This window comes from Arachis ipaensis, chromosome B9 (genome assembly GCF_059453495.1).
Source record: "Arachis ipaensis isolate K30076 ecotype BB chromosome B9, ASM5945349v1, whole genome shotgun sequence".
NCBI lineage: Eukaryota > Viridiplantae > Streptophyta > Magnoliopsida > Fabales > Fabaceae > Arachis > Arachis ipaensis.
Window position 1 is genome coordinate 16505447 of NC_142444.1, and position 72089 is coordinate 16577535.

The window sequence follows — 72089 nt, forward strand, 5'->3', positions numbered from 1 at the left end:
GAAAATTACACGTTTAATAATATTAATAATAAAAAATAAAAAATAATCGAATAATTATAGGCTCAAAAGCAATCATATATATATATATATATATATATATATATATATATATATATATAATCATAATTAAAAATAATTAATATATGTGACTTAAATATATTTTCCAACAATTAATATAGGCATATACATAAATAGAAAAAATATTTAAAATTATTTAAACAAAACAAATGTATTCTGAGAATATAAAAACTATTAATTAAATAATTAATATACACGTATATATAAATAAAAAAATTATTAATTAAAAAACTATAGTAGATTTTTAATTTTACAAATCAATCATGTATAATTAGAATAATTTATTTTAAAAATAGATAATCAAATTAATTTAACATTAATTGAATATTTTTATTTTTAATTTAAAGTAGATCAATCCTACACTATATTTAGATACCAAATGAAAAAAAATCCTACACTATATATATAACCCCTTTAGTGTATTAGGTGATTATAAACTTTTATATTTAAGATTTATATTTTCATTAATAATTATTATGACTAACATGTTTAATATAATGTTGAATGTAATTTTTTTCTAAATCTTTTATTTATATTCTTTTGTCCTTTTATTTTATCTGAATTTATTTACAGGTCCGGAACAGAGATATGAATGTGCAGTGATTAATATTAGGGAGATAAATAAAATTTTTGATTGTTTATAATAAAAAAATATGTATGCATTTTTTTTATAGAAATTAAAATATTAATTTATTGTATACTATACCTTTTTTAATTAATTCAATTATTTTATAAATATTTCCTGTACACACTAATATAGTATGCATAAGATGTGTTCCTAAGTTAACAAAATTTTTTTTAGGGTTAAGTATGATTTTGGTCCTCAACGTAGAGGCCGAAAATCAATTTTGTTCTCGACCTTTTTTTTGCTATAAAATGGTCCTCCAAAGTTTCAGTTTGTTTTAAAATCGTTTTTCGGACGAAAATACCCCTCCCTCCTTTCTTCTTCCTCAACACCCCTCTTCTTCCTCAACATTAACCAGAAGTAGAAGCAGATGCACAAATGTAGAAACAAAAGCAGGCAACAATGGATAACAATCAGCAGAACAACAACAACAGTAACAATGGATAATGGAATTAGAGCAACATCAAAAACAAAACCAAAAGTAGAGACAAAAACAGAAGCAACAGAAACAGAAGCAACCAAAGCATCAATAACAATAATGGAATAAAAGAAATAAACAGAAGCTACCAGAAGCATCAACAACAACAACAACAATAGAATCCTTTAAATCTGAAAAATTAAAGAAAAAAGAATAACAAATTGAAACAAAGGGAAAGGGTTGTGGCGGTGGTGGTGGAGGAGGGGTTGCGGTGGTGAACGACGATGTGGAGGAGGAGGAGGGGTTGCGGCGCTGTGGAGGGCTTCGTTCCTCTCTTCTCTTTCTCTCTCCCTCTACTCTCTCCTCTCTTGCTATTAGTGTAGGAAGCAGTGGCGGATCACAGGCGGCAGGATGGCGGTGCAGCGGTGCGGCGTATGGCAGTGCGGCGGTGCGGCTTCCTTTCCCCCTTCTTCCCTTCCCTCCCCCCACCCCCGTTTCTCGCGCCTCCCCCCCCCCCCCGCCTTTCTTTCTCTCCCCCCTCCCCGATTCTCTGTATCCCTTTCTTTCTTTTTTTTTATTTATTTTATATTTATTTTATGTTATAATTTTTGTAATGAAGAGTAATTTGGCAATTAAAAAAATAAAATTGGTAAAAAAGACGATTTTAAAATAAACTGAAACTTTAGGGATTATTTTGTAGCAAAAAAAAAAGTCGAGGACGAAATCGATTTTCGTCCTTTACATTGGGACCAAAATCATACTTAACCCTTTTTTTTATTATAGATAATTATACGATATAGAGCTTAATTTATACAGATATAAAGAAATTCCGTAAAATGTAACTTGAGTTTGACACGTAGCTTCTGTGATGATAGAGATTTATAATTGTTGTCAGTGAGAAACAAAAATATCGCAAATAACTGATACAATGGGATGGCTCAACTAGTGAACCGCACTGTCCATAAGAATGTAGAACGGAACGCTTTAAGGAAGGATACCAGTGTGCTTATGGGACTTGTTGAATATGAGTTTGGATTTTGAAAAAGATGAACCTTGATTTTTTTTTTTTTTTTTACGTTTGTCTGTTTTTGGACCCGTAAATTTTTTTTTATAGATAGATTATAGAGTAATAATGCGAACCATTTTATTAAATTATAACTTACAAGAATAATGTGAAGCCGGACAATAATAATAATAACAATAATAATGTGAATCCTGACAATATTATATATATAATGTGAATGGTTTAATTGTATTATTTTGTGAATGATTTTATTGGAGTAACGTTATGTGACACCTTCTTTTTGTATTTTTTTTTTATACATACTTATGACTTGGCATGATATTTGTATCACCATTATAATAAGGTTTAATTATTCTGCTGATTCTTATAATTTCACAAAATTTTTAATTAGGTTCTTATACTTTTTTTTCTTTTAATTGAGTCCTTGACTCCTTGCACCAAAATTTTTTTTAATTGAGTCCCTATAATTTTTTGTCCTTTTATTTAGATTCCTGTACCAATTCTTTTTTTTTTAGTTGGGTCTCTATAAAATTAAGCTAATTACTACTAAAAGGGACTTAATTGAAAAAAAAATTTGGTGCAGGAACCTAATTAAAAAGAAAAAAAGTATAAGGACCTAATTGAAAATTTCATGAAACTATAGGAACCAACAGAGTAATTAAACCTTATAATAACAATATATGCAGTGACGGATTTAAAAAATTTTGGCAGTGGGACGAAATTTATATAACATGATAATAATTTTTATAATAAAAATAGTATGTGTACATAAAAAATTAAATATTAAATTATCTTTTAACCATTATATATTTGTGTATAAATACATGTATTATTTAACTTATTTTTAATGTATATTTTATATTTTAATATATATTTTATACAGATAGTTATTTTTTATGTACATATAACATGATTATTGTTATGATTATATTTTATTATTGTAAAATATAATTAGCCTTCAAAAATATCTAATATACAAATTAAAACACTAAAATAGTAATTTAAATAATAATATATAATTTAAATTCTATTATTTTAGATTTTATATTTTTACAAAATTAAATAATTTTTCTCTTAATACTACCATCAAAATTTCTCTCTTTTTATATATATATATATATATTATATTACTAAACAATTATTTAGAAATTCACTTTCCAACACAATTAGAAACCGACTCTTATTGATATTTATAGTTAGAAAAGTTCATTCAATTAATACAATTGCTACGCAAAAATTAAAGCTAATTTTAAAAGAAGATAAATAATATTCTTGAGTTTATTTTAAAAAAAAAACACTAATTTCGTTTAAATCTAAGAATTGATCATTCTAACGAATATCTAATATGAAATTTTTAAATTGATGATTAAATACTAAAAATTGAGTAAAAAATTATTATAGGGTCACATTTAATAATCTAATGGGGACAAATAAATATTATTATATATACTACTCAAAAAAAATTCCAAATTGTAGTGGGAGTACTTGCCCCCATAACTCTACACTTGGAACCGTCTCAGAATATATGTAAGCTAAGGCTTAGGATGTGGATTGTGATCATGACTATGCATCTCCTAAATACCAAATTGTGATATAAAATTTTAATTCCTTTACTATTTTCAGAAAGTGAAGACTCAAAAGACAAAAATTTTTAAAGATATAACAAAAATTTTAATAATATTTTTAATTAATAATTAAAAATATTTTAGCAAATATTTTTATTTTATATTCATATCTATCTTAAACTAAATAAGATACTAAGATATACAGTACAAAAAAAAGTCTGTCGCCACGTTTATGAGGATGGCAATTGATTAAAGATTTAATCACGTTTTTTTTGTACTATGCTTTGAGAGCAATAGGCACGCTTATAAAGCGTGACAATAGAATAGTCATACGGTGACAATTGTAAAGTGCGCCAATAGGGTATGCTTAATATACTGAGCAAAAATACTTCACTATTAACACCTACACTTAAACGTTTTTCATCACTCTTCATCATACCAGAGCTTCTTCATCATATTGCGCCTCCAACCCTAACCTTGCTTCTTCATCGTGCCTCCAATGTAGCTCTAATCCCAGAGCAGCTTGGTCGCGCCTCCAACCCTAACCCCAGAGTTTCGTCGCGCCTCTAACCCTATCCCAGAACTTCATCGCGCTTCCAACCCCTGCTTCGGCGCTCCCTCCGTCGGCGCTCCAAACAGATCCGTTCTCTCATCAGAAGAGAAAAGAAGTCCAGATCCACGAGGCAGTTGGGGATAACCATCCGAATGGTTCCGATTCTGTCAGAGAACGGTGTAGATAGAGATGGGGATAACCATCCGAATTATAATTTTTTAAATGTTTATTTTAAAAGTTAAATTCATTTTTTTAAATGTTTCATTCATATTTTATTATGTACATAATTCATATAAATCAATTGAAGATTAATTTTTTAGTATTTTGTTTTATTTTAAAGATTAACTTATTAATATTTTTAAAAGGGAGAGACAACCACCAAGTAAACACACGAAAAACTCGCTTATTAATATTTCTACCTCACACACCACTGATTTCAGCATCAAAGTGTCTTGCAGATTGTCCACCCGGCTTGGTTCTGCGCTTGACGAAGTTGAAATCTCCTGACTCCACCTCTTTAAATCGTGACCTCGCTCCGAACACAAACACACATATATAATAAAAAAGTTCAAATTAAAAATATGATTACAATAACTATATATTTTTAAAAGAGCTCAACTAAAAGAATATATTATAACTCAATTAGAAGAAAATACCTACAAAACAAGAATAGTTAGTTATACAAAACATATTTTTCTTATGGGATTGCTTCTAATTCAACACTAAGTTCTTCTTACCTAAAGTCTTAATAACCAAAAAAATACAAAACAAGAATAGTTAGTTATACAAAACATATTTCTCTCACGGGATTGCTTCTAATCCAACACTAAGTTCTTCTTACCTAAAGTCTTAATAACCAAAAAAAAAAAAAAAAAACATCAGCTAGAGCGAAAATGCATAATGTATAAATATAATTATATTAGGTGTATATTAAAATTAATCACAAAAAATAATTATTAATATAAAATACATATTAAAATATAAAATATATTTTAAAAATTGAATTAAATTATATATATATCTATATACAAATATATTACGAATATTTTTAGTGATTAATTTTAGTGTATAAATAATATTTTTAATATAAATAATACATAATATATGATATAAATTTGTTTAACAGGTGCAAAATAAAATAATAATAAATTGAGTGTATATGTATCGCATATAAATGTGTATGCCTGTACAGGAAAAATGTTAATTTTCTAAAGCATTGATGGTATGGTTCGATAAGATAATTTTGTTTTAAAAAGATTTTTTTATTTTTTCCCATTTTGAAAAAAAAAACAAAAAAAAAAGTCTCAATAAAAAATGCAAGTAATACAATTTATAACTAAAAGTCCAAAACTCAAGGGCACGGGCAAATACTCAACTGAAGTCACAACTTATAAAAAAAAAAGAATGTTAGGGACCAGTAATTTTGATATTTTATAATCATTAATTGGTTATTAATAGTATTTTTAATGGTGTAAAATTACATTTAATAATAAGAGATCAATCACTTTTATTTTGATGATTAAGTATTGGCCAAAAAACACAAAAATTACTGATCCTAGACTTTTCCATAAAAAAAATTACATTGAAATCGTGCGGTCCACTTCTAGTAACGGAAGTGGACAACTAATATGTAACAATCTAGTGAAGATTGAATCAAGAGAGTTAAGGAATTCGTTATCATAAGTTTATAACATACACAAAGGGGAAGTGCTAGTTTCAAACATGACCAATTTTTCTCATTCTACAATATGAGAAATTATAGTGTACAGATTTTCTAATATATTTCTGTTGGAGTAATTCGGTGCTAACAGGTATTCTTATGCAATGTAAGAGGGAGCAACGAAGCTACCATGGAGCCGACTTACTCATACTGGAATGATGATAGCTCCGTTTGGAAAATATAAGTGAGCACAAAATTATATGTATTTATTGAAAAATAATATTAATAAATATCATATAAGTATAAAAAATTATAATTAATAAAAATGTTTGATTTTTTCATTTGCACGTGTTTAATGACATGTATATTAATAATTATGAATAATAAAATATATAATTAATTTAAATATAAGTGAGCATAAAACTAAAATAATATGTAAAAAGGTATGAAATTCGTCACATTTAAAAAGTATTACAATATGATTTATCCTTTTATTTTAGAATTTAATTTTGATGCATTGTCAGTGTAAAGCAGTTTTAGCTACATCATAAAAAATAACTACTATTTTTATTGATCGTGTGAATGATCATCAAAAAAGATGAATGTGATTGTTTGACTATATAAAATACTTTACACTGTTAGTGCATCAAAATTAAACTCTTTATTTTATTAAATATTAATATATCTAATATTCTAAAACATTTAAGGCTAATTTATCATTTTTAGAAATTCATTTGCCCAAAACAAATATTAAAAAACAATTTGGGATATTACTTTCTTATTTTCCTAAATAAATGAAATACATATATATTAACGTAAAACACATATAAATATTAAATATTTAGTTAACAACATTATATATTATTCGATTAAACTACTAAAATCTTAAAACTTGTCTCGAACTATAATTTTGTGGAACATGTCTAAAATGAACTTAACCAACTCTATGTCTTTAGGCATATACGCATATTGGATTTTAACTTTATCAACTATTAGTAAAATAATTTAATAAAATAAGTGAACTAATAAAATGGCAAAACATAAAAAGAAATTCAACATAATAGATAAGATCCCTAAAAAAAATTAATTACCACCCTCGCTCCCCCCATCTAATTTGGATGTCAAATTGCAATACCGAAGAACTCCTACAGTCCAACATCCCCCTATTATACACATGCACAAATCCCATCCAGGCAAAATTAAAAAGGTTATAGACCCCTAAACCAAAAAAAAAAAGGTTATGGACCCACCACAACTGAAGCCCATTGATGCATCACTATTTTGTGGTACATCGTGTGCTTAATTGAGTAGATTTTGTCTACTAAACTCACACTTATTTATATAATTTGCATGGTTTTACGTTTTTCTTCTAGATTTTGTGTTATGATTGAAAACATGCTTCTTGGCCTTATATTTGCTAATATTAATCCTCTCTTATTACCATTCGATGCCGTGATATGTGCATTAAGTGATTTCAGGGATTACAGGGCAGAAATGACTTAGAGGATGGAAAGGAAGCATGCAAAAGTGGAAGGAACACAAGAAACTGAAGGAACTGCTAAAGCTGTCCAGCCTGACCTCTTGGTACTAAATCGACCATAACTTGAGCTACAGAGGTCCAAATGAGGCGGTTCTAGTTGCGTTAGAAAGCTAACATCCGGGGCTTGGCAACGATATATAATTTGTCATAGCCGCTTCAAAGATAGGTGACGCGCACGCGTGGATCACGCGCATGCGTCACCTAGCGAAAACTCACAATCCATGCTCACGCGTGGACGACGCTCACGCGTGACAGTACCGCGTCCTGTATGTATCAGAAATTGCTGGGAGCAATTTCTGGACTGTTTTTGACCCAGTTTTCGGCCCAGAAAATACATATTAGAGGCTATAAAGTGGGGGAATCAATCCATTCATAAGAAACAATGGATACAACATTCATAATTCACAACTTTAGGTTTTAGATGTAGTTCTCTAGAGAGAGATGCTCTCTCCTCTCTCTTAGGCTTTAAGATTAGAAGTTCTCTTATTTTATGGTTATTTCTTCATTCCAGGTTCAATGTTCCTTTAATTTATGTTTCTCTTCTACTTTTATTTACTCTATTACTTTAGTTGCTCTATTTCACTTGCTAATTACTTATGTTGCCAAATTGGCTTATGAACTCTTCATGTTAGAATTGATATCTTTATTTAATATAATTTGAGGTATTTTAGATTTAAGATTGTTTTCTTCTATTTATGATATAAATAATTTAGATTTTCCCCTTTTGGCTTTGGTTAAGTAATTGGTGACACTTGAGTTGTCAAACTCAGCGGTTGATTGAGAGTTGGAAATTGCTGATTGATTTGGATCCCTCTAAAGCTAGTCTTTCCACAGGAGTTGACTAGGACTTGACGAATCAAGTTGATTGGTCCACTTGACTTTCCTTTATTTAGTAAGGGTTAACTAAGTGGGAGCACTAAATAATTCTCATCACACTTGATAAGGATAACTAGGATGAGATTTTCAGTTCTCATACCTTGCCAAGAGTTTTTATAATTATTAATTTATTTTTCTTGCCATTTAATTTACTTGTTCTTTAATTCAAAAACCCCCCAAAAATACACTTTTTCCATAACCAATAATAAATCATACTTCCCTGCAATTCCTTGAGAGACGACCCGAGGTTTAAATACTTCGGTTATAAATTTTATTGGGTTTTGTTACTTGTGACAACCAAAGTTTTTGTACGAAAAGATTCTTTGTTGGTTTAGAAGCTATACCTACAACGTGATTATTTTTATAAAATTCTTTACTAGCAAAAGTCCGATCGCCAAAATGGCGCCGTTGCCGGAGAATTGCAATTGTGTGCCTTATTATTGGTTATTGTAAATATTTTCTTTTGCTGTTTATTTATTTCTGTTTCTATTTTTAGTTTTTAATTTTTATTAGCTACTATGAGCTCTCACCCCCGTCACTTTGAGGTTGGTTCCAATGTTGTTGTAAGGAATGAAAGCTATAACAGAAGCATGCATCAAGGTCAAACAAATCAAAGATGGAAGGAGCCACGAGGATCTGATCAACCCTTTCGGCAACAACACCTTCCAAAATACCATGGACAACGACCATTCTACAATGCATGCCAAGACAATAGCTATGGTGGACCTTCTCGTGACAACCAACCTCCACCAGTTTACTATGGTCAAGAGCCATTCCGAGGTGCGTACCAAGATGATAGATATGGTGGACCCCTTGTAGTTACCAACAAGCCGCATCATATGCCTATAAACCACCTCCTCAACATAGCTTCGAACCACCATACTCACAAGCCAACCACAACCATTCACCTCCATATGCCTCTAACCCTTATCCACCCCAATTCCAACCCAATTACTCCTAAGAACCACCACTTCCATATGCACCATTTCCATGTCCATCGAACCAAGAATCACAGGATTGTCTCAAGGGCACAGTGAACCAATTTCATGCAACCCTTCATCAATTGGAGCAAGCGATAAATCGATTAGCCCCCTGTACGAAGGAGACACTAGAAGTTCCGGTGGACAGTAAGAAGCTTGACTTCGTACTGGAACAAGTAGAGGAAGCTGCAATTATCGAAGAAGAAGAATTGGTTGAAGACTTAGGAGACGCTGAACCTCCATGGAAATCAGAAATTGTAAAGAATCCCGTCGAGAAATTTGCAACCGATGCTAAGGAGGATAGTGCACAACCCCCAAAGCATGTACCTTATGAAGAAACGGAAGGAACAGATCAAGAAGCAAGTTTCCTTGGTAGTGATGATCATGAACCAGGCTCTCCTAATGAGGACCTTGCAGTCACAATTGAACTCTTTGAGCTAGAAGATTCTTCCCCAAGTGAATATGAGGATGATGTGGAGGTAGACTTTTCTCAACCTCCAACTTATGACTTGAGTGATGAGGAAGAAATTGAAGACTTCGATCAAGACGTGGTTGCAATTGAAGAGGTTTGTCAGGAATTGGAAAAATTTACAGAGGAGTACAAGGAAGTGGAGCTTGAAGAACCACTGGAAACACCTCTTCCAAAGCCATCACCATCCATTCCTTCATTCAAGTGGGTAAATCTTTCATCTCTAAGCTTAATTAGCCCACTTGAATATGCTTTGCTTGAGACGGATGAGCAACTTAGAGCTCTTTGTGGCTATAAGAGCAAGCGGGAGATGGTTAGTAATAGGAATTGTCATGCAAGGTTCAATATGGTTGTATGCTCTAAATTGAAGTACCAAGGTTGGTATAATTCTCAATTGAATGGGTCTAGAAAGTTGTTTGGATGTCTCCGTAAGAATTCAAATTGCTTGCCACCCGGTTGGAAAAATGATGATCAACAAGAAGATGGGTGCAAAAGCAAGGTTTGGGACCCTGGGATTCATTCTGGCAATCAATACTCCTAGAGCCTGAAAACCTGTTTTGACTTGCTCGAAGGCTTTACGTGCCTAGTTTGGGACACCGGAGGCTATTGGAATTGCAAACGTTGGTGGAAATTTCTGGATGAGTTCAAGCACAAGCCGCCATAACAAGGACTTTAACTAAAAGTGCTAGTTGGGAGACAACCCACCATGGTATATTCTTTCCTCTTTGTTCTTAGTTTTATTTTATTTTATTTTTTATTCATGTTCATTCATAATTTCTGCATAGTCATCTGCATTCTGCATTTTGTATTCTGCATTAAAAAAGGGGGGGAGAAAAGCGCGTTCCACGCGTGCGCGTGAATTACGCGCACGCGTCACATGCGACGCTAAACCTTACAGAAAGTCACGCGGGAGCTGTGCAAGAAGGGTGCCTTGCGCACGATCCAACCTACGCGTATGCGTGGGCGACGCGTGTGCGTCACTCGTATTTTAGTCACCTCACGCGTAAGCATCAGCGACGCGTACGCGTGGATTGCCAGATCGGCGTCAATGGGTGATTTGGCCGAGAGTTGTGCTGCCTTGGTGCTGGTATTGTGCGTTTAGCACAACCAGTGGTCACGCGTACGCGTGACCGACGCTTACGCGTCACCAGGATTCTTACTCACCCACGCGTAAGCGTGGACGACGCTTACGCGTCGCTTCGCAGACTTCATTCTTCTCCTTCTCTCTCTCTTTTCTCTTTCTTTCTTCCTCCTTTCTTACTTTCTTTTTCTTCGTTTCTTTACCTTCTCATCATTATTCTCTTTCATTCTATTTTTCCTATTGCATTTGTATACTTTCATTCACTGCATTTTAATTTTGTGCATATTTTTATTTTCTTTTCTACGTTTATCATTTTTCCATTGGTGTCAAATGTTCTTATTCCGCTGTTGTATCTTTTCCGGTATTATTTTGGTGCTTAGTGACTTGTTTTACACTGTTGGATAACAGTATTTATCTGTCAATGCCAATCTTTTATGATACCTGTGTTCCTTTTGCATTGACATGAATTTATATTATCTTTCATTACCTACTATCTTTTCCCCATTGTTGCAACTTTTGCACTATTGATATGCCATGTGCTTATACTATTTTCTCACTTGCATGTTGTAGCTACCATGTAGTTGAGACCTTCTTTATTTGGCATTAACCCAACTATATTTTATTTGTTCTCTTATCTTTATTTCTGTGTTACTTTTTTTCCCTTTTTCTTTCAGGATGGCCACCAAGAAGGGAACCGGAAGACGTTTACATGGGGAGACAGACAAGTCTATCTGCACAATATTTGGAGAAAAGCATCAGTTGCAGCAGTCCGTCCACTTGCACATCTTAGCACGCACCGAGGACGGTACAATCTTTAAGTGTGGGGAGGTCGATACCGACTTCCGTGGGTTAGTTATTTCCTTCTCAACACCAATGTTTTATTTTTTTTCCCTAGTTCATTGTTGCATTTGCATGTTTGTTTGATTTTGTGCATATTTTACCACTACTTGGTTGAAGTAATATTTTTTTTCAAGAAATTTTTTATAGCATTTCACTAATTTGAATTAAAATTTTTGTTAAACTTGTTTGAAGAAATATTATTTTGGAACATAGTTTAGAGCTCGAACACACAAAACCAGTGAGATTTTGAGCCTAATTGATTGGTTGCATTTTATCAACCAATATTTTATTTTTGGTGTGTGTTGTTCTCTCTAAAATTGTGATCTTTGTCTTGCTTAATTCTATATTTCCATGGTTTGATGTATGCATGCACTTATATGATTGAGGTCTTTGTTTCACTGAGCTTACATACCCATATGGCCTTACCCTTTCATTATCCTTTGCAAACCAATGTTGAGCCTATTATACCCCTTTGTTCTTTACTTTAGCACATCATTAACTCTAAGCTAAAAACAATAATGTCCTTAATTTGAATCCTTGGTTAGCTTAGATTAGTGAGAGTGCTCATGAATTAAGTGTGGGAAAAAGTGGGTTTGGAAATGTTTGGTTTAAGAATTGGGTGTTATATATCTTTATGAAAATATGAAAGAAATGTTTAGGACATGTTCATGCATTCAATACTTTAATCATATGCATTGAGAAAAATAAAAGAAAAGAAAAGAAAAAGAGAAAGAAAAATAAAATGAATAAATAAATAAATAAAGGAGAAAAAGAAAAGAAAAAAAAAGCAAATAAGTAAAAGGGGACAAAATGCCCCAAAGTAAATGGTGAAAGCAATGCATATGTACTATACTCGAATCAGGATGCATGAATATGTGGAAAACATGGTTAATGGACAGTTAGGTTTTGTATTTTGATTACATGGATTGTCTTAAGTTAGGTGAGAAGTTTAGGTTAATTAAGGATTCAAATTTTAGTCTACTTGACCAAATACAATCCTACCATGACCCTAACCCCATTACAACCCTTAAAAGACCTCTTGATATGTGTATCTGTGCATTAAATTTTTGTTGATTGTTAGATGAAGAGCAAGCCTTAGAAAGCAAAGTTAGTAGAGAATTGAGAGAATCGAACCTTAAACATATGAGTGATTAGAGTGCATACACTTCCAGTGAGGGTTCGATGCTCGATTCTTTGTTCCCGCCTTTCATGAGCTATTTTCTTTTGCAAGTCTATTTTTTCTTCATTTTTATGATTTGAATTAGTGAAATCCAGTTCATATTTGTTCTTAAAAGATTTATTTACTTTTCACCAAGTAGGTAAAAGCATTTCATATTTAGTTGCATTCATATAGATAGGTTGCATTTCATAAATTTTACTATTCCTCTTCACTCTTTTATAGCTTCTCTTGAGCTTAGCATGAGGACATGCTAATGTTTAAGTGTGGGGAGATTTGATGCACCACTATTTCGTGGAACATCGTGTGCTTAATTGAGTAGATTTTTTCCACTAAACTCACACTTATTCATATAATTTGCATGGTTTTACGTTTTCCTTCCTGATTTTGTGCTATGATTAAAAACATGCTTCTTTGGCCTTATATTTGCTAATATTAATCCTCTCTTATTACCATTCGATGCCGTTATATGTGCGTTAAGTGATTTCAGGGATTACAGGGCAGGAATGGCTTAGAGGATGGAAAGGAAGCATGCAAAAATGGAAGAAATACAAGAAACTGAAGAAACTGCTAAAGCTGTCCAGCCTGACCTCTTGGTACTAAATCGACTATAACTTGAGCTACAGAGGTCCAAATGAGGCAGTTCTAGTTGCGTTGGAAAGATAACATCCGGGACTTCACAACGATATTAATTTATCATAGCTGCCCCGAAGATAGGTGACGCGCACGCGTAGATCACGCGCACGCGTCACCTGGCAAAAACTCAATCCACGCTCACGCGTGACAGTATCGTGACCTGTACGTATCAGAAATCGCTGGGAGCGATTTCTGGGCTGTTTTTGACCCAGCTTTTGGCCCAGAAAACACATATTAGAGGCTATAAAGTGGGAAAATCAATCCATTCATAAGAAACAATGGATACAACATTCATAATTCACAACTTTTGATTTTAGATGTAGTTCTCTAGAGAGAGAAGCTCTCTCCTCTCTCTTAGGTTTTAGGATTAGGATTTCTCTTATTTTATGGTTATTTCTTCATTTCAGGTTCAATTTTCCTTTAATTTATATTTCTCTTCTACTTTTATTTACTCTGTTACTTTAGTTGCTCTATTTCACTTGCTAATTACTTATGTTGCCAAATTGGCTTATGAACTCTTCATGTTAGAATTGATATCTTTATTTAATATAATTTGAGGTATTTCAGATTTAAGATTATTTTCTTCTATTTATGATATAAATAATTTGGATTTTCCCCTTTTGGCTTTGGTTAAGTAATTGGTGACACTTGAGTTGTCAAACTCAGCAGTTGATTGAGAGTTGGAAATTGCTGATTGATTTGGATCCCTCTAAAGCCAGTCTTTCCACAGGAGTTGACTAGGACTTGAGGAATCAAGTTGATTAGTCCACTTGACTTTCCTTTATGTAGTAAGGGTTAACTAAGTGGGAGCACTAAATAATTCTCATCACACCTGATAAGGATAATTAGGATGGGATTTTCAGTTCTCATACCTTGCCAAGAATTTTTATAATTATTAATTTATTTTTCTTGCCATTTAATTTACTTGTTCTTTAATTCAAAAACCGCCAAAAATACACTTTTCCCATAACCAATAATAAATCATACTTTCTTGCAATTCCTTGAGAGACGACCCGAGGTTTAAATACTTCGGTTATAAATTTTATTGGGTTTTGTTACTTGTGACAACCAAAGTTTTTGTACGAAAGGATTCTTTGTTGGTTTAGAAGCTATACATACAACGTGATTATTTTTATAAAATTCTTTATTAGCAAAAGTCCAATCGTCACCCATAAAACGTGAACTCCATTGTGCATGATTGATGGCTCAAATTCAGTGGTGAGCCAAAGTTACATGTTGAGGCGGGTATCAGAAGCACCAGAATCTGCTCCTCGATAAGGAGACAAGTAACACACGTGTTGTTTACTGACATAAACTCGCGATTTTTCTGTAAATCTTTACAAAATGCATTTGTCCTGTAGTATGACCCTTTTATTATTACTAAATTTAAAGAATATTTTTAGGATAATTATACGGTACAGAGCTTAATTTGTATAGAGATAAAGAAATTCTGTGAGATGTAGCTTCACTTTGACACGTAACTTCTATGATGATGGAGATTCATGATTATTGTTGGTGAGGAGCAGAAATAGCGCACATAGCCAGATTCCTAGATACAATGGGATGACTCAACTAGTGAGCCGCACTGTCCACGAGATTGTAGAACGAAACGCCTTAAGGTAGGATGCAAGTGTGCTGGGCCTTGTTGAATATGAGTTTGGACTTTGGAGAAGATGAACCTTGTTTATTTTCTTTTCATGTTTGCCTGTTCCTGCCCTTGTTGAAAATGAGTTTGGACTTTGTAGAAGATGAACCTTGTTTTTTTTCTTTTCACGTTTACCTGCTCCTGGACCCGTAATTTTTTTCTTTGAATACGAGCTTGGCATGATATTTGTATCACCATTATAATTATAATAACATGTATGTATGCTAAGGCTTAGGATGTGGACTGTAATCATGACCATGCATCTCCTAAATACCATGTCTTGATATAAAATTTTAAATCCTTGAGAGTATGATGAGTGTTATTATTATTATTATTATTATTATTATTATTATTATTATTATTATCACATGTAATAATATTAGAATAATTTAACTATGACAGTGATAACGATAAGTTTATGCACTAAAATATTGTTTGCTGTATGTTGTGGTGGTTTTTCTTCGTTTTTTGATGTATTTAATACAGGTGTGATTTCTAACAAATTATGAAATTATAAAATAAGAGCTCTTTTGGGATACATACGTTAATGATGTGGAGTCATGGCTTACAACTTATTATATATGTCATGGGGAGTGGCGTGAAATATAAGTGGCGGGAAGAAACAAATGCTACATGCAGAAACGACAAAAAAAGCGAGATTCAGTTTGAGTGGTGAGGTTAGTGGCCAGCGTGCAAGCCAAAGTGCGAAGCTTTGCTACTATTAAGGTATGTAATGAGGCAGAAGTTTGATAGACAGAAAGAAATATAATTTCATTGCTACACCGCACGAAAATTCGGACAGGTACAGATTAAATAAAGAAGCATGCATGGTATAGTTGCCCCTAACATGCCATATATATTAACGCCGACGTAAACATATAGTATTGTTTTTGTCCGGAAAATTATACACCGCCGTTGTGTGGAGTCAAACATCTCTTTGGTAAACATAGGCTACATATAAATATTGTTGGACACAGATTTCTTAATTATCACGTGAACCAACTTCAAGCCAAGATTCATGGCTTATAAATAATATTTAATAATTAATGTGAAGTATTTAAAAATCCTATCGTATTCGAATCTTGTAACAATAACATAAAGAATAGAAAGCTAATGTTGGAAAACAATTACTTATAATTTAATTTCAAATTAAATGCATGGACAGTATGTTTTATATGTGACACACACTTTGAAGGGAAAGGAAAATGTTTGGTAACAAAAAAATATTAGCCAAAAACAGACATAACTTTCCTTATTTAGCATTTATTAATTGTTGCGACAATTAATGAATGCTAAAGTTTCGGCTGTTTTTTTTTGTTTACCTAGCATTACCCGAAGGAAAAATAGTAATAACCATGGTACATATGTATGTAAAACAACGGTTTAGTTCGCCAATTAAGTAATGGGTTGGTTTTGTGAATAAAATTAGTGGTAGTTGTTATTTGTTTTTTTTTTAATTGGAAAGTAAATAAAATTTTACGGAAAAATGTTTTTTCCACGCTACACTTAATACTTTTGTTACGTAATTCTCAAAAACATCTTTAGAGGTGGTTGTTGACACCCAAACCATATGCCCACGGAAAAAGATATAGTCATGGAAAAGTCTAGGGGGCCAGCAGTTTTGTTGAATTTTGGCCAGCATGTAGCCAGTAGAGAAAGGTGAGTCATTGGATGAAATCTCACACCAATCTCACACCATTAGATCATCATTGATGGCTATTTGATGGCTACCAATCACAAAAGTTGCTGGCCCCCTAACATTACTCTATAGTCATTTATAAATAAGTGCTACTAGGATTTTCAAGTTAATTGATAATACGAGGGTGACAAAACTAACTTAAAGCATGATTGTAATTAGTAACAGATAATAGTGTAGTATCTTCACTGAAAGGAACAACGTTCTATTCTTATGCTCGACATTAAAACAAAAGAGATACATAATTTTGAACCGTAAGTTGACAAGTAACAAGAAAAAACTGTTTGCTTGTCTTGCATGGACTGATCGCAGCCTTACAAGTCGCCGCGACATTCCAGAATGTGAAATTTGCCGCCGTGTGTAACAGTAACGAGAATCTTAGTAGTCAGAGTCGTAGGATGCTGATAAATTGTTTTTCAATTTCACCCAATCCCATAATTAGAATCGGTTATGAACACGGAGGAGTGGAAAGTTGTTTCTGCAACATGTGGGGGGTTTATCTGGTGCCATCTTGGTTTTTGTATGAAGGCTTGGCATTTTGGTAGCAAATATGGGTGGTGATGGGTGAGGGAGCTACCTCTAAGTGTGTTTGCATTTACATGACCCAAGGAGGCTAGTATTTATAGAAAACTTAAAGGGAATCATATGGTTGTGGGATGGACAATGTGGACCCGTTGGTTTTAATAAGTTGGTATAAGCATATGATGGCTCGGACCAGACCAGACAGGGTAGTTCGAGGGATAAACTGGTGAAGTCGTAGCTAAACCGGTTCTAATTGTTAAACGGTGGTGTCATCGGGCCAGATCGGGTCATGGTCTGGTGTATTTTTGTTCTCGTCGAATCGACGAGTTCAGTCTGGTTCAATAAACCCTGTTTTGTTATCTTCGGGCTTTGCAGCGGCAAATTTTGCTATGCATGGCCGATTCTGTGGATTGCAACATCGTCTAATTATAGTTGTAAGAACCGAACCCGTGATCGAACCGGTCATCGTACTGGTTCATTAAGCTGTTGGTTCTACCGATGAATCAATTGTTGAACCGGTAAAACCGGTCTTGTAAAATTCAAAAAATTAGTAAATAATTATTGAATAAATTAATTAGTATTTAAAAAAATTAGAAAATAAAATTTTATAGTTTAATAAGGTAGAGCTAAATAAAATAAGAATTTCGACACTAATTTTAAAGAATTTAGCCCAAGATTGGGTCAAACCAGTTGAACCTGACCCAAAACGAGCCCATGGCCCAACTTAATGACTCCTTAATGAAGGGCAACAACCCTTCTTTCCCCTATCAAACACAACAACATGCTGAAACTCATAGAAAGGGGGAAGAGAGTGGTGAAATTCTAAAACCTTGGTTTGATTTCAAAGTGAGATAACTTTTTATCCGGAGCTCCGATTGACAAACCATTTGCGGCCACGGGTTCGTCTCAAAATTCTCTACAAAGCCCACTAATAAATTTGGTAAGAAAACCTCAATCTCACTCTCAGCCTCTCCATCCCAATTTCGAAAATTTGATGTTTGAGTGTTGAGATTCTTAGTTGTTTTGATGTTCTAGGGTCAAATTAACTGGAGAAAATTAGTGGGTCTTGCACAATTAACGGATAAATAAGGTAAGAACCTCAAGCCCTTGTTGATTTGTGGGTTAGCATGCTTGAATGTTGATTATGGTAATATGTTGTGGGATTAGATTGGATATTGTTGATTTGGAGAACAATGAAGATGTTGGGAGCTTGATTGTGGGACATTGGTGGCTGGAATTGGATTCGATGAGGCTTTGGGGGTGTGGACTCTTGAAGAACGTTGACCTTGAGGTGTCTTTGTGTTTTACGAGGAATCAGCTAAGGTACGGTTTAAGTTTTATTTAAGTACCGTGTGATATGATGAGAATTCCTAGGTTAGGTGTTCCTAGGATTAAGCTTAAATGGTATGATTGATTGGTATTATATGCGTAGTAGATGATATTGGATAAGGATTGTGGAATTATGCATTGTTGTTGTGTTGATTGAAATTGGTAGTGGATAGTGAATTATATGGTGATGAGTTTATGTATATTGATTTGATGAAACATTGGGTCGAAGACCATGAATTTATGCCGGAGGCCGGAAAGAGGTAAAGACGGTGAGTATGTAGTTGGTGATTGGTGATTGAATGAATGATGATAATATATAAGTGTTTGAACATGAGGTTTTGTTGATTATTGAACTTGAAAGATTGGATGTTGTTTGAATTGAATTGTTGATTTGAGATTCATGAAAGTGGGAAATTGGTGGGTTGTGGATTGAATAAGTTTAAAATATGAGTTGGGGGTGGTTGATGCTAAATGGCTAAGGTTGGGGTTGATTTATAAAGGGTTTGGAAAGTGTATGTTTTGAAAATTGAGGTTTGTTTGGTTTTTGGTTTTGTGAAAATTGTTATTTTGGCCCAACTTTGGCGGAGCATAACTTGGTCTTCGGACCTTCGATTTGTGTCAAACTTATTTAGAAATAAAATTTGGTCTGAGATGTTTATGCCGTTCAAAGAACGGAGGAAAAATGTTTTAAAATGAGGGAGTTATGCTCAATCAAAGTTTGGTGTACAAAGCTGAAAATTTTGGACTTAGCAGCTTTTTGGAGCTTCTGCATTATATGCATATGCATATCCTTCATTCGCGAAGGGTCTCTTCTGTCCAGCGTACATGCGTACACGAACAAGGCTATGCGTACGCGAAATGGGCCAAAATGCACGCGTACGCGTGACCCTGTTTTCAGCAAAATTGTATTTTTATCCAAGGTAACCCACAAAACAAAGTTGTAAGCCCCAACCACCAAAAATTCAGCAACTAGAAATCTCACCAAGCTTCTAATTAAGCTTCCAACATATCAAATTGCCACATATCACATATCTACATGCACCTAACATAGTTATCACAACATATTCCTAAAATTCAATACCCAAATACCAAATTAATGAATCAGCTAGAGTTCTAGAATTCTCACCTTACCAACAGGAAATTAGGACAAGACCCGGTAAGTCCACCGAGTTAATTTGATCCTAAACACCGAAATTGAACAATTTTTAACATAATTGCTCATAGATTTTCGAAACTAAAACTAAGAAAATTGAGGAAGAAAACGTGGTTTCCTTACCTCTCAAGGTTTCGGGCTTTGTAGAGCTCGACAATGCGATCGCATGGCCGTAAACGGATCGTCAATCGGAGCTCTGGATCAAAAGTTACGTGGATTTGAATTTTGATTAAGGGTTTGTGAACTCAATACATGTTCTGCCCCCTTTTTAATATTACCAGCGTGTATGCATGCTGAATGGAGAAGATAATGAGCTAAAGCTCATAAGTATGATGGGTTCATTGGGCCTACGGGCCTGGTTTGGGCCCGGTTTGACCGGTTTGGCCTGTTCGGCCTAATCTTGGGCCAAATTCTTTGAAATTAGTGTCAAAATTCTTATTTTAATTTGCTCTATCCTATTTTGCTATAAAATTTATGTTTCTAATTTATTTTATTAAAATTTAATTTATTGACAATTATTCGCTAATTTTACGGGGTTTACATCCTACCCACCTAATTAGGAATTTTGCCCTCAAAATTCAGACTCAGTTATCTGAAAAGAGGTGCGGGTAGTCCTTTGGCATATTCAGAGTTTCTTGAAGCTGACCCCGTTACTCGAAACATCCATCTCCTTTCATTTAGACTGGCTTAGGTTGTAATACATGAATCTGTTTTAGAAGCGTGTTTCAGAAGTTACGAAAGGTACAGCAGAAAACTATTTGGCACGCCTCTGACCATCAATACTCTCCAAAAATTGAAATGGGCTAACTTAGCGGGTTTTAACTTCCTTGTTTTTGATTGCTCATCCGATTCTAGTTCGTTGAAGTAATCTTCAGAGATAGGTATCCTCTTCCTTCCAACTTGAGAAGTCTTCTTCTTAGATCTGCCTAACTCTTTTATCGGCTTTCATAATGAGAATTCTAACTCAGATTTGCGTAACTTTTTCTCCATTGTCTCGGCTATCAAATTCAAGAACTAAGACGTTCGATGTTCCAGTTTTTGATTAATTCAGAGGTGTTTAGCATACTATGAAGTCTCATCTTCTCCCTGATGTATAGTCTTGTTGATATCCCCAATAAGTAGTTTACTCCGATGGGTAAAACGGACTTGATCACTTGATCCACGATTTCCTAACAGCATCACCTTTTGTCCTAGACCTCAGCAATCTATTACGAAATCGATAACTATTCTCTTTTACCTTTAATATAGAACCTTCGACGATTATAGCATTTTGAACGGCTTCTGGTGGTTTCTCATTTCTTTCTCATGCGCCAAACATGTAATCACATAGATTGCCACTTCGTTCTTCACTTCTGGCTGCTCAAAATATCCTCTTGGATTCGTGGTATATTTTAGAAATCTCAAGGTAAATTCGAAAATCCTCTCTTGTAAGCTTCGGGCAATAGTTTCTCATTTCAACTTCTGATTTCGATACATAACCCTCTCTTGGTATCTTCTTGATTCAACCGACTTCAGTACTCTTAGTAGCTCCTTATCACCATTATTGCACTCCCTAAGTCCTTGACTCTACGATCTCTATTTTGGCATTAGGCATATAAATCTCTTCTTAGTTCCCTTTTGTTTACCAGACTTCAATATTTTTGTTGGCTCCTTATTGTCTCGTTACACGTCCCGTATCTCATCGTTACCATGTTGTAAACTAGTAATGGATTTAGTCCGACACTTCCAACCACACTCTCACTCTCCAACTTAGAACTTTAACTCATATAATATTTCCTCCTTTAGAATTAACGTTCAAGAATTCCTTAGAAACTTCTTGCATATGGCGTCTACTATGATCTCACGATGTCGCTTCAGCTCGCATCTTAAGTCCTCTAATAATGCATCGTAGCATTTCCCTAAATGGTTCATTAGGCTCAAGTGATACAAGCATTGGCATGAAGATCAATCTTCTTTCTATGGCTCAAAGGCTTTCATCGTATCCTGGTATTTCATTCACACGGTGCACCTCATTGCATCTATTTAGTCACGAGCAATACGATCGGTGAGGATTAAGGCTCTAAATTCCCTAGTAATGTCGCTGGTTCATTTTCATGTTCAAAAGTCTTGCTTTAAAGGATTGACACTCTAATAATTGCATCTAAGAGTTATGTGTGACGCAAAATCCAGTACGAGTTGATTTTTTCCAAGAAATGTTATGTTCAAAGAGACGAACAAGTAACACGAACAGTGTTCGCGAGAATTCAAAAGAAAGTCGTGCATACAATTAACCGGAGTTGTACAGAACTAATGGAATGCACAAGAAGAGAAACCTAGTTGCATCTCAGGGAAGAAGTTTGAATCGAAACTTGAATAGAAAGAATAAGACATGTCGAATTAAATAGGTTCTAGTTGGCTTTAAAGGAATGCGAGTTTCCATAAGAGAGCAACTCCACGCACCGCAGGTCTCCAGGATTCAAAGATTATGTGATTATATTAAGATGAGTTCAAGCTTATTTCAAAAGAAACAAGCTTTATACGAGTAGGAATACCATCAGAAGAACAATGAATTGAGCTTTTACAGGAGAAGATTCAAGACAGAGTTTTCAATGTAAGCTATAAGAGAAGGGTTAGATTAAGTCGTGAAGATTAGTTGGCGCGCTCTCACAAGGAAACACTTAGTTGGATGATTCTCTCTTCCAGTACTCCCTTCAACTCGGTCCTGAGTTTTTCAGATTATAATGATGTCTTCACTTGTGGTGCAATTAACACTGATCCGGCTTTCGGCACTAAGCCTATCGCAAACTCACGTTCTCTCTAAAGTGAAAATTCTGGTACATCTTCAAGAATGGTCTCGAAAAACCCTTTTGTATAGGATTTTGGTCTCATCGTGACTCATCTCTTAATCAATTAGCAACTAAAGGTTGAATATGCTCTATTCCTCTTCCTCGAAGTCTTAACATCACTGGATTTCAAATGGTAACTCTGCATAGCTCTCGACAGTTTCAATTCCTTAGGTATAATCCACCCTGCTTCCACTGCGTCATTCTGATTCTTACCCTTCAAGAACCTAGCCACTCATCTAAGTTAACTAAGTATTGCTCCATCTCAACAACTAATAGTCTTTGACTAACCATCGGCTCAGACTCCACGATCATCAAAACTTGTCATGCTTCACAAATGGATATTACATATTAATGATATGCAAGGTAGCTAAAAACTCAACTGCTAGTTCATGGTTACCTCGGGTCTGAGAATCAGATTCGGTCACATCCCGGCGTTTCCTGTGTGGACAATCTCGAGCCATATGCCCCGACTTTCTGCACCTGTCGTATACACCTAGCCCGGCCCTATGTGGCTCGTCTGGAGCAGTCTCTCCATAGCCTTCCTGTAGCATCGCCGACTTATGGAGTAATCTTTTGCGAATTGGCTCTTCTTAACCAATTCAGTAAAATTCGTTAGCCCCTGCGGATACAAGTAGTTAAAGATGTCTCTCCTAAGTCCTTTCTCATACTGAGCACACATCCACTTCTCATAGTCAGCTGAATTTTCTTGACAAACTTTTGAGAAACGGCACAGGTTGTCGAATTCACGGGAATAGTCAGCAATAGACATATTCTTTTACTTCAGCTGCGTTAACTCCAACTCCTTTACAGTGCAAATTGCATGCAAAAAATATTTCCCATAAAATTTTGTCTTGAATCTATTCCAAGGGACATCTGTTAGCTCCACCTGCAAGGTATGACATAGCTCCTGCCACCACTTCTGAGCATCTCCCGCCAACATGTAGGTCACTATTTTCACGGACTGTACTTCAGGAATGTGCTGAGTGTACAAAAATCTCTCCACGTCTTGAAACCACTGATCAGCCTCCAATGCATTGACATTTCCATTAAACTGAGGTGGACCATTCTTGAGGAAATCAGTAAGGGTCATAGACTTATAGTATTGACCTATGTTGCTTGTATCAGCACCCGAGCTTCCATCTCGAGGTCCTTGCATCGGTTCGGTCCTAAGATTCTCCCTCCGGATACCTCGCTAATAATTAAATTAAAGGCTAATAATTTACATTAAAGGCTAATAATTTACATATGTTGTATAGCTCATGTTAAAGCGATGAGGTAGTGAAATTTATACGTAATTTCTTTTACTTTAGGTAACATGAAATATTAAACATTAATTTTGTAATTTTTAGTAATATTGTGTTATAGTTTTATATATTTATTTAATTATTACCGGGTCAAACGGTTCGACCACTGCTTTGTCGGTTGATCGTCTAACCAGGTAACCCAGTAGCACCATTAGGTCGATTGTCGGTTAGGTTTCGATAACTATGATGCATACTATATGATTACTATCTATCGTATATAATAATAAGAAAAATGATGTCTGATTAGCCAAGGGAAGATGCAGGAACACTAAGGTTCATGGGTCGCACCTAAGGCTGCGTTTGTTTTTAGAGATAGGACAGAACATGACACTGAAACGGAGACAATAGGACAAGACACTAATGTAATGTCTAGTATTATGTTTGGATACACATGGACAAGACTAAAATATTATATAAAATGACTAAAATAGCCCTATGATTCCAAATTTTCTACATCAGTACAAATTAATTTAATAAAAAATGAGAGTACGTAGGAGTACAGACGGAACTTGAAAAAAATATTTGAAGAGGCAAAAAATTTTAATAAAAAAATATATTAGTATTTATATTAAAATAAAATTTATAAATATAATTATTTTATTTTAAAATTTATTATTAATATGTAGGAATACATATGGTTAAGATTAACAAAAAAAATAAATTTGAGTTTGAATAATAAAAAATTTTGTTTAAGTTAATAAGCCAAATTAATTTTAAATAAAAAATTAATTTTAAAAAAAATTAATTTTTACATGAAAAAATAATTAGTTTTTGCATATAAAAATATATTTTTATTTAAAAAAACTATTTTTTTTATAAAAAACTGATTTTTCTTTAAATTATATAAAATCAATTACAATTTATAAATTATTTTTTAGCATTTTAAAAGATTAATTTTACTTTTGCTAATATTTATTTTCAAAAATTTCAAGATTAATTATTTTTGTTATTATTTTTATTACAAATCAAATAATATAATATAAGGTTAAAATGGTATTGAAGTAAAATGATAAAAAGAAAAGAATTATCTACCCCCAATAAAAAATTCTACAGAAAGGAGAGAGTACCTGAAAAAGAAAGAGATAGAGGAAGAACAGGAAGAAAAAAGTATCACTGAACAACGCAATAGGAAAAATAAGAAGGGATAACAGTGGAAAAAAAAGAAAACAAAATTTATAAAATTGTCCGTGTCCACTCTTCCAAATCCCGTGTCCATCATTGTCCTTCGTGAAAGAGTGGACACAAAAGTATAAAAAACTGTCTCGGAGACAATATGTCCACTGTCCGTGTCTCTGCTTCCAAACACTTTTTAAACAAGTGTTGTCCATGTCTCCTTGTCCTGCCCCCGAAAACAAACGCTACCTAAGCGTCAGCACTTGGGAAAATTTTTATAACAAACCGATTCGGTTAGACCGGTTGGTACCGATCCTCACCGATGTTGTTCGGTTATCTATGGTTCTTATCGGTTCATACCAGGTGTCTTATTTAAACGAGCCATGGAGTAAACCAAACAGGTGTACGGTTCGGTTTACTGGTAACCCAATTTTCCAGTCGGACCAACACCGCTGACTCGGTTTTTTAAACTAATCGTCTAATGTTTCCTCCCAAGTAACGTTATTTTGGCAGCAACCCCACACCCTCTACGAACCAACCCAATTGGATGTGACATCCAGATTGACAACACCTGTAAAATTCGGATAATTAATAAATAATTAATTGATAAATTAATGTTTATTCTAGAAAATTAGAAAATTAAATTTTATAGTTTAATGTGATAGGCTAATTAAAACGAGAATTTTGACACTAATTTTAAAGAATTTGGCCTAAAATTAGGCCAAATGGGCCGAACCAAGCAAATCGGTCCCATGGGCCCAACCCATTCACTTAATAAAGTGAGTTCAGATCATTTCTCTCTCCATTTGCATGCTGAAAATGTTGAAGCTCGGCCATGGGAGGGGGAAGAACACTTCCAACAAACCAAACCCTCACTCCATAATCAAATTGCCATAATTTTTTATCCGGAGCTCCGATCGCCGCACCGTTTGCGGTCACGCGACCGCGGCGTCGAGCTCTACAAAGCCTATAAGGTTATTTAAGAGGTAAGTCATGATTTTCTCACCAGTCTCCCAGCCCTTGATTTTCGAATTTATTGAGTAAAGGTGTTGAGATTTTAAGTTCTTTGATATTATATGATCCAATTAGCTTGAGGAAAATGCTTAATCTTGTCTCTTTGGTCTGTGGGTATGGTAAGAATTTTCAACCCTAGTGGAATTCTTAATTTATTGTGTTGGGTATTAAGTTGTTATGTTTGATTGTGGTAATGTGGAGATTTTGAATCCTTGGGACTGAGTTTGTGCCTTTGTTGGAGTCTTTGGGTTATACGTGAAAATCGGCTAAGGTATGGTTTCGGTTTCTCGTATGTAAAATATAATATATTGTGAAAACTTAGGCTAGTGACCCTAGGATAGGAATTGAATTGTTAATGTTGATGGTTGGTTGAGATGGATTGTATTAATTATGTGATTGAAGTTTTGGAGGTTGTGATTGAGACTCTTATTGATGTGTGTGCAACGGTATATGATATTAATTTGAATGTATAGTGGTTAATGAACTTGAGTATTGATGGAACTTGAGATATGGCATGTTGTTTGAAATTGAATTATTGATTTGAGATTGGTTAAAAGTGGAGAATTGGTGGGTTGTGGATTGAAAGAGAAAGTTGGAAATATGAGTTAAGAGTGTTTTGGTGCTAAATGGGTAAGGCTTGGGCTGCTTTTAAAAGGTTTGGAAATTGTTATGTTTTGAAAATAGAGGTTTTGAAAGGTTTTATGAAAACTAGGATTTTGATCCAACTTTGGCGGGGCATAAATTGATCTCCGGACCTCCAATTTTTATCAAACGTGTTTAGAAAGAAACTTTGGTCTGAGATGTTTATATCGTCGAACAACGGAAGAAAAATGTTTTAAAACAAGAAAGTTATGCGCAATCAAAGTTTGGGGTACAAAAGTGAGATTTCAGGACTTAGCAGATTTTTTTTGAACTTCTGCTAAGCCCGCGTACGCGTGATACATGCGCGATGCGTCCAATGGTTGCCGACTCAATAACTCGCGTGCGCGAGATGTGTGTTACGTACGCAACCATCTCGTTTTCTTGGTTGTGTACGCGACCACATAGCGCGCTACGCGAGCGGTATTTACGGGTTGAGGAGCTCGCATACGCGAGCCAGTGTCGCGTACGCGAGAAATCAAATTTTTAAAGGTCGTGTACGCGAAGGGATAGGCACGACACGAGCATAAGCTGCTGACTACATTCCTCGTGTGTGCGAGCAGGGATCGTGTGCGTGAGCAGGGGTCGCGTACACGAGTCCCTGTTTTTCCAAAACCATGATTTTTCAACTTTAAGGCATTCTTCCAACATTCAAATGAGTCGGATGGCTGTATTTGATAATGAATTGTGGCTGACTATGAACTATGTTATGAGTCGGATGGCTTTATCAATGTTGAGTTATGGCTGAGCATGAATATATATGATTAATGATTGATAATGTGATTGTTGCACTTCCAAAATATCTAAGATACGAGTTTTTCTGGGTGAAAGTAGTGGCTAGCCACCACGTGCTCCAAGTTAATACTCAATACTCTACTGACCCTATGTCGTAAGTGTAGCTGGACACTGTGAAAGTTCCGGATGTGTTAGAGTTTTAGGGATGCACGACAAAGGGACAGTCTAATGGTTAGCTACCAGGACTTGTCGGGTTGGCTTTATAACCGACAGATGAGACTCATCAGCCATAGGACAATCATGCATCATATGCATCTATGTGTTTGTTTGGTATGTTTTATTTGACTATTTGCTACTTGATTATCTGTTGTATTTGAATTCTAATTGTGATTTCCTTGCTTGAAATAGTTGTGTTTGTAATAATGAATTTCGGTGGTGGTTGGGAGGTTCGGAGGAGTTGAAAACGAGAGTATTAGATAGATGGAAGACTCTTAGCTAGTTGCCTATTTTATTTTATGGTTTAGTTATGTCTATGGGACTTAATTATATGTCAGAAATTCTAGGATTGCCTTTGACTTTTCCAAGACATTATATGTTAGATATGTGGGCACTGTTACCATACTGAGATACATATTTTGTGGTTTTTAGATGCAAGACGTGAGGCATCTCGTTGAGGCATGCTGGAAGCTTCTGATAGCGGAGATCTGTCTTTGGGACTTTATTTTGGATATATGTATATATGTAGATACTTTTATCTCCACTGCTTATGTATTTTATGTATTAACTTCCTCTTAAAGGTTATTTTGAAGAAATAAGTTTTGTAACTCTATATTTTGGGCTTATTTTGAGTTTTCTTATATATATGTATATATACTTATGTGCTCTTGCAGGTTTTTCTTCGCGAGCCGAGTCTTAAGCTTTGTTATCTGTATTTTGGAACTCCTCTTTATATATATACATCCATGTTAGCTTTCTCTTGCCTTGTTCCGTTACATTATCGCTTCGTGAGTGTTGCACTTTTCGTTTTTAACGCTTTGTTTTTAACTTTTCTTCAAAGGCTCCTAGATATAAATCTTTTTCAACTATGAATATATATAATTTTATTATTAGAGGTCGTAATACCTCACCACTTCTGTCTTATGACATAAGCATAAGATTCTGTGTGGTAAGGTGTTAAAGTAGAGTCTGAGGAACAGACTGACTATGCTTCTGTGCATTCTCTGTGTGTGTCTATGTGCTTACCTTAGTAATATATCTAACTAATATATCTTACCTTCCACACACTTTGTTGCATATCATAGTAAATATTCAATTTGGCCTTACAATCCGTTCGACTCTCCAGCCTCTCATCCCTTGCTCGCTTAAGTCGGTCATAGTGTGTCGTGTACCTTGTCGATGACAAAAAAAAAAAAAAAAAAAAAGTCTCTCCTCACCAAAATCCCATTAGCACGACCTACATTTCCCTTCCGAACACCAAAATCCCTGAATCTAGCAAAATTCTTGTAGGCAGCATAGACATCCTCCTCCATAGCAAACTCTCTACCCAACAAATCTTTCGCGACAACTTGTCGGCTCGGACCGCTGCTTTCCACGTCATTTGCACCACCAGACCCGTTACCATCAACAACATCCCCTGCACATTTCTGCTGCCCCGGGACCCCTCGGGCCTCAAAGCTCTCCTCGTCATCGTAATCATCGTCACTCCCGCAGACACAGTTGGCCGACGTTCTAGCCTGAACACGGACAGACTAGAGAAATGTAGCTCATAATCGCACCATCTATACATTCATAAAATCAGCCACAAATATCCCAAACGAGGCTATATTCTACTCCACAAATAAAGCCACAAATAAGGCATATCACTACACACTGCACTGAAACACTTCTAATATACAATTCTTTTAATATACAATTAAGTAACTCATTATACTTAAATAACACATTAATCACTGTTAAAGTTACAAGTAACTAACTAACCAACTATATTAGTTATAAATTCATCTAACCAATAACAAAAATTTGACCACCTCTAATCTTCTACTTAATTGAATTAATTTAACCCTCTTGTATTTGCTCGTTACTTACTTACCGAAAAAGATCAAGCATGCGGTGAGCAATATCTACACTAGAGCGACCCATATTTTTATCAAAAACTCAATGATTTATAATTCTTTTATAACAAGTATACATTACTTTTTCTTATTAGTGAAAAAGATAAATATAATCAAAAAGATAAATTTTTCCTAAACCTTCTCAATAAATTTTTAAATATTCAAAACTTTTTGGCATAAATAAAATTTTGTGAAACATCATCTTTCAAAATATCAAAACCACACATTTATTCACCATCAAGATACAAAATTAACTAAAAAAAATATTAAAACTTTGTACAACATAAATAGTTAAAATACAAACGTTTTTTATATTATCCTTATCAATAGTTGCAATGTAATTGAAAAAACAAAAATAAAAATTAATAATAATTTGTTGTGGGGATACACAAAGAGATAAAAAAAAATAGCTTGTCTGTGTTGTATTAACAATAGATGTCTCATATCTCAAAAGAACATTTATATTAATATTTATTTTTAAAATTATTTTTCAACTTCAAAAAAGCTATTTCCATTATATATTTAATTGAAAGAATAAAATCTAAATTAAATACGAGTTTAATAATTATTAAAAAAAAAACAAAGGAATTCATTGTATAAAAAATCATGAACACGAAATTTACAATAAAGAACTACATAGCTACAGTGTTTTTAAGTTGTACGCTTTTTATGTCGTTAGGCAACCTCAAAAGATGAGCGAAAACGATGTTTCAAACTGAAATACCAAAATTTCACCGTAGAAATCATTCTGGGAATGGAAGAGAAAAAAGAAAGGCGAGAGTTTTATAGGAAAATAAAAATGAAAACCATCAGAAATAGCGGATCATTTGCATCAAGTGATTCTCAGACGACCGTCGTGAGAAAATGTAAATCCAAATTCATCACATGGTTTTCATGTGTCAACCTAACCGGAAACCATTAAGATATGAACATAAAAAGGAGCGAAGAGAAACCTAACACAGAAAAACCAAAATTTTGTGGAAACTAAAATTAAAATAAAAAAAGAAAAAAAAAAAGTAAAAACCCCTTGTTTTTGCGTAGTCTGAACTCTGAAGTACAGGGTTGACAGCCGAAAGAACGAAACTATTTAAAGAGGAGGGATTATTAGGGTTGGAGGTTTTTTTTTTTTTAGGGTCCACAGTTGGACTGTTGGAGGATGGTTGATTATCTGTATTGCCAATCTTAGTTGTTGGGCTATATGCCTAGCCACTTTTTGTAATGGATGCTTACCATAACCTGGTGTTTTTTATGTTATAGTCTTGTCCACAAGGTTGATTATACATTCTCAGTTTTTCGGTAAAATACCCTAAGGCCCAGAAAAAGGGGCCACTAACAATACCAATGTTGGATGAGTGTAACAAGTCTTTCATGAGTTTTAGAAAAACGGATAATGCCTCTGCCCAAAAATAATATCACAAGAATGCTCTCCCAACTAATTAAACTTCACTACAGTGCAACTGAGTCTTTAACTGAGTAGTTAAATATGTTACTTCTTGCACCGCAAGGTTTGGTTTAATGGCAACTATATTTGTCTTACTAAGAGGTGTACCGGGTTCAAATTCTAGCTAAGAAGTTGATATATGGAACCCATGGAAAAGGGAGGGGGTGTGTTTGTGTTTGTAAGGTATTTGACCAAAAAAAAAGAAAATAATAATATATTACTTCTTAATATGTTACATACGAATTCAAACCTTAACTATGGTCAAGTAATAAACAGAATTTTTAAATGTGTGTGTGAGTGTGAATTAAAAGCTGTCTAAGCTATTCGAATAAAAAAAATTTATTACGCAAATAGGAGAAAATATTTCTTCATGACTACTCTAAATTCAAACCAACCTGTCTATCATAATACTCTAAATTCTACCTCCATCCTTTGTGCAGAGAACGCTTGCAAATAAAATAAAAATTTGGTAGAATTTATTTATGTTTTCAAATATTCTCAAATTCCAGTGGCACAACATTCTCTCATTAACCCCTATTTTTTTTATCATTGACAAAAACGCTATGCTATCATAAATAGAACATGACAACAATTGGCTCTTCACGTAATCAATGTCAATGACTTAGATAAAGCTCCTACAGAGTAAAAAATGATGATGTCATGGCCCCAGCAACAGAATCAAACGGCATACAAAAAATAGAAGATAAAAGATCATTACCTAATGACCTGGTTACTCACTTCTATGGATGATATTTTTAAAAATCGCATACTTGAATGTCACTATGCGTATGAAGTCTGGGCCAAAATCAATGAATATTTTGTCAAGATCTCCCAAATAAAATTTTATAGAAGAATATGCAATATATATTTCCTCAATTATGACCAAATCAAATTTCATCACCTTCATAGAGGTGGAAGCTCCCTTACTTGCACACTAAAAAATATGAGAGGTTTTACACCTTTAATTTGAGGGAGGATAATAATTTTTTTTATATACGTTCTGTTTAACGGTCATAACAAAATGTGTTCTTGTACTGATTCTTTATATATATATATCTCAGAATTCTCATAATTCATTGGTAGAACAATTCATATTTTAGTAATACACAATTTTAATTTCTATTCTCTTCAAAATTAACATCTCTTCTTTTGTGGTATATATGAATTATTATTGTAATCTATGATGTATATACGGGACATGACGTGATACAAAATACGTCAACATACAAATTTTAAAATTTTATAAAATACACAAACATACATATATATAAAATATAAAATATTTTTTAGATAAATTATAATAATATTTTTATATTTATTAATATTAAAATATAAATTAATTTTTAATATCTTATTTTAATTATATAAATATTTAAAATATTTTTGTTTTAATATATAATAATATATATAATTTTTAAATTTATTTTAAAAATATATGTTAAGAATAAAAAAAAAAACATATTAACATGTGATGTATTTAGATCAGAGTCTCGTGATTCATAGGTTGTATTTGTCGTCAGAAAGATAGTATTGATTATATATTTTGTTAAATAAATTTGAGTCAAACTATGTTCGTGCCCGAAAATTCCAAGAGTGTTCTTGCAATTGTTTGACTATAATAAATATTAAATAATATTATTTTGCTTTACAATTAGATAGTTAGAATTGAGAAGATCCGTTAACATTTTCCGTTGAAACTTACTATGACGACTTTTAACAATGTTTTATAGTTCCTCGCTTTTATTTATTCTTTTGTATGATCAAGTTATAGACGTATTGTTAATAGCAAAACATTAGTTATCATTCTATAAGAGAAAATTTTACCACAAGAAAAAAGGCATAATATATTCCCATTGTCCAAAAAGCTAAAGGATGAACATGTGCAAGTGTAACCAGTACCCACAAAGAGACTAGTGCCAATATATATACACCAATTATGATAGGTTTACATAATAATTAATCACCAAAATTAATTATTAATATAAAATATTTATTAAAAATTAAAATATAAAATATATATTAAATATAAATTAAATTACATATATATTTTTAGAATTTAATTTTAATGTAATTAGTGTAAAATAATTTTAATATGTATTCAATACATAATATTATATCAATAAAAATAATTATTTTTTTATTAACTACATAAATGATCATTTAAATCATAAAAACACTTTACACTAGTAATACATCAAAATTAAATTTTAATTTTATATAAATATATAATAATAACTAATTTTAATATATAAATAATATTTTTATACACATATATACGAAGCTATATTATATAGCGTATATAGTACACAATTAGCTACCAATTATATGGTAATAAACTCAACAAAGATACATAAAATAATCATCAGTAACTGCAATGCAAGAGGCATTAATGAAGTATGATCATCTTAATTTCCAGGGTTGATTAAAATGATGGTCTGAATGTTGGATCACCTACCAGTGATATCAGTGAATATGGGAGTGACTTGTCCATTGAGGACTGAATAAGTATCTTCACCTTTATTGAAAGATGGAGGCACAGCAGGCCACACAAAAGCAGGCCTTTGTTGAGGAACCACTGGCGGCGGTGCTTCCCCGTTCAGAACTTGCAGAACAGTTCTCATTGAAGGCCTATGGTGCGGGTTTGGATGGCAACAAGCCAACCCCAAAACAAGAACTCTAGAAGCTTCTTCATCCTTCATCTCTTCTTTACTTATCTTTTTGTCCACAGCACTCACTATTCTCCCCTCTCCGTGAAGCTCCCAAACCCAATACACAATGCTGTTCTTGTAATCATCCTGTCCGTTCACATTCCCTGGCCTTCTTCCGCACACTACTTCCAACACAAGAACGCCGAACGCGTACACATCGGTTTCCACCGTCGCCCTTCCGGTGAGGAATGTTTCCGGGGACATGTACCCTGGCGTCCCTGCAATCTCCTTTGTGGAATGGTGAGTTTCATTTCTCTTCTGAATGGTTCGCGCCAATCCGAAATCTCCTAACTTGGCATTGAATTCCGAATCTAACATTATGTTGCTGGCCTTGATGTCCCTATGAATCACCCTTTTCTCACAACCATTGTGGAGATAGTCCAATGCTTGAGCCACACCATATATCACTCTCTGCCTAGTTTCCCAATTTAGTGTTGATGAATTGTTAAATCCTTCCCCAAATTCATTGCCAAAATTGTTTTTCTTATCGAATAGGTACTTGTCTAGGCTTCCATTAGGCATGTAATCATAAATAAGAAGGAGCTCTCCTTTTTCATAGCACCAACCAATAAGTTTGACCAAATTCTTGTGGTGGAGGCTTCCGATTGTTGTGACTTCGGCTATGAATTCTTGCTTCCCTTGGCGCGAATGCTTCGAGTGACTCTTTACAGCTATCTCCTTGTTTTCGAGTAGCCCTTTATAAACTGTTCCAAAACCACCTTCACCAAGCTTGTTTTGAAGGCTGAATCCGCCCGTTGCTTTTCTAATTTCCTTTAACCGGAACTTCTTTGGAGCCATGGATGAATGTTGAATCTGATCCTCTATCCTCGGGTATGCATCTCCTGAAGCTCCCACACCATGATTCCTTCGCCAATTTAGGAGAAACACAACACCACCAATCATAATAACAATAACGGTTGTACCAGTTATCCAAATCCACAACAGGTTCTTGTCATCATGAATGATATCTACACCGCTGAACTCCCATGCTCTAACACAATTCAACTCAGTGTAGTTACTCGTTGAAGCAGAGAATCCGACGTAAACCTCTTCCTGAAGATAGGAAGAAAGATTAAGTGGTGGAGATACCAAAAGCGTCTCCATTGGCGAAGTTCTTGTACTCATGGAACCAAACACGGATATAACATCATTATCATACTGAATTGTTATAGTTACATTAATACCTGATGAAATATTAATCCCTTTGATTAACAATGGTTCCTGTTTGATGGAGTAGACACTGTTTATGTTAATACCAACGTGGTTATCAGGGCCATCTTCTGCAAAACTTTTTCTTGTGTCAAATTCCACAGCAAGAACCCCAGCTTGAGAAGTTCCATTAGTTGTGGCGTTCACAATTCCCAGCCACTCTCCCGAACTGTCGTCCGGGAGAGCGGTGTTTGCGGTTAAGATGAAGGCCAAGCCCTCTCCACCAGGGGAAGTTTGAGGATTGATGTTAAGAACAAAAGTGGTGTTGAAACTTGCAATTTGTTTCTTGTTCTTGCTCCATAATCTGAATGGTTTATTGTGGAATGTCCGTCCTGAATAATGGCGTATTTCGCCACGGATATCAGGGGTTACTTGGATGGCATCTAGGTAGATTTCTGAGTATTTGCTTAGCAGTAAATGAGATTCATCTTGTGGTTGGAATGTAGGGAAATTGAACTCGAAGCAACCAACTTTGGTGAGGGTGATAATACTTATTATGATGATGATGATTGGTAAGAATTGATGTTTAAGTAACAAAGAAAAGTACATGTTGGAAGAACTATGGAAGAGATTATTGAAGCTAATTAAGGCCAATTATCTGGGTATTATGATGAGATGTTTATGTTCATCATTCTTTCTTTGTATAATTCATGTATAGTTAGGTGAGGTCAAATGATTTGAGTAGACTTTTAATTAGATGTTGGAAGCTTCCTTATCTTTTCGGCTTATGTATTTCTCAATGTTTATATTCTATTATTCATAGTCTATTATTATGACGTCTGTTGTATGACATTTTCCAATTGAATAATTCATTAAAAATATTATTTCCACACTAAAATCCATCATTAAAATCAATTATCATATATTTATAAAATAATATTTTTAATTAGATGTTGGAAACTTCTTTATCTTTTCTGCTTATGTATTTCTCAATTGTTACATTCATAGTTTATTATTATGACGACGTGTGATGCATGACGTTTTCCAACTGAATAATAGATAGGCTTTAACCGCTCGTTCTGAGTAATGATCTACCAAATTAAAAATAAATAAAATAAATTTAAAACCAATACAATAAATGCCAATGTCTTATATTAAAATGGAAACAAATGTCTGTAATTTTGTTGAATGTTATACTGACAAAATCTTTAAAGTAATTTTTTAGATTTTCGTATATTAATTTAACTCTTAAAATTTTAATTATATTAATTTAATCCCTCAAATAACTTTCAAATGATATATTAGTTTTACAATCTATTTTCAACAGTAAATCAGCGGCTAAATTACTGATGTGGCACAACTAATATCACATAGCATTATCATCAGCCTTTGTATTATTACAAATTCCTACATAGAGGTAAAAAAAAGTCAGGCGATTTGTCGGGGCTGCAGTCTAATCTAGTCTATTATAAAATAGGTACAAATTCAGGTTTTTATAAAAATTTTATTATGTTAATAAGTTAAGTTCAGACTCACTAATTAATTTTATTAGTCTGTCAAACCTATCTGGACCTATTAATACATAATTACATATATAAATAATTTTTTTATTATTAACAGAATTATAAAATATTTTATATTTATCATATTTAATTATAAATAGTTTTGTATATTTTAAATAGTTTAAAGTTTAAAAATTCTTATAAATATTAAATATGACATATTACATATAAATATGTTTTTTAAAAAATAGTTTTTTATTAAATAATATTTTTATTTTTGTAAACAAAAAATTATCAAGCCTTTTAACAGGTTTTAGGCCAGGCCAGGCTTAGTAGTTTAAAAAAAAGTCTATAGCAGGCTGCAGGCCAGACTCAGGCCAATTAACTATATGACGGGTCAGGCCTGTTAAAAGCAAAGTCTGGCCTGACCTGGCCTATTTCCACCCCTACTCCCACATCATCATTATTCTCATACATCCCTTCTCATTCCTAATTCCTTGAACCACATTACCACAAGTCCACAACTATCATTCCTAATCCACCATCGCATCACCACCGCACCCTCTTTTGCCTTTGGGTCCACACCTTTCACATCCGCAACCTCTGCTGGCTTTTGTTTCAGCTTCAGCATCCACTTCGCTCTCTACTTTTGGTGCTTCGTCGGCATTAAAGACGATAATTGTGGCGTCTCACCCATCATCTCCACTACTAACAGGTACGTCCACTGTCCCTCACTGATTAAAACCGACTAGTCGGATCTCACAAATCCCCATGCTTTGCGAATCCACTATTTCCATCTTCCTCTTTTTCTTCTTATGATGTCATGTGGATCTAGAGTGAACGTGGGTCAGCCCGCTGGTCGATTTGTTGGAGTTCGACTTAAGATGGTTCAACACTAGCTCAGAGGCCGCCTGAAGGTCCTCAACGATTGCTCCTTTAGGTTTTCACAATTTGAAATGCTCTCCGACTCTGGCGTTGATTGGTGGGCTCCCTCTCCCCTGATCTTGATAACCTCACCAACGAATTCATCATTTTCGATCATTGCAATAGTTCTTCACTCTGCAACCATTTTGCGGAGCTAATTTCACTTTTAGATTGGTGGAGAGTTGTGGGAGGTTGGTGGAGAGGACGGCGGCGTTGTCAATATAAATGCAGGAGAGAATGGTGGAGTCGTAGAGGTGGCGGTTGAGGGTGTCGAGGAGGAAGTGGAGGTCACTCTATGTCTTGAGCTTGCCGTGAGGGGGGTTGGGGGAGTGGCAGTATTAGGGCGAGGGAGAGAGCATGCTGGAGCGTTTGGAAGAGAGAAGGGATGTATGTGGATGATGATAATGCGGGAGTTAGTGATGATGTCATGTGGTATTAGTTGTGCCATATTAGTAGTCTGGCTGCTGATTCACGCCAAAAATAGGTTAAAGGATTAGTATGCTATTCAAAGGCCAATTTAAAAGATCAAATTAGTGCAATCAGAATTTCAAAGATTAAATTAGTATACAAACCAAATTTAAAAGATCATTTTAAAAATTTAGACTATTATACTCCTCCTGTAAAATTGCAAAAAGAAACTCCTCCTGTAAAGTTTCAAAAAGAAAAAGTGCATAGGCATATATCTGTTAATTTAGTTATTAATTTAAGGTATTAACAATTTGTAATAAAACTAACAATCCCGCTACGTTACCAACAACATTTCTGTCAACATCTATTAACTTTAATTGAGCTGGACTCTTAACCCACTTAATTTCAAAAGCCACATCCCCAATTAACTCAGATTAATCTTAATTTCACTAGTTTACCACACTAACCCTAATTTACCCTATACCCTTTTGTTGTTACCGTGGACACACTCCCCTAACCCCCATATCCTTTTCCAGCTCTACATACCCATCAGCCCTGTCGACAGGTCTCCTCGGCACCGCCTCCACCTACCACCTGCGCAGCCCGAGTTGCTCCACCCACCCGCAAGGACGCCGTCGTCTTCAACACCACAACACAACCCCACCGCTGCTGCTACTCATGGAGGTCGACGCCACCGATGCTGGTTCTCACAGAGGTTGATGTTGCCGCGGGAGCCCTTCTCGTCTGAAGGCGTCGACGATGCATTGCCTCCTCCAAGCCGCAACAGCAACCACGTCTGTGTCCACGCCGGCCCGCCGCGTCTAGCCGCTGACCGTCGCACGCCGCTCTCTGCAATCATCCCAGTGTTCTCCAATTGGTTAGTATATTGTTAGGGTTTTAAGTAATAGTAGCTGTTTCGATTTTGGTATTCATGGTTCTTATGTGATGCTCCTTATTTTTGTTGGATTCATGGATTTTTCATTGATTTTAGTTGGATGTTTCTTCTGAAATAGTTTCATACAATTTTCTTGTAACTTTTTTTTGAATTACAGTTCATTGAGCTCCTTTAGTTCATGTTTATTTTAATGAGAATATAATGTTGTATATTGATTTTAAGGTCAAATTTTGATTCTGAACTTTCATGTTATGTAATTTCATTTAATTTCCATTTGCTACTATGTGTTTGTTACTTGGTTATATGTATGTTTAGTGAAACTTTGCTATTTTTAGCTATATGTTATGATGAATTTATTGGCTTTTTAGTTATATGCTACAATGAAAACAACATAGAATTGGATTTACCAAAAATCTATCATTACTAAACACTAATTCCCTATGATTGTGTGCCTGCTATAGTTCATAGGGATGTGAGAGCAATAACATATTGCTTGATCATGAGTTTAGGCCCATGTAGCGAATTTTGGGCTTGCTAAGACCTTGCAGCGTGAGGCAGGTGACAGAGGTGCTGGTGCTGGTGCCGGTGCCGGTGCCGGTGCCGGTGCCATGTCCAGGGTTGTTGGATCATATGAATACATTGCCCCAGGTAAGTTCTTTGGTAGACTTTTGGGTATTATTTAAATTGAATGACATCACCATTCAAGGAGAAGTACTGACCACCATGAATCATGATAAGTATCTAGCAGCTTAGTTTAGACTATTGGGATGTGTCAATTTAAGTTAAGATTCAAGTTATTTGTTTTGGGAAGCTTTATTGCTAATATCTACCTAATTGATCCACTTGCAGAGTATGCTTATACGCTCTATATGCTTATGATGAGATGTTGAATTAGTCATGAATGGCTAGTCTTTGTTTATAACTATGAAAAATTTATTCTGTTGTTAATTTAGGAGCAAAGTCAGAACTTGTAAATGGTTGATCACATGGTGCTTGACATGAATTCCTAAGAGAAGGCTTGTTCTAATTTTCCGGGAGATGTATAGATGGAGAAGAAACAAAAGCTTGTGCAGTATAGAGAATTCTTTGATAAGACCCTTGCCTCACCTGATCTTACAAATAATGAGATGCTCAAAAAACTTGTTGAAAGCCAACTTGTATGTTCTTCGGGAACGAGAAATAGAATGTCATAACATTTTTTTGTGTCCTTTGAATTCATTTAGGCAGAAATTGTACTAGTTTAGTAGATCCATTATTTTTTGTTAAATTATTCTATTATAGTTTCTTAAGATGCTTTGTTTGATTAATTATACAAGGAGAAGTTGTTAGAAATGAAGACGACAGAGATATTTAATTTTTTTGATATGTTAAAGATGCTTTTTCAGATGATATCTTTTTGCTTTTGTTAAACACTTATTTTGTTTTATCCTGTTAATATTTGGATGTGTCTTCTGTTGGATGTGTCTTCTATTTAAAATGTGTTTGGATGTGTCTTTAATAAATGTGTCTTTTGTTGGAAGTGTTTTTAATGGATGCGTCTTCTGTTTAAAACTTATTTGAATGTGTTTTTAATGAATGTGTCTTCTGTTTAGAACCTCGATGTTGCTTTTCAAGACTAGTGAACTTTCTTTGGTTATCTCTTGTAAAAAATTTTTAAGTGTGAATGTGCCTTCTCTGTTAAGGCATTGATATGTCTTTTTGCATTTGTTAAACACTTGTTTTATTTTAACCGACTAATGTTTGGATGTGTCTTTAATTGTCCTTAATAGATGTGTCTTGTGTTTTAAATTTCTTTGGCTGTGTCTGTGATGGATGTGTCTTTTTGTTTAAAACTTGATTGGATATGTCATTAATTTTATAACTACTTAAAATCAGGTAAGATTTAATTCGTTCTGGCGCACCTAATCTGGTCTTTGAATACAAGCTGCAACCTTTAGCAAAGAGGACCAACCTTTGATGAAGACCACAAAAATAAATAAGAAATAAATAATGATTTGTCATATAATTTGAACATAATTGACTACAACCCAAAGTTTACGGTTCATGAAAACTAAACAATAAATTTTAAATTTGAGAAAAATAATATGTCATATTTTGAGGTTGATAATACACGAGCAAACATCATGTATGAATAAAAGGCTTGTAAGCAACACCACTATACATTATAGTTGGCATCTAATTTCATCAAAATATTGACAGCTTTACAATCACCTATGCAAAAAGCAAAAAATTTGACATAAAGGATTTAATTAACATTTTAAAACAAATCAATTAGTTATTATTTTGGTCAGTCTCAGCATCAAAGGGCACCGCAGGATCTTCATATGGATTAGGATGTCTTGATCTATCTGCTTCAGTTGCCCCTCTCAACATATGATCCGTTAATATAGATAAGGAAATTAAATTTGAAGGTTAGTAACTTATGTAATCAAGCACCAATTATATTCCAGAACTAAGAAACATAATCATCAACCTGAATCACTTATCTTCATACCAAAATGAGTCGGACTCCTTAAGCAACAATCAAATTTCAAATTTTATTTATTATTTGATGGAATATGAATTTAATTTAAATAAAATTTATATTATATTTAATATTAGATAAAAAATCATAAATAGAGAAATAATATTATTGCATAATTATAGTTCTATAGAGTTTTTATAATTTGTTTGTAGGTGGTTCCACTTGAGCTTCTATTTAATAGATTTTTTTAATATATTTTTTTATCTTTTTAATTAACCTTTTTTTTCTTATTAGACCCAAATAGAAGAACCTTCTTATCAAATACTATTAGACGGTGTTTGAAAAACTCATCTCTAAAAGTAATGTAAAGAAATAAAGTTGGACAGAAACAGTTCAATGATTTAGCAATTAATGGAAATGCATCTTTGAAAAATTTAAAGAAATTGTTCCTTCATTCATGGCCTCATGTGTGATAGCATTATTCTTAATATTTTGTACAAGAGAAAGTAATTAAAGTAATTATAAAAAATTAGATTCATGGTTTTATGGTAACTGTTCATCTTTCAACTAAAGCAGAAGAATATACTTATATCATAGAAAAGTTTTAATATTATAAAGCTTAAAACATGATAAAAACAAAGATTTCTCTAATATTTGTATCACAAACTATAAGTAAATGCAGCTAACTATAATTACCTCTTTATAAATGATATTTTTTACAGCAAGAATTTGCAACATTTGTAGCATGTTTGATCCTATCTCTCTATCTGCCTTCATTGGTCATTAGTTGAGAAAAAATCTGGCTAGAACTTATGTCAGAATAGCCTTTATCAGATCGATAATTTATGTCAATTTAAAAAAGGATCATAACATATTGATAATTAAGGAGTTAAAAACACATTATGAAACATAAAACTTTCAATCTAATTTATAATATTCACATCTTTAATTCGGAAAAATTTTCATGATTTTTGATAGGGCAACAACTTCACAACAAAGGTAAAATCATATTCCAAGAATAATTGCATACCTAAATCTTCATTAGCATCAATATAATACAAAATCAACAAACAGTGCAAATTTCAAAATGAACCAACAACCAGAAAAAAACATAATAAAATCATGAATTTCGACACAAATCCAGCGACAACAACATGTATATTGTAACAACCAAAACAATTAAAAAAATTGATTTTTAATTTAAATTAGAGAAAAAAGAAAGAAATCAGAAAAGAAAAAGTAAAAGAAGATGAATTGGCTCACCGGACAGGAAGTAGAAAGGATTGAGAAGGTGGATACGAGAGAGAGGAAACAGTGCTTGCAGAGAGCGCCTTGCGGCGATGGGGATTGGTTGCGAAGGGCACCAGCGCTGCGCAAAGGATCGTCGAGGTGGAGGCCGCGGTGGCGCAAACGCGGGCTTGGCCTTGGGTATGCAAGCCGCCAGCGGCGAGGATGCGACAGTCGAGCGGCGTGGATGCGAGTGACGCAGATTAGCTAGCGGTGCGACGGGAGAGTGGTGACGTGTGTGGCGCACTGCAGAGGCGGCGATGCAGTGGTCTACGCGATGGAAGCCAGGACACTTCCGAAGCTGCGATGGGAAGGGGTGGAGACGTTTATGGGGCGATTACTGTTTGCCTAATCCTTATCTTTCAAATTCTATTTAATACTAATTATTTAAATTTTGTTTTTAAAATTTAAAATTAATAATTAATTGTTGTTGGTAAAATTTGGCAGACTCTAACTTGGTTTCCTGTACTTTTCCTAAAACTAATCATAAAGCAAAATGTTTATGTTTGTATTTACCAAATATCTAAGTAAATTGTTTTTTGTTAAGTTTTCTTAAGTAAACGTTTTCACTTAATCTACTAAATATAGGAGTTGCGAACTGAATTTTGTTATTTACTATTTCACTAAATAATTTTATTTAAATTAATTTTGTTATTTGTCTCTGTTTTTCATCAGTGTTAGCAATTTATACTCCATCCTTTCAATCTATTTTTTTTCTCACTCTCACCGACGCTACCTAATATCAGACTCTTCAATTCCGCCAATGAATTTACTGGCTGGGTACGCAATAGAATTAGATTCTCACACTCAAATGTTACACCATTATCACTATTTCTCGTAAGGCAATTCAGATATACACTTACAAGTTACAACCAAGAAACTATTATTACTAGACATTTTGGCTTATTTTCGGGAGGAATAGATAACAAAGAAGTAGTGAAATGTTTGTGGAGAATATAAAAGGTTGCACATCTTTTTATAGCCGCTAAAAATTTGTCTTAATGTATCTCGTTTATACTATACACATTATAATTATTCACTTATCTCGTTTACACTATAAACGAAATATATGTTGTATTTATTCTCAGCTTTATTTTATTTATAGTGTAAACGAAATGTGTTTACTTATTTTATTTATACCGTAAACGAGATAAGTAATGTAATATTTTTCAGTAAAAATACTGATAAATGCTTATTTACATAATTAATATATTTATTTTATTTATTTAAAAAAATTCACATTGTGCATGATATATAATAAATTAATGTTTAATCAAAATAATCCACTTGGACTAATTGGGGGTGTCTGGTGTGAAAACATTCTGTGGGATGACACGAACGAATCCAAAGGTGCAAAGTCTTGATTGATTTGCGACATCACAAGAAATAGAATTGGTGGCTTTGTGGTGCACGACTTATCACCTACATATCCCCTCTTGACTTTGCTGATTTGGTGGGATTTTTTATTTAAATAAAATTTATTATTTTTGTGTGAATAAAATTTGAAACAGTTACTAACAAAAGATATTAAAGAATTAATCAGAATTTATTATTTTTAACAATCAGTTAATTATTAATATTTAAAAATATAAAATAAAATATATTATTAAATTATTAAATTAAAAAAATTAAATTAATAACTAAATAATTATAAAAATAATAAATTCTGATGACATTTAATATTTATCTTTATCAATCTACACTTTGTTAGATATTTCATTGCCAATAGTAAAGCTACTGAATTATCTCATAATCACTGTTCACTGTCAACGACATATGTTTATATATGATTTGTAGTTGTTTCGTTAGGCATGGTAATAAGATAGAACCAATTCACTAAAATTATAACTGCTTACGAACGAGATAACATGGCCAAACTGTGGCAATATATGGGAGGCTTTGTTGCGATGGGGACTTAACAATTACACTGTTATTGATTCAGGAAGAGGCCCCTTTTTCCTAAGCCCCATAAATTAAGACAGTATCCCATTGAATCTGTTTTACACACACTAGGAAGGTTTGCCGTTATTGTGCGTTACTTTGCTTTTTTATTTTTATTCTTTTATTCATAGGGTGTCCGCATATCGGATCAGATTGGATATGGCCGAAAATTCGATCCGATCCGCACAATTTCTATCGGATCGAATCGGATATGATATCCGCACTTTTTAGTGCCAGATCCGATCTGATTTGATCCGCACATTTGCGGATCGGATCGGATCAGATATCGGATATATCCGCATAATTAAACCTTCTTTTTTTAATCATACTTTTAAACTTATTTATTCCTAAAATATTTTTAATCAAATTATCTCTAAATAACAAAAATAAAATAATATAATATATGAATAATAATTACTAACTAAAATATACAAACAAGTAAATATAATACAAAACATATATATTTATTTATTTTTTAATTATTATAGTGCGGATCTGTGGATCCGCGGATCGGATACGTGGATGTAGAGCAGATATCCGCGATCCGATCAATTTGCGGATCGGATCGTATCCGCAATTTTCGGATTGGATGCGGATATTTACCGCGGATCTGCGAATACGATCCAATCCATGGACACCCCTATTTATTCATATGCAAATCAGATAGAGTTTGTGTTAGGGTAAAATCTTTTAAAATATAAAATTTGAAGGTAATTCTATCTAATCTTCTTTTAAATAAAGAATAAGTTATTTTCTAAAATAAATCTAATAATTATCGGATAAAATAAATTATATCATCAAGATGATTAATATTAATTCTTAATTTAATTTAAGTTTTAATAACAAAAAACTAATTAATTATAGTAAAATTAGCTAAACTTCATATATACTTACAAAATTATACAATTCTTATATTAATTTTATTAATAATAATGGAATTTACCTTTATTCAATTAACACTTTATCTATTTTTTTTATTATTTTAAGGGGCAAATCATTGATATAAGCTAAGGGGAGGAAAAATTTACACGAATCAGCCAAATCAAAAATTGGTTCATGAATCAACTAAAAGACATTTCTATATAGTTCGAATAAACTAAATTCGAACTTCAATCTCCATGTAATTCGAATCATAATGATTCAAATTACACACACACGCACACACCCACTAATTCGAATCAACCTGATTCGAATTACACACCACACGTGTTCCAAGGTAATTCGAATTGGGGTGATTTGAATTACTCAATTTTTGGCTCTAGTAGTAATTCGAATTTGGTTGTTTCGAATTACTCATGCTTCGGCTATAAAAGGAGTTCGAACCAACCTCATTCAAACCATTTTTCCATTATCATACCCCACCAAATCTCAGAGAAAACGACCCAAAACGACTCCAACAAAGGCTCGAGTAGGATATTCAGCCCATAGAGGATGATCCGGAGAGACTATATCGTTTGGATAGAGTAGCTCATATAGCCGGGGTTATCAACGAAGAGGTTAGTACGTAATCTTTTTTTTTTAAATTAGGATTAAGTAACTTATTCGTTTGTTTATATACGTTATGTTAGTGGTTTTGATGGTAAATGGCGTTAGTAACATTGTATGTGACTGATTTTTTATGTTTCGTTAGTGATAATGTATGTGGTTTTGTTAGTGGTTTTGTAAGTGATTTTATTAGTGGTTTTTGTTAGTGGTTTTGTTAGTGGTTTATGTTAGTGGTTTCGTTAATGTTTTTGTTAATGGTTTTGTAAGTGGTTTTGTTAGTGATTTTGCAAGTGATTTATGTTAGTGATTTTGTTAGTGGTTTTGTTAGTGGTTTTGCAAGTGGTTTATGTTAGTGGTTTCGTTAGTGGTTTTGTTAGTGGTTTTGCAAGTGGTCTATGTTAGCGGCTTTTGTTAGTGGTTTTGTAATTGGTTTTGTAAGTGGTTTTAATTATCTGGTCCATTATATGTGCAGCCCCAGCGATGCATCTCGAGCATGCCCTGCTGCCGTCGCATGCTCGAGATGCATCGCTGGGGCTGCACATATAACGGACCAGATAATTAAAACCACTTACAAAATCAATTACAAAACCACTAACAAAGCCACTAACAAAACCACTAACGAAACCACTAATATAAACCACTTGTAAAATCACTAACAAAACCACTAACATAAACCATTTGCAAAACTACTAACAAAACCACTAACAAAACTACTAACGAAACCACTAACATAAACCATTTGCAAAACCATTAACAAAACCACTAATATAAACCACTTGCAAAACCACTAACAAAATCACTTACAAAACCACTAACAAAACCATTAAAGAAACCACTAACATAAATCACTAACAAAACCACTAACAAAACCACTAACAAGACCATTAACAAAACCACTTACAAAATCACTAACAAAACCACTAACGAAACCACTAACATAAACCACTTGCAAAATCACTAACAAAACCACTAACAAAATCACATACATTATCACTAACGAAACATAAAAAATCAGTCACATACAATGTTACCAACGTCATTTACCATCAAAACCACTAACATAACGTATATAAACAAACGAATAAGTTACTTAATCCTAATTTAAAAAAAAAAGATTACGTACTAACTTCTTCGTTGATGACCCCGGCTATATGAGCTACTCCATCCAAACAATATAGTTTCTCCGGATCATCCCTATGGGCTGAATATCCTGCTCGAGCCTTTGTTGGAATCGTTCTGTGTCGTTTTCTCTGGGATTTGGTGGGGTATGATAATGAAAAAGTTGTCCGAATGAAGTTGGTTCGAACTCCTTTTATAGCCGAAGCAAGAGTAATTCGAAACAACCCAATTCGAATTACTACTAGAGCCAAAAATTGAGTAATTCGAATCACCCCAATTCAAATTACCTTGGAACGCGTGTGGTGTGTAATTCGAATCACCCTGATTACTGTGTGTGTAATTCGAATCACTATGATTCGAATTACATGGAGATTGAAGTTCGAATTTGGTTAATTCGAACTATATAGAAATATCTCTTGGTTGATTCATGAACCAGTTTTTTGATTTGACTTATTTGTATAAATTTTTCCTCCCTTTAGCTTATATCAGTTATTTGTCCTTATTTTAAATTTGTGGTTTGACCTTTTGAGTTTTCTTTTCATTTATTCTTTTTAGTTTTTTAGTTTTTTTTTTTGTATCGTTAGATCTAATTAATATATGCGTAGTTTAAAAAAAAGAAGTTATAAAATAAAATCTCTTTTGTAATTTTTATAATTTAAAAAAAATTATTATATTTAATTAATTTAATTAGTTGTCAAAACTTAAGTTAAATTAAAAATTAATATTAACTATGATGATATAATTTATTTCATTCAATAATTATTAGATATATTATAGGAGATAATTTATTTTTTATTTGAAAAAAAATTGGATAGAATTTACCCAAACCTTGTAGCCAAGTGTCGAATAATAGGTGATGACGTTCTAAGAATTCATGTTTATGTGCATATTATTAATAGAAAATATAAAACCTAAAATAAAAATTTTATGCGGCTTCTAGAGCTAAAATTAACAATATTTGATAATAGTAAATATTAGCTGGATTATAAAGTAATAGTCTAAATTTTTAATGTGATTTGGGTTGCGATAAGGATAAAAATGGATGACCATGAGCAGATCATATTTTTCATGCTGAATGGCTACATTATCAATGTCCTTATATTTAATGATAGTTGAAAATTATAGCCTCCTTGCATGTATAAATAGACATCCTCAGTGCATGATATGGACACACAAGCAAATAATAAAATCAAATACTCTCTCTTTATGTTACAATCAAATACTCTTTTCTTTATATTACTACTACAGTTCTTTCTCTTCTTTTATTTTATAAGTATTTTAAATTCTATTTTCTATTACTCTTTACATATAATATTAATAGCAATATTAATCATCTTTATTATATTGAGATTGTAACAATAAACAAATGCGATTCTCTCTCTCTTTATTTTTAATACTCCTTTCTATCTTTGTATATATATACACATTACAACATATTATATTATTATATATATATAAATTATTATTGGGCTAATTATTTTAATACTAGAGTCTTCTATTTATACATCTCTATTATATATATCTTTTATTTTACAACAATTTGATGTGCTTATTTTTGTGTTGTGAGTCGTGCGTAGGGGTAAGTACGGTTGGATTGGTTCGAGTTTAAGGTAAAATTAGAATTGAACCAATTAAATTGTAATTAGTTTAGATTTATATTTTTTTTGTGTACCCGAATAAAAATAAAACGATTAAAAATGGATTGGTTCGGTTTGGGTAATTGGGTACCCGGTGAAACAGAAATTCATAAAAAAAAATAAAAAAATAAAATTTTTATCTTAAAAATTCTGTAAGTACAATAAACATGTAACATTAATAAAAATAATCTAAACATGTTAAACACTAAATACATTAAAATCCAAACATATTAAACACTAAAGACTTTAAAATTCAAACATATTAAAAGGCATATATATATTTTAATTTTTTTTATTTAATTAATATATAGTCGGTCTGCGGATTGGTTTGGGTTCCGCACTCCTAGAACCGTTATCCGAACCAATTATTAGAAAAAGTCATTGATTTGGTTCGAATTGGACCAGATTATCCGTTAGTTCCAGAACCAATTTAATTGGTTCGGTTCGAATTCGAACGGGTAATTGGGTATCCGCGACCCGTACTCATCCCTAGTAAGTCCAAATTAACAAGTAAAAAGTCCATATTGGAGACTAACCAAAATTTTCTTCCAAAGTCTATTGCACCTCACTAGGAGTAACGTTGGGTCAGTAGCGGAGCTTAAAATAAAATTTTGGGAGACAAAAAATTTAAAGAGGTATTTGAACCAATTGAGTTACTCTTTATTTTTTAAAGAAGTACTACTAATTTTTTTTATAGAAAATTTGGGGAGTCATGGCTCCATTGCCTTAACTAAGTTCCGTCACTGCGTTGGGTGGTGCTACTTGAAGCGGCGAAGACGAAGAAAGGAAATAATAACATCATCCTAATACAAATGATTATGATAAGAATAAAGGATAACGACAGCATCATAGTAGCGCATTTAGCAAAATCATAATGAAAACAAATGGACAATATGCAAAGATTATGGCATTTGGCACACAAAAGAGTCAGAATTTTAGATCTCCTTGATTCAACTTTAGAAATTGGCATTCATCTATATAACTTGTAGCTTTTAAAATTGGGTGGATTCTTTGGTGTAGAAAGAAAGTTATGTTCTACACGTATAGAAATGTGGTGACAGGATAATTCAGTGACACTTGTCCACTTCATGAGACCGATTCTGAAAAAGCTGGTAGCAGTTTGCAGAGAAGAGTGTGAATCCGTGAATGTTGAGACAGGTGAGTTTAGAAGATTACGGGATGAAGTATATTAATTAAGTTGTATTACGGGATCCGTTATGATAGCTAATAATGGACCTATTTGAAGTGGATTTTTTTTTGTAACGTATTTGTAAATGGAGTAGAAAAAATGGCTTTGGTAGTGGCTTCAGGTTGCTTCGCTGGAAATAGAAAGAGGGTAACCCAGGGGATGAACTACTTAACAGAGGGAAAATAAAAACCCTAGATAGAGAGAAGAACTTGCTCCTCCTTTGACGGTGCCGGAGCGAGACTGAGTTTCCCTGGGTGGTGGCTCCACGTGTGTTGGCAGAGATTGGTTGGCTTCACTAGAGAGTACGCTGTGCTGCGGGTGGGACAGTGTTGATGCACAAAAAATGGAGCACCGAAGCTGGGCGAGACTGCCATCGATCGCGATCTGCCGGTGGAGGTATGCATTGTATATTTTCATTGCTCAAAGTCCAGATGAAACTATTATGCCATAAGTTTTTTTCGTCTCTGAAATGTGGGTATGCTCATGTTTGGGTGAAGATGTGATGTGCTTCCTAAGAAAATGTTAGAGTTTTGATTCTACCTTTGTAGGACCGTGTTCATAATTTCTAATCCCAACAAATTTGTGCCTAAAGTTTGCAATTGTAATAACAGAATTTAGTTTAAACAGCATTCCATTTCGATTTTCAATGGTAACTTAATTTAAACAGTTCGCACAATTTTAGCAAGTAATGGTGTTATTAATTGCTAATTTGCAATGTTAATATGCCAAAGTAGTTTGATTACATGTATAGTCTCCCTGCTAAATACTTTGAAACAGATTTTGAGAATGAGTTTATCTGCGATTGCAAAATATTTTTATAGAAGTTGTTCATCCGTAAGATGATCGTGCTGGACATGTAGTTGATTAAGAACTCCCGAATCCGAAAGAGAAAGGGCAAAATTTTAATTGCTACAACCAATATGGTTCCCTTTTGCTTATTTTTTGTTATAGATTGAACACTATCTATATATCTGATCTTTGACTTTCTATTGCCTTGTATGCAAGGAGATTGACGAGGTTGGTTAATTTTCTGTGTAGCCCATATTGCTGTTTTGTTCTTCACGCCACTTTTTGGGTCATCCTTAACTGCTTCTATCACAGAATCTGTCATATCTGCATTCCTCAGAGCCATATATGTTGCAACCTTAATTTCTGTAATTGCTTTCAGGTTAGCTTCTATTTTCTTGTCTACCTCTATTTTCGTTTCTTTGACTGCTTCCACCTGAGCATGGGCAGCAGCTTGTGTATCCTAAAAGCATGTTGAAAAAGTAGTTCTACAATCGCATTCAAGACAACTGTAGTCAGTGTAAGAAAGATGTTAATTCTTTTCACAACCAAATGGTAAAATGATTTCTTTTAAAGGAAAAAGGGAAAAAAAATGACATCTGACACTCCCAGAAAAAAAATAATATGTATTTGTCAAGCATTTTTTTTGTATTTCTTATTTTGCTAAAATGTCTTATCCCAATTTTTTTGTATTTCCGTATCGCCCGCTTGGTCTTGGCAAAGATGTGATAGGAACGACGCAAACCGGGAATGTGAGGTCAGAACATCTACTGGACCCTGCCGACATAACTAGGGAGGTAATCACGACTTCCAAACTGTACTATCGTGTGTTCGGCATGTTTTGTCAATCATTAATTAAGGTGCGGTGCAAAAATTGGATTAGTTTAGTTTTGTCTCTGTGCAGGTCATGGAACTGCTCCACAACCTCAGCTAGCATTTTGTCGAGTATATTTTTAAAAATGTGTTGTCTAGGAATAGTATATAGTCACTTTGCATGAATACCGTATGTGTAAGGGGAAGTCAGATGTTTTAAGATGACACTTTGTATGTATCTGTACTTGAACGATAGGGGAATTAACTGTTTACTGTTGTGAATTAGTGTTATGTTGTACTATTTTTTATTTCAATTAGGTTGAATAGTTCCTTCTTGATATGCCGTAGGAGTGTGTTTTTTACGTAGGGTGGACTGAGAATCAACGGCCTTGAGGCTCATTAACTCTATGGGTGAGATGTTATTGGATTGAGGACCGAAAATGTCACTGTGGTTGATGAAACATAGCAACAAGAGGCATAAATTTTTTGTGCTAACAAATTATAGGTCGTATGACTTCCATCCCAACCGCATCGTCATCCTATTAACACTAGAATGTTGTGAGCATGAGTAAATTAGTTAATCCAACATGCATGCATATAGACTGTAGAATATAAGAATGATCTAATTATCATTTGTATAACATGGTTAACTATATTGGCAACCCTCCCATTTGTTATGTTTTTTTATTTAGATACTAAAAAGTGGAATGTCTCAATGAAATGATTGTAAATCAACGTCTTGGGTATTGAAAAATGACCTGAGAATATACCCGTTAAATTTAATTGTTGAGTAATTATTGTCTCTCATTACGTTCCTTCTAGCCACTTCATACTGTGACTTAGTTTGATTCAAAATTTTTATTTTTTTTTCTCGGCATGATGCTCTCGTTATGTTCCTTCTAGCAACTTTCTCAATAATGGCGTTAGATAACCAAACAGCCTGTGTTGGGAGATAGAGCGATAGATAGAGCGATACGGGGGAAGCGAGAGAGACAGGAGCAGAGATGGGAGACAGGGGGAGTCAGAAAGACTATGGAGATATAACATAGAAAGCCAGCAGCAACAAGAGGGAGTTATATATATATATATATATATATATATATATATATATAGAGAGAGAGAGAGAGAGAGAGAGAGAGAGAGAGAGAGAGAGAGAGAGAGAGAGACCATCTCCAGTACGGAACTCATCTCAGTCCCTATTTATGGTCCACCTGTTATAAAAAGTAACTCCACATTAGTTTTTGCATCATGAACAATAAATAGGAACTCAAAGCATCTCTCTTCTCCATTAGGAGGAACTAACTTTAATCCCTGCGATGATCCCACTACATTAAGTACTTAAAATAATTAAGATTATTTTAGTTACTATTTCTTTTACAATAATATTATTCAAATATAAGAATTCAAAATAATTTACTATTAAAAAATATTAATATTAAAAAAGTTATAAAATAATTAGCATTTTTAAATTTGTAACGACTAATTTTATAATGTGGTTAGCATTTTTAAATTTTATAGATAAAAATAAATAACCTAACCAAAAGTTATTTTTAAATGTGTAAAAATTAAATTTATTTTTTTACCTAAACAAATTTAACTAATTATAATTTAGCATAACAATATACATAATATTTAATAACAATTTAATATAATTAATTATAATTTAAATAATTAATATAAATTATTAATTAACTACAAATATAATATTCATTATGAAAGGAAGAAAGATATACATAATAAAAATTATTAATTAACTACAAATATAAATTATTAATTAACTACAAATATAATTATTAATAATATAAATGATTAATTAAATACAAATATAAATTATTAATTAACTACAAATATGATTATCATAACAATATACATAATATTTTTTTGGACATAAGATAAACCCATGTTAGACATTTTCATTGAAATTCATTTAGAGTGAATAGTTTATGCCTCAAAATAATGTCAACATTAAACAATAAACTCACTACAAACATAAATTTTTTTCCAAACCCACATTGAAGTCTCTTACAAAAAAAACCTTAATTAATCATACTATCATTAACTATCACCGCAACAGAAACTTCATCGAACATGCTTTGTGTCCAACCTGTAATATAGTGCAGAATTTATTTTTTAATGGACACTTATCCTCATCTCACATTGTCAACAATTTTTTACACGTGTAGAAACAACAACCTTTTCTACCTAAGAGAATTCACCTTAAAATTGAAGTCAAGAAAAGAGATATTAGTTCATGAGCAATATTCTTTCTCTTAAAAGCTTTTTCTTTTCCCACTTTATGCTTGAACAAAAATATTCTTTATTCTCTTTAACTAAAAAAGAATGTCTTAAGATGTGATTCTTTTCTAGTAAGAAAGGCAAGGGCCACCAACCCTGCATCAATCTTCTCCTGACAGTAAAGTGCCTAAAGACCCTCAACTACAACAAACTGGTAAGAGACGCCACAGCTAGGCTTTGAAGCAGTTGGCCTGTAAGTCAGTCTGATTGCCTTTTTACTTTCCTCCTCTTTTCTCTTTTTCATTAAGACCGAATATGCTAGCGAAAAAAAGAAAGAGGCTTCGGTCCTCTTGCGTGCTGATAGACTTCAGGACTATAGACCAATTATTTTGCTGAATGGGACCTAAAACGGTCCGGGTATATAGGCCTATAGCCCCACCTACTTTCTTTTTTAAGTTAGTTAACACTACGCACTAATGTCTTAATTTTTATAGAGTTATTTTATTTTTTAAGTTTATCTCTTTCAGTAATAGAAAAAGGCTAAAATGATTATTGAGCGAAGAATTAAGAAAAAACCATGAGTTAAACAAGTAAGAAAAACATGAAATATGATATTGATTTGAGTTCATATATATAATTTCCATTTCTTAGAATGTATCAACACTTAGAGATTTGCATATTACTTTTTTAAAAAGTCCATACAGTAATAACGTTATATAACACTATTTTTCCTCTTTTATTGTTACTTAGAATATGCTAATTTAAAATAAATTATTAATTTTTAATTGAATGATAGCAGCTAATAGTAAGGACAGAATTAAAAACAAAAAGATAAATATACCAACTTACTACATTATTTTAAAAATAAAATACGGAAGAAAGAATAAAATATTAAAAGTAATCACAAGATTATTGTTTTGACCAGAATTATCGCCAAGAGCTTTTAGAGTTACAGGAATCGAAACTATGCTTTAAGGCTTTTCAAAATCACCTATGCTGAAAACCATCAATAAGCAATAGTTTTAAAGTTAATTGTGATGCAAGCTTGTATCTGGATTCAAATATAACGGAGTTCAAGTGTATTATTAGAGATTCTAAGAGAGGTTGAATCTCGTGCTGCTCTGGAAGAATTTTCCTTGATCTATCATTAGATGTGAGTTATTTGCTACTTGGAGATGATTGGTTTTAACTTGGGATTGCGATTTGAAGGATATATATTATATGGAAAACGTCTAGGGGGCCAGCAACTTTGTTAAATTCTGGCCAGCATATAACCAGCAAAGAAAAGTGAGTCATTGGATGAAATCTCACACTAATCTCACACCATTAAAACCATCATTGATGGCTATTTGATGGCTACAAATCACAAAAGTTGCTGGCCCTCTAGCATTCCTCAATTATATGTGAAACGGATTATCTTAACATTCTACCCATCATGCATGATCTTACAAAGTGGAAATTCATCTGAAGTAACAAATTTAGACATTTAGTGATTCAGGAGCTTTCATCTCGTTCTTGACTTGTTCACGTTGAATTGATTAAGTGTCCTGAGAAGCAAATAGAGCTGCGAATTAGATAGTTAGATATAGTGCCAATAGTAACTCTATCATATTATTTGGTCTGAGTTTTGTGTGTTGGTCTTCAATAAATTATCCGCTCGAATATAGGATAGTGTTTACTTTATTTCTTTGCATGTTCAAAAAAAATATGTTTCTTATGAGATATCTTATGCTATCCAAAGTCGATAGATTACAGTCATAAAATTTCAGTAAATTCTTTTTTCTGTCTAAATTTATAAAAAGAATGATTTTTATTACTTGATGGGTTACTTTTCCAACGGATACTTTTTTTTTCTTTAACCAACTCAATCCAATATCCATTTCAAGGAAAAAAAACTAACGCTCTAATTTGGGCTGCATCCTTTGCCTTTTTTTTTTTGAAACAAAGAAAGCTCAACACAATAAAGTGGAGCATAAGTAGCAACAAATAAAAGAAAGCTAAACACAAAGAAAACTGCCTACAGGAGAGATAGCTATTTCCTTGACTCCCATGTATCTGCCCTCAACACCCACTAGGATCACTGGACGTCCATTCTTGGTAGCTCACAGCTGTCCTGCTTTGTATTTCCTCAACACCTGCTTCTTTATTGTTGAAAATTCTATCGTTCCGTTCCCTCCAGATGTTCCAGATCACTGCAAAGAACCCCGTCAGCCACTTCCTTTGCTCTTGTTTTCCAGTGTGAAATCTTGTCCAACTTTCAAACAGCCCTTTTATGGTACCAGGAACAACCTAATCTGTACGAAAATACCTCAACCATGTGCACTGTTAGAAACAAGAGACTGACAGAGTAATCTGAAAAGTGTATTATTCAATTGTGTGAAAAGGTACAATATACAAGAGGTATTTATAGGTGCTAAATGAATCAGAGTAATAAAGGCATAGAATCCTATAATTAATATACAGATATACTATATAAATATAGACGATACTAATTGATGTAAATTGATGCTAATGATTCTCTAACATCCCCCCTCAAACTCAAGTGATAACTTGAGTTTGAAACATATTTAAAACAATGAAATAAATAGAAAAAAAAAACTGCATAAATTGATAAAACGGGTGCAGACGGAACTGCCAGAAAGAAGCGCAGATGGAACTGCCGTTAGTCTGAAGGAAGCGCAGACGGAACTACCGCTATATGAAAGAAGCACAGACGGAACTGCTACTTGTCTGAAGGAAGCGCAGACGGAACTGCCGCTTGTCTGAAGGAAGCGCAGACGGAACTGCCGCTATCTGAAGGAAGCGCAGATGGAACTGCCAGAAAGAAACGCATACGGAACTGCCACAAGGAAACACGCAGACGGAACTGCCACGGGAGAACGCAGACGGAACTGCCACGGGAAAACGCAGACAAAACTGCCACGGGAGAACGCAGACAGAACTGCCACAGGAGAACACAGACGGAACTGCCACGAGAGAACGCAGACGGAACTGCCGAAAGAGAGCGAAAACTATATGATTTCTTCATGAGAATAGGTAAGCAGCGGATGACAATGGTGTTTGATCATTCAACTCGAAAAAAATAGAGGACAGAGAAAATAGGCTAGTCGATGAGGTGAAAAAGTTTCAAAGGAGTGACAAAATAGAAAGATGAATGACATAGAAAAAAAAATGCAAAAAACTACGGTGATTTCACCTCAAGGAAAACAACCTATCCTCTTCAAGGAGGATACCATGGCTCTGATACCATGTTAGAAACAAGAGACTGACAGAGTAATCTGAAAAGTGTATTATTCAATTGTGTGAAAAGGTACAATATACAAGAGGTATTTATAGGTGCTAAATGAATCAGAGTAATAAAGGCATAGAATCCTATAATTAATATACAGATATACTATATAAATATAGACGATACTAATTGATGTAAATTGATGCTAATGATTCTCTAACATGCACCACACCTGCCATGTAACCTCACATAGGAGAAATAAGTGCTGTACAGTCTCCATCTCCTTTTTACACAGGACACAAACATTGTCAATAATAGGAATAACACCCAATCTGCTCAACCGCTCCTTGGTATTAACTCTATCCACTAGCACAAACCACCCAAATAGCTCCACTCTCGGGGGTACCACGCTGCACCAAATCGCACTGGTGAAACCTCTGCATCCTTTGCCTTACAGAGCTTCCATTGACGGCATCTTTTCCTTTGTAATAGTAGGTACAAGTTAGTCATCTACTTCTCCAGGGTGGAGTTTATGCACCTCAGGTGCTTCTGGCTTCCCCACTTCAAGTATGGAAGGTTAAAATTAAAAAGGAGTCTTCATCTTTTTAATTATTTTTATTTTTAAATGAACAATTGCCATTTTTTATCTGTGTTTTTTAAAAAATAATATAACTATTAAAAGAATAATAATATTTTTTTACTGCTGCAACTATGGGTCTAATATTTTCATCACCAAATAATAAAAATTAGTTACACTAGAATAAGTTAAATTCCTTTAAAAAAAAGTTAAATTGGTTAGTTACTTCTTTTGTATCATCATATATAGTACGAACTAAATATAGCAACTAATTTAAAAGATGACGAATAATCAATTTATAATTTCATTGTACTCACACATACACAAGCTATTCTTTCTGTTTTTCTCTCTCCAACCTCACACTTTCGCCCTCTATCACGTACCAACAAGCAGCTGGATGGCAATACTACCAATTAAAACTAGTAGCAAAGACGAACTTCCATGACAATTACACTAAAAGAAGATATCACCGCCATCAACCTTTCATAAAACTGTCATGTGAGAGAGCTATGAGGCAGCATTGCCAATTCGTGAATAGAGGCTACATGAGAAAAAGAGAAAGGGAGGATGGGGTGTCACTAACATCAAGAGGCGGAGAGAGAAGAGTAGAAGAAATAGAGACCAGAGATGGAGAGGAAGAGAGCAAATGCTCGTAACGAGGGGTTTTAGAGAGTGGTGGGAGAAAGGGGAGAATGTTTTTAAAGTCAAATTTGGGTTTTTAGAGTGACCTGGATAATACTAAATTATTTTATATAATATCATATTTATAATTTTATATATATAATATTTATAATTATATATTTATTATATTTAAAATTATATAATTATTTTAAAAATAATTAATAAATATTAAATAAAATAATTTTAAATTTTTTAGATTGATTTTTATAATCTTCTTAACATTATATATTAGATGATTAAATTATTTTATTAATTAAATTTAATTAATTTAATAATCTAAAAATTAATCATAAAAGTTTTAGTTAAACAAATATAAAAAATATTTAATTAAATTTAATTAAAAAATAAGGGTAATTTATCTTCCTAAACCAAACTAACCCCAATATTACTTAAATTTCCAAATGTAAAAACGTTACATGAATGTCTCGTTGAATATTTCTATATAAATCGAATTCATCAAATTCGAATTATGGTTCTTAATAGTAAATTGAATCTATTGGATTCAAATTACTTGAATTAAAAATCTACTACTAAATCAAATAAAGTAGACACAATTTAGCTTCCTCCTTACTAAATCAAATTGATTGAGGCTGATTTTACAATGGGTTTGTATAGATTTGAATTTCGCTGGTACTAAATCGAAACAAGTAGTTTCGAATCAGTGGCATTGCTAAATCGAACTTAATAGCTTCGATTTACTACCATTGCTTGTCTATACTAAATCGAATCAAATGGGGTTAATTTAGTGTTATTGTACCTATAAATATAGAATTCGAATTAAACACCACCCTTTCCAGCCACCGAGCGTGGTATGAAGCAAGGACACTTCGCTGAGTTGTCGTGTCTGCGTGTCAGACATATTTCAGATACAACACTCACCGACACTCGACCGACACGTGTGTCTGCTGTATCCAACCGTGTCTTAATAAAAAGTAAAAAATTCTTTTCTGGACGTACGCTTGGACACATTTAAATACCATAACGTGTCAACATGTTCAGTCTTATTCTTAACATATATTCTTGAAATAAATTTAGATATAGTATATATTATTATTTATTAAAACAAAAAATATTTTAAATACTTGATATAATTAAAATAAGACATTAAAAATAATTAAAACATTAATTTATATTTTAATATCAATAAAATATCAAAATATCATTACGATTTATCTAAAAAATACTTTATATTTTATATGTATGCGTGTCCCCATGTCTTATAAGATTTTATATGTATGCGTGTCCCGTGATGTGTCGTATCCGTGTTAGTGTCCGTGCATCATAGCGGCCACCACACACAACCCGAATCCAAAATCTTGGAAAGAAACCCCAGAAAATTCAAATATGAACGAATGGAGGAGATCCGAATCATCTCTATCAGTTAAATGGAGTCGCGCATATTGCTGGTGCCGTCCATGAAGAGGTTAGTGAACAAAAATTTTTGTTTTGAACATAAATTATTCATCATAGTAATGTTAACATGGTTCTTGTAGTAGTTGTTTATAGTCCTTAGTTAGTAATTAAAAAATTAATTTTTTTTAATATAATCACTGGTTAAAAGTAGTAAGGTATTAGTTGGTTAGATTTTGACAACTTGAAATGGTATCTAAAAATGTTAGTTAGGATTGTAGGCTATGTTAGATTTGTTAAGTTATTAGTTTTATATTCGGCGAGATTTAGTTTAGGATTAGGGTTTAATATGACATAATTGTGGCAGGCATGATGCTGATTGAGTATTGCGAGATTTTTTTATACAATAAAGATAAATTTTTTTAGAGTAGTCACCTACTTAAACCCATTAGTTTTAGCATTTTCTACCTTTGTTTGAACGTGTGAGATTATATATTTGGGTTAAGTTTCTTTTTAATTGAATTGGGTCATGCATTATTTAGCGTTTTGTATTGGTTTCTATGAACAATTTTGTTTATGGTTATTGTAAATGATTTTTTTAAAATTAGGGCGTGCAGTGTTTAGCATTTTTAGAATTTTATTAATCGAACATTGTTTTGTTACAGTTGTGATAAACAGTTTTCTATCGTTGTCCAATCTATCGATATATCACCAACATGAGAAGGCAACAGGTATACCATTAGATGACAGGATCGTGCCGTACTTGTAGATGACTGATTTATACCATCTTGCAAGGCTGAATGAGACTTAGTTTAGATTGGATGAGCCATTAGTGAGCGTGTCCGATCCATGGAGAGATGGCGTCCAGAGACGCATACTTTTTACATGTCAGTTGAGGAGTGCACGATCACGTTGGAAGATGCAGTGTACCAGTTAGGGCTCCTGATCGACGGTTAGTATGTTAGCGGATACCTCACGGACTTTGAGCGACATATTGATGGTGGCCGCCCAGCGTGGGCATGGTTCGAGGAGCTGTTGGGTGTTTTTCCTCCTACGAACTACATCGATAAGTTCACGGTGAAGTGCACTTGGATGCAGGAGACATTTAGTGAGCTTCCGTAGGGTAGAGACGATGAGACGGTTAGGAGGTATGCCTAGGCGTATATCATGATGCTCTTATCGACGCAGCTATTCGGGAATAAGTTTGGTACACGTCTTCACATTCGTTGGCTACCCTACGTCGCCAGGCTAGAGGACATGGGTCGGTATAGTTAGGGGTCTGCTGCTCTGTCATGGTTATACAAGTGGATATATCATGTGGCCAATAGGAATATCGTCAAGTTAGCCGGTCCATTACAGCTCCTGCAATCGTGGATCTTTTGGAGGTTCTCTGTTTTCCGGCTGGATGGATTTGATATATTTCATTAGCTATTGGCGTCGAGGTACTTGCTTTTGGGTTATGCACCATGTTTTTAATAAGTTATCAATTTACTTTCTTGATAAAATGTTTTGGTTTTCAGATGGTCAGGTTATCAGCCGACGTTGAGCGACAAGGGGCCTCAAGTCATGCAGTGGAGGCTTAGGATAGATTTACTTCAGTCCGGGAATGTGAGTATTCATGGTTTCAATTTGTTGATCGCTAATGTTGTGTTTGCACTGTTTACTGTTTATGATTACTGAGGCGTTACATGCTGCCAAAGGTGAGATAAAAAGAATGACCATGATTCTGCATTCTCACCCTCTACAAGTGCAAATTCAATAGAAATAATATTGGAGTTTTTGTCCTGAGCAATCACGACAAGTAGTTTGCCGTACAGTTGGGTCTCGTCGACACTGACCAACGGCTTGCAATGACGGAGGCCTCGATACACGGTGGAAATGCCCAAAAAAGCTGATAAACCGTGATGTTATGGTTTATTTTGTATTGAATTGATCGGATTTTATCCATTATTCTCACACTTATTCATATAATTTGCATGTTTTACATTTTCCTTCCTAATTTTGTACTATGATTGAAAACATGCTTCTTTGACATTAAATTCGCTAATTTTAATCTTCTCTTATTACCATCTGATGCCATGATATGTTTGTTAAGTGATTTCAGGTTTTCCAGGACAGGAATGGCTTAGAGGATGGAAAGGAAGCATGCAAAAATGGAAGGAACACAAGAAATTGAAGTTTTGAGGATCTGGTAGCGACGCGCACGCATGGATGACGCGTACGCGTGACTAGTGCATCAGGCAAGCGACGCGTACGCGTGGATGACGCGTACGCGTGACCAGGAATTTGTTCAGCGATGCGTACCCATGGCTGACACGTACGCGTGACGAGCGTCACGTGCTGCATTAAATAGAAAATGCTGGGGGCGATTTCTGGGCTGTTTTGGACCCAGTTTCAGGCCCGAAAATACTTATTAGAGACTGCAGAGTGAGCTGGAAGGGGGTCATTCAATCATTCACACTTTTATACACACATTTTAGGTTTTAGATGTAGTTTTTTAGAGAGAGATATTCTCTCCTCTCTCTAAGTTTTAGAGTTTTTAGGTTTAGCTTTTCTCAAATTCAGATTTCTACCTTGCTTTTATTTAGTTTTCTTCTACTTTCATTTGTTCTAGTACTTTGTTTTGTTTACTTCTCTCATTGATTCCTTTACTTTGCTAATTTAGTTTATGAGTTCATGTGTTACTCTCAATTTTCATTAATGCAATTTATGTTTCACGTTTCTTATTGTTCAATTGCTTTGTTATTGTTATTTCTTTGCTTTGGTTGGTTTTAGATTTTGCTATGTCTTGTTAGTTTTCTAAGTTTTATTTTAGGCCTTCCAAGTGTTTGATAAAATGTTTGGTTGGATTTTAAATTAGATTTTTATGTTCTTAACTTGGATTGACCAATTAGAGACTCTTGAGTTATCAAAAGTCTCTTGTTGAATGGAGATTGAGACTTGCTGGTTGGCTTAGACTTCACTAAATCTAGTCTTTGATTAGGACTTGTGAACTTAAGTTGATTTTTCTCACTTGACTTTTCTTCATTGTTAGAGGTTAACTAAGTGAAAGTAAAAGGCAATTACCATCACAATTGATGATGATAATGAGGATAGGAATTCCAATTCTCAATCCTTGCTAGGACTTTTCTTAGTTGTTATTTTATTTCCTTGTTATTTACATTACTTGTCTCTTATCACAAAAACCCTAAAAATACTTTTCTATAACCAATAGTAACATACTTCCCTGCAATTCCTTGAGAGACAACCCGAGATTTAAATACTTCGGTTAATTTTATTGGGTTTGCTTTAAGTGACAAACAATTTAAACATTGACTGAGGTTTAGTTGTCGGTTTAGAACTATACTTGCAACGCGATATTTTTGTGAAAATCTTTACCGACATTTTCCTCCGTCAAAAGCCGATGAAAATAAGCTGATTAGTCATCCACTTGCTAACCAACCCGCACATGGTTCGTCCTCAACATCATGACACTACCTGGCATCGTGATCTGCACACCCAGTACTCATCGCAGCAAATTATTATATGACTCTTTCTAATCTCCATAAATCTGTGCCATAGCCTTCTGTTTAACTATCCAAATCCTCCTATAAGTCGGTCTAAACCCAAAATGTTCCTCTGTTGCATTCTGCAGTACCTTGATCGAGACAGCAGCATCAGCTCTGATCATGGGCAGTATGAAGGCCGATATGACATGATAATCAAGCATCTTGTGATCACTGGATATCGATGTGGCCAGGCAAGTATGAAAACCATTATACCATTTTACCTCCCAAATACCTCTGCACTGGCGGAGGCTGATCCGAATGAGCCATGTGCACCCGTTGCCGAACTTCTTGCACTTGCCATAGTACTTACGATGATCGGATTCCAACACTTTATACTCAATCCTTTATTGACCCGAAATCAATAGGTACTCCCAGATCCCCCGACTGTGCCATGGCATCCAAGTTCAAAGTTGAAAAATGCGCCGGGGGGGGGGGGGAGGGGGCATTGATGAGTTCCTGAACTATATGCTCCTCCACCCACAACTGGAGTAGTCCTTGCTATATCATCATCTATCGTGGCAGGCTCTACATCATCATCATCATCATCATCATCATCATCATGCAGTGCATCCTCAACGCCATTCGACACTTCACCTTCTTCGAAAACCGGGACCATAATAGGAGTACCAGGTGTCGTAATCGCAACCTCACCCAAGGGTCCAATGTCACCTATTCCTCCATCACGACCGCGATTCAGATTAGCTGCAACGAACGGAGATGCAACTAAAATTGCTTCGGGTATAATCACGGGTACAGCTGACGAGGCACCAACAGGCATAGAACTAGAACAGGCTGGCATTGCTGAGGATTGAGGATTTCGATTCGATCTTCCAAAACTATAGACCACATCCACAAGCTTCGCCAACAGCTCAGGGGTCCTCATCTCGAGAAGTTGACAATGGAACAGAACTTGTAAATATTCGTCACTGCCTATGACAAATGAATCGTACTTCACATCATCGCGTAACACGAAAATTGAAATTCTGTGGAATAACTTCTCCACGCATTTCACGCCATGTAGCCCCAATTTCTAGAGTATAGTATTCTGAAACTCAGTGAAATTCGTCAAAGGTTTGAGGAAAACACTCAGCGGGTCCTTATCAGTAAATTTTGTTCCTAATCACGTTTTCTTCTTAATGGACCCTCTATAATGCACCAAAACTAAAAAACTCTCATCACTAGCCATTGTGAGTCCCATTATGGTGAAAAATTCACATTCAGCTCGTATTTATATATGTTAGGACTATACTAAATCGAATTAATCTGTTTCGAATTATACATATGGAATATTTTCTAGTAAATCGAATCTAATGATTTCGATTTACCATTACCCAATACTCACTGTAAATCGACTTTAATGGATTCGATTTACTAAGGGGGCTAAATCGAACTTTATGGATTCGATTTAGTATAGTCCATATAAATCGAAACTTATAGATTGATCTAATAGAGGATGACCTAATTCGAATTCTTTGAATTCGATTTACTTTTGTATCACAACTTCAAGTAATTTGAATATAGTAGATTCGATTTATTACTAACAACCTTAATTCGAATTTGATAAATTCGATTTACATAAAAATATGCAATGAGACAACCACGTAATATTTTTAGATTTGTGGGATTCAAGTAATATTAGAGTGACTTTTGTTTATGAAAGTGAATTACCCAAAAAATAACTTATTCACTAAGTATTTATTTTTATTTTTATTACTCTCGCACACAATAAATAAAAATCAAACTTAAGTCTTTAATTTGTGAGATATGGTATAAATCTTAGCTTTATCACTGCTAGTGTGCCATTATTGTTGTGAAATTAAGAAACAGCGAGTAAACAAAAACATTGAATGGTCTTTGCTAGATTTGCAAAATTATCTGCTCCCTGTGTGGGATTATCAAAGAGAGACATTGTTACTGTATTCCAGCAGGAATTGGAAAAATGCTGCCCCATAGGGGTCTACCTTAATTATGCAGCATGCGGCCCATGCCAAGCATCATATCTCGACCTCAACTTTTCTTCCCCTTATTACAAATTTAGCGATAAAATAAAAATTCATTTCTAAATGTTGTTTGTTCAGTTGGAGTTATATTAAGAGACACACTAAGCGTGATATTTTAATCCGTAAATGAAAGGGAACAAATGTAAAAAATAAAAAATAAAAAATAATCGTAGAATCCTCTCCAATTCAGTGATGATATGCTAAGTTAAAGAGAGAGTTTTGCTATACACCTTCTTTTATATATATTTTATATTTATTTTGTTAGTAAATATATTTTATATAAAAAGAGTCATAATATAGAAAAATAAATCTTATAGAAAATAAATAGTACTTAAGTGTTATATACAAAAAATAAATATTTATTATCTAGAAAAATATATTTTTTAAATAGATTATTAAAAATAAATAAAATTAAAATATTTTTATAAGCAAATATTTATGTATTCTTATAATAAATGTTTATTTCTTTATATACGTAAATTTCCTAAAATACATATACGACTTACTAAAAAAGATCGTGTACATTATAACAATAGCAACATTAATTAATGATTTTTTTTATAAAAGTTCATTTCTCAAAATGAATTTAATAATGAGTACAAATATATCACCACAATAGTACCATAAAGCTATGTTTGTTTTCTGCAAATAGAATTGAGAATGAATATTGTGTTTATTGATCAAAGATTAGAACTAAAGTTTTAATTATGAAATAATTTTAATCTTTTTAATATTTTTAAAAAATAAAAATACATATAAAATTAAAATTTTTAAAAATAAAAATTGAAATTTTAATAATATTTTAAAAAAAATATTTTTATTTAATTTTTAATTTTTAAATTTATTTTTTAACGTTTATATATATTTATTTTAAATCAAATATAATATTAAAATATAATATTTTTGTATATTTTATATTAAATATAATATAAAAATTTAATTTAATTTAATTTTTATTTCTTAATTTTTATTTTTTAAATTCTGCCTCTCACTCTTAATTTCTCTTCTAAATACAGGCTAATAGAAATGAAAGTCAATTACGTACCATAGTGATATTTTTGGAGTTAATCATCATCTATATATACATATCATTGGGTCCACCTATATATACTATCATATGCTTTTTCACTAGTAGCTTGCTCAAGGAATAATAGAAAAACTTTACCTTTAATTTGTTGACGGGATACAAAATTGGATTGTGCCGATTGTTTTCAATCGATAGCTTTAAAAAATATCAATGCATACATTTCAAAATTCTAAGCCTGTCAAATGGACCAGTCTGATTTATTTAGGTCTATTTTATTTAAATTTATAAGTTAAATAAATTGGTTCATTTAAATTAATTTTATTTATGGACCATAATTTTTAAATTCGAATTATTTATCAACAATATGTTAGATTAAATAAAATGGCCTGTTTACTTTTTTATTTTATTTTTTTAAATATTTTGACAAAAATATTATTTTTAAATAAAAAATTTTAAACAGTATTTTTTTCGTTAATAGGTCAGATTTTCAAATTGAATAAAAAAATATTGACAAAAAATATTATTTTTTATAAAAAAATATATAAAAAAATAAAACGAACTACTTGTTTAGTTTACATACTAATCCGTTTAATTCGTTATTTTTTTAAATTAATTAAATTAAACTTATTTATTTAAACAGATAAATAAATTAATCCAATAAATTTAATCCATTTTAGTACCTTATAAAATTTCAACCAATATTTTCTCCCCTCATATCCACAATATTGTTTACTATCTTTTTATGCAAAGCCGAGAATGCAACAAAATGAGAGAGAGAATGATAACATGCATGCAGCCCCATGAGACTGTATCTAATAAAATTGGACTGCTTTGGCAATCTAATGGCTTTCTGATTTTTTTTTCCGTTGACTAAAACAGTTCTTTTGGTCAAATCTAGCACAACTAAATAAGTATTAAACGGATAGTGGTTGTTATTGTAGAGATATTTAGATCTATTTTATAACGAAAGCGTAATACATTTTTGATTTTTCAAACTGAATAGTTTGTGGGGTTAAAACAAAAGTTCCACAAAATCGTCGTTGAATTAATTTTTGTTAGTATTTGATATACTTTTTAACGTTATGACAAAAGTTATGTTGTCTCAAAAATCAAAATAATAAATGAGGGATCGTTATCCTTTTTTTTTTTTTTTTTTTTTGTTAAGACTGATATCGTTTTTAGTGTAAATAAACATAGACTGAAATGAGTGTTTACTCACACAAAAACTAATTTTATTAAGAATAGAGACAAATTAAAGGTGCTTGACTTTACCGGAAATGTAGGTAATCATGTTACGAGTGGAAAAAGACGATATATATATATATATACACACACACTTATATAGGATTCCGTTCATACGAAACAAAAGCTTAACTCTCAAGATGTCTCTCGAAATATAATATCATTCTTATTGGTAAATGGTAACTGAAGACACACATACATTGTATTAAACAACGCATAAAAAATAGAATAATACTACACGTTTAAATTTTTTTATAAATAAAATCTAGTTAAATTAAATAATAAAATTTATAATTAATTTTTATTAATATTAAACTAATTTAATTAAATTTAACTAACAAAAATATTTGAATATATAATATTATTTTAAAATATTTGTGTGTGTAACTAACCTCTATCAATTCAAAATTTGTATTTTCAGTTGATTAATTCTATTTTTCTTTTAAAAAGAAAGAAAAAGTAAATCCCAATTAGGCTCAGAAAAAGCATCCACGGGTAATTCCATTTCGATAATATCTATATATAACAAGTGCAAACAGAAGATATATATATATTATTACATCAGATACATAGTAATTTATATTGGAGAAAAATATTAAAACGTCCCTGACAATAACATAAAAAGACAACGAAACCTCTAAAAAAAAAGAAATTTCTATCTGACCCTATTTTTTAATTCCGTTAAACAAGTTAGTCCTTTCGTTAATAATTTGTCTCTAAAACTGATTCACTATGCCTACATGACACGTTAAGTTAATGACATATCAGTTAAATGTTAACTTGGATGGGCAGATTAATGGGCCATCCAACTCGGCCCCTAACAATTCCATTAAAAATAAACAAATTTTATATGTGATGACACATAATTCCTCTTCTACTCTCCAGAATTACAAAAAACCCTAATGCTCTCCCTTCTAAAATTTGTTGAAGACGCTTGACTTAGAGGAAGACGTTGGTCCCGACAGAGCTATTGATGGCGTCGTGACGGAGAATTGCATAGTTGAGAGGTAAGCTTTGTTATTCACTCTCTCTGCCATTGCATGTGTATGATCAAGTTGAAGGTGGTTTTATTCACACTCTCTGCCATTGAACATGCTTTGAAACCTATGATTTGGAGTTTTTATATTCAAATTTTGCATGAAGGGTTGAATTAGAACATAGTTTAGGATTCAATAACAACAAATATGCTCTGTATATTTTGACTGAAAAGCTTATGTATTTACAAAAAAAAAAAAATCGTTCAGTGCTCCTGCTCCCTCTGAGTTTTCAATGGATTTGCTTGTGTTGTCAACTGGTGTAGGCTACAGCTAATGTGATTGGAGGCTGCTAAAAATTGTGTGCTTTGGGTTGGGATCCTGAATTTGTGTACCGCTAACACTTAATAGTTCCTTAAATTGATCATCAATATTTAACAACCCAGGATCATAGCTACTGCATATACTTGTATTAGCACATGAAAACTATTCAGTGATTATACGTTTCTGACCATATTATGATTCAAAGCCTCAAGGTTTAATAATGATTTATTAAGATATGGCTTTTACTGCACACTGCAGATTTACTAATTTAGTAAAGTAAATTTACTAATTGACTAATGTAGTCTATTAGTTATTGTTATTGTTGCTAAATTTTAGATAAATTGAAATATAATTCACATTGTCCTGTTTAATGAATAATGTACATTAAAAATTGTCTATCTATGTATTAAAATTTGATATATCAATTATTAAAATTACTAAATAATCTACATTACTTTTAAATATATCTATCTATTACCTATTGTTATTGTTGCTGAATTTGTCTTTTATTGGTGCTGCAGATGTCTAATTTTGCAGTACCCGTGTTTCATCATGGTGAGAAACTTGGGAAGGATAGTAATGGGATGTTGAAGTATTTGGATGGAAAGGTACATAAATTTTCTCCAATAGACTTAAATTTAGTGAACTTTTTTTATCTAGAAGAACTACTAAAGAGTTTAGGATATGCTGATTATGCTGTAATGTATTGGTTAGAACCCACAGCTCGAAATTTAGAATTTGGTCTGCATGTGATTAAGGGAGATTCTGAGACAAATGATTTGAGAAACATTTTATTGGCGAATAACTATTTAGAATTTAATTTATACTTTGAACACCCAGTTGGTGAGCCTTGCTATGCTAATGAGGATTTAGGACAGGCTGCCACTCAAGTTAAGGATTCTTCCTCCTCATCCTCATCTGATGAAGATGATGGAAGTTTAGAGGATGAGGCATACAATCCTCCTTCAGATGCATATGATGAGAGTAGTGACACTGATAGTGACGAAGACAGAATGAAACTAAGGACACATACTAATAAGAAGGCTGCTGATGAGAAAGATGATTGTGATAATGAGAATGGTGGTGCTGACGAGAAGGCTGCTAGAAATGTGAATACGGACAAGAAGAGGGCTAATTCAAGGAAGTATGCAGGGAAAAGAAAGAAACATGCTTGGCCCAACTTTAGTCCTAGTGGAAAGGGTAATGTTAGATTTCGTTTAGGGGGCAATATAGGTGGACAACATACTGGGCTTAGTGGTTCTAAGGCCCAACCTGGTTCTAGACAAGATAAAAGTGGGTCAAGTCACACTAAGGGTGTTGAACCCATTATAGAAGAAGTTGATTCTGAAGAAGAGAAGGAGTATGTTTATGAGAGTAAAGCATTTGTGTCCCCTATTTCATCAGATGATGAAGGAGGTAATAAACACGAATGGCCGGAGCACAAAATCGGTTATGGCTATGGAGAAGTGTACTTTGAATTGGGTATGGAATTTGACACAATGGCTGAGTTCAAGGAGTGCTTGAAGGATTACTTCGTTTATGAGAGAAAGGAATGCCGATATATTAGGAATGAACCAAAAAGAATTAGGGCGATGTGTGCTGACGAAGAATGTCCATGGTTAATCTATACCTCATACAATTCTAGAGATTGTTGCTATCAGATCAAAACCTTTGTAGATAATCATACATGTGGGAGAGATTTTGTTTCTAATTTGGCCGACTACAAGTGGGTTGCAAGCAAGTTGGTTAAGGTGTTAGAAACTCGGCCGGACTTGACACCAAAAGAGGCTAAGGTGCACATGGTTGACGAGTATAATGTGCAACTGCATTACAAGATGGTCGCAAGAGGCTTGAAGGCTGCAAGGGAACAAGTAATTGGAAAGGAAGGAGAACAATACGGTATACTACAAGACTACTTGAGTGAGCTGTTAAAGAGCAACCCAGGTTCCACTGCAATGATGTGGACAATACCTCAACCAGAGGGTCTGCCACTATTTGATAGGCTTTACATCTCGCTTGAGGCTTGTATGTTTGGGTTCAAGGTTGGCTGCAGGCGGTTGATTGGCCTTGACGGATGCTTTCTGAAAGGATATTATGGTGGACAGCTCCTATCCGCAATAGCACAAGACGGAAACAATCATTTCTTTGTGATATCTTATGCGGTGGTGGACAGTGAAAATACTGAGACATGGAAGTGGTTTCTAACAAGGTTGAAAGAAGACTTGGGTGATGTTTGCAATGAAGAACTAAATTTCATCTCGGACCAACAAAAAATAAGCATTCTATAACATAAATTCTATTATTAGAGTTATGATTTCATTTCGTTATGATGTTATGATTTTCCTGAAGTCTGGTGTAGGACTTTATTTCTGAATTTTATCTACTTTCATTATGGTTTTGCTGAATTCTAGTATAAGAATTTATCAATGAAGGATATTAGTGGATGTTAGGGTCAATGCATTTAGTATATTTGTATTAGTTAATTTAATTTGTAGCGCTGTTTGTTAGTTTATTTTATTAGTGAACTTTGTTTGTGAATTTTGTTGATGGACTGAATCAGGAGTTGGCAGCTGCCCTTAATAATGTTATGCCCAATGCAAATCATCGAAACTGTGTACTTCACCTTTGGAAGAATTTCACAAAAAAATTTAAAGACAAAGAGTCCAAAAGCATGGTATGGAGGTGTGCAAAGTCAACTACTAAGATGCAGTTCCATAACAACATGAAAAAGTTGAAGCAGATAAGTTGTCATGCATGGGAGCATATGATGAGATTTCCTCCATCATGTTGGTCAAAATCACACTTCAGTCACGGATCAAAAGTAGACAACATAACCAACAATATGTGTGAAGTATGGAATGTTAAGATGGTTGGTTATAGGAAAAAAACCAATATTAACATTGTGTGAGGAATTGAGATGCTATATTATTCAAAAAATGGCCAATCACAAGAGAAAACTAGCTATATACAATAGTAAATTGGCTCCTGTGCAACAGATTAAGCTGGAACAAATTGTTATGCCTGAAAGTAACAAGTGAAATGCAGTATGGAATGGAGATAATGATAAAATTATCTATGAAGTTCAAAAAAATTTTCACAAGGTTGGTGTAAATCTCAAAGAGCACACATGCACATGCAATGTGTGGCAGCTCACAGGTAATTCATGTATACTATGCTATTTAATTTATTAAAATTGTAAATCTCAAGTTTATCTGCTATGTCATTATGGTATTTGATTTACTAAAATTGTATGTTGGGCTTCCATGCAAGCATGCAGTTGCTGCAATTTTTAGATTGAAAAATATGGGATACAAATTAGAGGACTTTGTCGATAAGTCACTGACAATGGATGCTGTCCAAGCAGCATACTCCTATGTGATCCAACCAGTAAATAGTGAGGAATATTGGATCCCCACAGATTGTCAAGGAATCCTCCCTCCCCCAATCGTACGTCCAGCTGGCCGGTCAAAACTTAGGAGAATGAAAGCTCCTATCAAAATGGTGATTGGCAATAAGGTTAGGGGATCGCACCAAATAACTTGTAGT

The 72089-nt window shown here is 33.5% G+C and overlaps 2 protein-coding genes and 1 non-coding gene across 3 annotated transcripts; 1 reads left to right on the forward strand and 2 right to left on the reverse strand.

Annotated features, from left to right (window-relative positions):
- Positions 1-30412: 30412 nt before the first annotated feature.
- LOC148543869 (small nucleolar RNA Z161/Z228) lies at positions 30413-30500 on the reverse strand. The gene has a single exon (XR_015901794.1). It is a non-coding gene; the product is annotated as a small nucleolar RNA Z161/Z228 (small nucleolar RNA).
- A 2859-nt stretch (positions 30501-33359) lies between these two features.
- LOC107615116 (Concanavalin A-like lectin protein kinase family protein) lies at positions 33360-35645 on the reverse strand. Its single transcript, XM_016317229.3, has one exon. The coding sequence runs from the start codon at positions 35513-35515 to the stop codon at positions 33497-33499; it is 2019 nt and encodes a 672-aa protein (XP_016172715.2). The 5' UTR covers positions 35516-35645; the 3' UTR covers positions 33360-33496.
- A 2814-nt stretch (positions 35646-38459) lies between these two features.
- Positions 38460-39525, forward strand: LOC107616994 (uncharacterized). Its single transcript, XM_088498375.1, has 3 exons — positions 38460-38621; positions 39145-39283; positions 39485-39525. The coding sequence occupies exons 1-3, from the start codon at positions 38460-38462 to the stop codon at positions 39523-39525; spliced, it is 342 nt and encodes a 113-aa protein (XP_088354501.1).
- The last annotated feature ends 32564 nt before the right edge of the window (positions 39526-72089 follow it).

Coding starts and splice junctions, on each gene's coding strand:
- LOC107616994 (XM_088498375.1), top strand. CDS start 38,460: ATGTTGCCGCGGGAGCCCTTCTCGTCTGAAGGCGTCGACGATGCATTG. Junction 38,622..39,144: donor CAGTGTTCTCCAATTGGTTA/GTATATTGTTAG, acceptor TCATGAGTTTAG/GCCCATGTAGCGAATTTTGG. Junction 39,284..39,484: donor ATATGAATACATTGCCCCAG/GTAAGTTCTTTG, acceptor ATCCACTTGCAG/AGTATGCTTATACGCTCTAT.
- LOC107615116 (XM_016317229.3), bottom strand. CDS start 35,515: ATGTACTTTTCTTTGTTACTTAAACATCAATTCTTACCAATCATCATC.